Raw genomic sequence first — 66,981 nt, forward strand, 5'->3', positions numbered from 1 at the left:
GGGGAGGTGAGACGGTGGGGGAGAGGTGAGGCGGGGGGAGGTGAGGCAGGGGGAGGTGAGGGGGGCACGAGGCCACCTTGCTCTCCAGTTTTTCCTCCACAAGATGAGGAGCAAGAGCCGTGCACCCCAACCTCTGAGTCCACAAACTGCACCCCACCCACCTGGTCACCTGCTGTCAGCACCGCAAATGAGAGACCCCCACCCAGGAAGTTCCTGTGCGCGTGCCCGTCACTACAAAGGAAGCCCGTGGACGGCTCTTGAGGACAGTGGGACCCCGCACGTCCCCTCCGTCGCTCCCCGTCCCTGGAGCCTGGCCCTGCCCCCCAGCAGCAGCGGGACCAGGAACGCGACGCAGGAACGTGTTCCGTGCTGAATCCCCTCTGTTGCCCTCATCCCCAAGCCCCGTCTGCGAATAGCAGCCCCCGGAGTATTGTTGGGGTCCTCAAATCCCCCTCGGTCTCCGTGGTTTGCTAGAAAGACTCAGAGCACTCGGAAATGCTGAGATACTGGGGTTTACGACGGCAGCAGGATACGGGCCGTAACCAGCAAAGCCTCGAGGGGCGAGCCCAGGACAGACGGCGCACAAGCTTCCAAGGGCCCGTTCCGGGGAGCTGTGCGGACGGCCCTGAATTCTCACAGCAGGGACGCGTGGCCACACACGTGGAGCACTGCCAGCCGGGGAAGCTCACCCAGAGCCTTGGGTCCAGGGATTTTGTGCGTGGCCGACCTCAATTCTCAGGCTTCAGCCCCTCTGCAGGTCAAACCGAGGCAGTGGGCCCCGCGGCCCCCGTGAATCACGTTGCCCGCCTGGCAGCTGTCAGGGCCCAGAGCCCTGGATAAACAGAGACGCTCTTGTCGGGCAGGACATCACAGGGGCTTAGAGGTGACCCCTGGGAATGGTTAAGGACCGCGCGTGTCTCTTAACGCTTCCCCGCACGCTGCTCCAAGCCCAGTCCCTGCTGGTCACGCCGGGAGGCCCTGGCAGGCAGATTCCTTCTGCGCACCTCTGAATCCAGCCGCCCGGACAAGACCCCGTGCCTGGATCTCGCCGGATGTAACCGTCTGTGGACGTGAGTCAACGACTGCACTGCTAACCTGAGGGAATCTCACCAGATCCCTTCCTCCAGTTGGAAGAGAAGCCCTTCCCCGCCAAGGTCGCCACATCCGAGTCCACAGGCCCCATTTTTAGGGCCTTGAAGAGCAGTAGCACAAGGAGCAAAAAGGGAATCGGCTTCATAACTCTTGTAATTTCTTCAGTATTTATAACAGATCAGTTACAGATTTTTATAATAAATATAAGGGCGGCATAATGAATCTGTGAAGCTGTGGCCATAAAACCCACCGCCCTCCAGGGCGGAGTTTGCCGGTTTGAGTGGTAGAGTGGATTTGGAGTCCTCAGAAATTCCTCACTCTTAGGAGTTTGCAGATCTTTTTTCCTTTTTTCAGTTCTAGAAAAAAAGTGGCAGCCTGATTTCCCTGTACTTGTTTTTCACCACAGCACATGGTTTCCTTTCCAATATTAAGTTATTTCACAGCCCACCTTGGGGGGGAGCACCCACCCACCCTCAGGGGACCCTCTGGCCAGGAGTGAGTGAGCCCTGTGGCCAGAGAGGGAGGGAGGGGTGTGGAGGTTTGCAGGGCTGAGGGAGCCTACCAGTGAGGCAAGGGCGCCCTCTCTCTTCCCTGCAGGGAGACAGCAGCCAGAGCTTCTGGGAGGCCGCGGCAGTGGGGAGGGGGCAGGAGGGGGGGGGGTAGACCGCGATGCCCACCTGACACCCCCTCGCCCCCCTAGCAGGCAGCAGCGGGCAGTGGGGGACACCTGTCGGCGGACACAGCCCACCCAGGAACCCGATACAGCCGAAACAAAGCGTCGGCCGTTACGTGGCTCCCTCCTGGCTTCAGCTTTCCCTCGTCCAGGGCAGACGGCGGCAGGCACGCTATCGGAACACCGAACTCCACCCTCCGGTCACAGCTAAAAGGAGGACTTGGTATTTTAAAAATCCTGGTTCAGGGGCCCCTGAGTGGCTCGGTCGGTTGGGCGTCCGACTTCGGCTCAGGTCACGATCTCAGGGTCTGTGAGTTCGAGCCCCTTGTGCTGACAGCTCGGAGCCTGGAGCCTGCTTCGGATTCTGGGTCTCCCTCTCTCTCTGCCCCTCCCCTGCTCAGGCTCTATCTGTCTCTCTCAAAAATAAACATTAAAATAAATTAGAATAAAAATTCTGGTTCATATCTGGATTCCAATTTTCCATAAAAGAAAAAAAAAAAAGCACCTTGAGTCCTCAATCTAGTTGCTGCTGCTTTTGGTAACGCGAAAAAATTTTTCACTCACTAAAGCTTTGCTGTCTGTCTGTTCCAGACTTTCTTTGGTATGTAATAACGGAAGCAAGGGAAGCGTGACCACGTCCCCATAATAGTTTTCAATTAGCAATAATCGCGCCTCGGATAAACCCCATTGGCTACGATACTGCCACTGCGCAAAGCTACGTCCCCATAATAAACCAGTGAGCATCTCAGGCAATTTCTGGGTGGCGCCTTCTGGGAGCAACATGCTCGCACGTGCGCGTACAACCCCCCCCCCCCGCCTCCAGAAGGCTCGTGATCTATTAGGAAGATGAAATTGAAAAGGAAATGCCACTTTCTTGCCATGATATAGCAGATGTCAAAAAGGAAGAGAAGATCAACTGGCCAGTGATGATTCCAGGACTGAACACCAGAAGAGACAAAAACAATCCTTCTGGACCCCTTCAGGTGGTTCTGGGGGGAGAAGGGACCCACGTGACGTGGGCGAAGGGGCCCGTCCCAGAAAGGGTGGACAGAGATCATGGAGGACGAGGTGGCCCCCGAGGACAGCCGACGTTCGCTCGGCGCTCCAAGAGACATGGGACACACAGGTGGAGACCGAGGGTGTCAGGGCCTCCCAAACTCAGGCAGGACCCCCTTCCCGGCACCAGACCTATCCCGGGGGTCTTCTGAAACTTTGCAACGAGCTGAAAATCCAGGACACGAAGAGCGAGGGAGGCCTGCCCCGAACACCCCAACTGCTTTGATCTGTACTCCAGACAGAGTTCAGCACCATTCATTATACCTTGATCTCTGTGGACCCCGCCCATCTGAGTTTCTCAAAAAGCGGCACATGGGGTGCTTAACCTCTCTGTGCGACGGTTTGTTCCTCTGGAGGTGGGAAGGACCCCTGCGCCCTGGCGGCGGTGGTGGTGACGGCGTGCCAGGCCCTGAAGTCATTAGCTCACGTCCATGAATGGTCCAGGCCCAGTGCCCCAGCCACGCCAACCCACCAAGTGCTCACGACATCAGCCTCCTCTCAGCGTCAGGCCCACCTGCGTGGCCTTGGCCGGAGGCCCCGGTGTCCCACACCTGCGTGTACCGGGAGAAGGGCCGAGGGAGGGGAGGAGGCGCCAGGGACAGAGGAAGACGGCAGAAGCTGCCAGAAGCCGGGCGAGTCAAGATGGAGCTACAACTACCGGCTGGGTTTGGAGCGTGCTTTTCCAGAGCCCGCCTTGGCGAGGACCCGCACGGTAAGCGTAAACGCTGACCGCGAAGGCCAAGGCCGACGGCAAACCTCCACATTTCACGAGCCAGGAGGCTTTAGCCTCACCATCGAAACACATCAAGCCGGGCGGCTCTCATCACTGGCTGCTGTGTGATGAGAATTTCCACCGTCCGGGCCAGCTGTCCGCAGGGAGCCACGGATCAGGCCACAGTCTGGAAGCTCACAGGACTCAATGATGGAAGTGGAGGTTTTTCTGCCCAAACCGGGCAGCGGCTCTAAGCTCACCGGAGGACCAGAAGGGTGGCCGCGCTGCTTGTGAAGAGCCCCCCATCCCCCCGGCCGCCACAGTCAGGATGTGCCATCACTTCGGTCCCACCTCAGGTCTGCCTTGTGGCCCCGAGACCCCGCTCCCAGGGCCGGGCTTCAGTGTCCTCACCTGGGGCAGAGCTGCCCCGGCTGGGCTCCAGAGCCCTTCCGTCTTCACAACCCTCTCGCGATTCCCCTGGAGCCGAGCACACACCTGCTGAGTAGGCTTGCATTTGGCCACAGCCGTCCGCACCCATCACCGTGGAGACACTCGGGACTTTGGGAGATTCAGGCAGGAAGAACTGAAATCTGAGAGCCACCCGCTTCTTACCAAAACTTTAAAGGACCCACAAGAGAACCTTCGTGTGACCTGTAACACTTGTCAGTGCCTCAAATATCCGGGTTCAGAGGTCACGGACAGAGCGCAGCATGTGCAAGAACCCAAGTTGTGTTTATTGATCTTGCCCGCAGTTCACTCCAGGGCCTCGTAAGCCGTGGGCTGGCCCTTGCCCGGGACCCACTGAAGCCGGGAGACTAAAGGTGCGTGGAACCGCCAGCTTTGTCCATGGTGCCTCGTGACAAATGACTTCTGAACTGCCCCACCCCCACGGAGCTGTGGAAGCACAGCGAGGAAACCGAGTTTCAAGCCATTCTTGACAAGAATTAGCCCCAACTGTGGGGTGTTTGGGCTGCTGTGTGTTTCATCCTTTCTCGGGCAGCCTCCTCTGGTCATGTAAGTTACCCCACGACGGGCCAGGACTCTGCCACTTAGCAAATACCGACAGCACACCCTTCTCCTCTCCCTCTCCGAGGGCAACCGTGCACACGTGGGCTGGTCTGCCTGCATCACAGAGGTCCCACCTCCCGCGCTGCACACGGAACGCCAGGAACCTGGGAGAGAGACAGCGAGGACACGAGGCCCCAAGCAACTCCAAGAGGCGGTCACGGAGCAGTGGCCACAAGGGAGCTAATTTGGAATCGTGGGATGTCCCGCGGACGGAGTCACTGTCGTGACCTGCAGGTGACCGACCTGAAGCCGTCACAGGACAGTGGGTGCAGGTATCCCCAACTGGGGTGGGTGGGGGTGCTCACGTTTCAGGTAACTGCAGTCTCCCCATCCCCCTCCCCGAGGCCCCGGGGCTCACAGGCGTGACCTACCAACTGAGCGGGCTTCTCTCGGAGGCCGGGGGCTCCCGCAGATCGCGCCGTTCAGAGAACCGTGGGCAGAAACCCACAGGGGGTGCCTGGCCACTGCCCTCCCACCCTGCCCAGTCCATCAGGTGGCCTTGCCGGTCCCATCCCACCTGACCGTAGCTGCCCTTGGCCACCCCTGCTCACCCGGGCCACCTCAACGTCCTCCTCCTGCCCGCTCTCCGATGAGCGGCCACAGTGACTTAGAAGTCCTCCCACTTCCCGTCCATCCCGGCTCACCTCCCTCTAGCCTCCGCTTCTGCACCTGCTCCCGGCCACCGGCCTCTTACGGTGCCACCAACGCGCCAGCTCCTTAACCCTAACCCTAACCCAGCTCAAGCCCTCTCCTGGTCGGTCCTATTCGCAGACACACCTGTCACTCTGCCTCCAGCCACAACAGTGACATCTAGCTCATCAGTTGCTTTCTGGGGGTTTCTGCAGCCTTGCTGGAACTCAGGTGCACCTGCTTGGAGCACCCTCGAAGCCTCTGTGGAAGGGAGGAGCGGATGAGTGAGGGTTGTACCAGGCTGTGGCTGAGGATTCTGGCACGCGCACTCCACGCAGGGGGGCGGTGGGGGGGGGGGGGCTGCAGCTGACACTCACTGCTCTGTAACAATTTTTAGATACTTCCTTGTAAGTTCTAAATGTGTCACATTTTAAGTTACATTCTGTTTGGCTGTTTCAAACGTGTTATTTCTGAGTGATATAATTTGACCTACGAGAGACGGAGACGGACGCGTTTCACTGGAAAGTCTTACCAGTACGCAGTGGTATCACACATCCCCTTGTCAGAAACGGCACGTAAATAGCGTCGTTTGAGTGGCGTTCCTGAACCCGCCGGGCTGGCGTGGAATACGAGCGCAGACTGCCTTTCGGCCCCATTTCTTCTGCGCACAGCCTGGCACGTCAGCTGGATTCCGATTTCCTGAACCAGTGATAAAATAATTTTCGCTGCTCTATTTAGAAACTTCAGGGATACGAACTTAGAGAAGCTCCCCCTCCTCTTGAAAGGAAAGCAAACGTTCAAACACAGACACCACCTGGTTTCCAAAGTTTATTAAAAATCAAAGAATAGAAAAACTTTACATAAAAATATGTCAATTTTAGCTTCCACATTGTTGTCCACACACAAAAAAAATCGAAACATGATATCGTTTTATTCAACCTGTAGCGCGTGACCACAGTGGTAGCCAGGCCAATTCATTCGGTTCACCATGACGGGGACGGGGTGTGGCGCCTGTGTCTACGAATCGAGCTTTAAAATGCACACCCCCGGGGCCCTCGCCCCGAGGTGGCTCCTTGATGTAGGGTTACAGTCAATATTGCTAATGTGCGGAGATTAGTACAGGCCTACGTATCAGTTTTTATAAATATTTCTTTATCAATAGATTCACAATTTAAATATCTTTAAATATTTTTGATAACTTTCGATCAACAAGAACTGCAGACATGTGCTACTCTGTTCTGGAACGCCGCCCCCCCCTCCCCACCACCCCGACAGCCCACAGCCCCAGCTCTCGACGGCGCTGTGAGCCAGTCCTGGGTCCGAGGCCGGCCGCAACAATGCGGAGCCGCCCTCCCTGGGGCCCCACCACCAGGCCGCACTCCAGAGCGCCCACTCGGCACATCGATCAGGTGTCATGGCAGTAAGTCTCGCGACTCGACGTTCTCCACTAGTGGACTTCAAAGACCAGCCTACCTGTAGTGTTCAGCAGGGCCGGAACCCCCATTTTAGAACTGGGGGCTCAGACGGCCTCTGAGATGCAGCCAACAACACCCAGGACAACTGTGGTGCTCCGAAAACTCAGGGTTAGGCAGGATGGACATATTCTTGTTGAGAACAAGGCCAAGGACAGTGGCCGCCGCGGCAGACTGCGCCCGCGTACTACGCCTGTAGGCTTCTCCAGTCGGGCGCCAGCCGCCCCCGGCCCCACCCCTGGGCTGTGCTCTCCTGCGATACGTTAAAAATACTCCCCACGGTGCACTGAGCAGCTGAAGGACTCCTCATAGGTTTGCTCTTAACAGAACGAAGGCATACTGCTATACAGATTCCTCAACGGAATCAACATAATTCCTTTCTCCACATTCCTAAAACTGGGTACCATTGTCCGTACTGATATTCACCAGACCCATCCTTACAGGCCACGTTACTAAAACTGACGGAAGCATCTCAAAGTTCACATTTGTTTTTTTTAGGATTTTATAATGTGACAACCCTTTCTCCCCTTGGAAAGTTCTGGCACTTTAAATGCTGGATTTGTTGTCTACTTTAAAAGAACCAAAAACCAAAACGTTAAGCTCTGCGGTCAGAGCGAGACAACAGACGGGCCGGAGGGCAGGGCCGGCGGGCAGCTGGTCAGAGGGCTTGGGGGCCGAGCCGCTTCCGAGAACCGCCGGGGCCACTCGGCTCCCCCGCCGGGCGCTGAGAGGCCTCGCCCGCGTCTGACCAAAAGGAAAACACGAAAACAAACCCCGAGCCCCTCACTCGCGGTGTTGGTAACGGTGCTCATCAGACAACCAGCCGACACGATGAACCCAACTTAGAAAATGCGACTCGGGAAAGGACCTAAGCTTGTTTAAAAAAAACCTCCTCCCTTAAATATAACTTATGTGAAAATATGAATTAAATAAAAATATCTGAGTTATTGCACAAATCATAACTTTTCAGTATTTACATAGAAAAACAGTTCTGACACGGGACACGAAGCGTGAGGGCAGTGAGACGATGGCGGCCTCCCCGCCCCGCCCGCCGAGGAGGACACGAGACCGGGGTCGGCCTCTGTGGCTCCGACAGACGCGCCACGAGGGAGCCAGACCCGCTGCCGAGGAGCGCCGAGGCCGACGTCGTGTCCTGCAGGCCCCGTCCAGGCCCGCCCAGGCGCCGAGGGAGACGCCCGGGAAGGCGGAGGACAGCGTCCGCGCCGAGTAAGGCTTCACAGACGAGCACAGGGAGCTGTTCTTGAAGATGGACGCGACCACCACACGAGGAACATGCAGAGTGAGCGGCGGCGGGCGCCCCGAGGGGCCCGGCCCGCGTGCTGGATGCTGGTCTCAGTTCCCGGCCGGGCGCAAGGCCGCCCGGCGTGAGTCTGCGGAGAGCGGGGGCCAGGAGGCGCCGTCGGGGCCATTATCTGCTCAGACTGACAGGCAGGCTGTCCCTCGTGTGTGTGTGTTTTTTCCTCCTCCAGCCGGTGCGGTTGTACTGGTGGTGGCCCCGGTTGCCCACGGGGGGCCGCACGCCTCCACTGCCCACGGAGCCGTACGTGCCGCCCTGGCCGTGGCTGTGCGAGCCCTTCATGGACAGTTTCATGCCACTGTGCTGCTGGAGAGACAGAGGGGACAGCAGGGTCACAGGCCGCCCCGGAGCCACCGGGCGCCACGGCCACGGGAGGACCCCCACCCGGCTGCCGCGGAGCGTCCCCCAAGCCACGTCGTCCTCCCCCTCCCCCCCCCCCCCGCCCCCAGCTGGAGACCCGGCCCGGCCCATGCACGGGGACGGTGCACACAGGCTGCCCGTGGTGGCCACGCAGCAGTCTGGTCCCCGCTGCACGCACAGTGTCCCCGTGACACTAAATGTGGAGGAGCTGAGAGAAAGTCGCCTCTTCCAGGTCACGTCGGCCACTGCATGTGAGGCGGGAAGTCCCACGCCCACTCGGCGACCCACCCGGGTCAAACCATACACGTTCCCGCCCAAAGATGTTAGTACCACACTTCCAACTGGTCCTATGTGTCCACAGAACTAAGGGGCCCCTCGGTTTTTTTCCTCCGCTTTGGCTCTGAAATTCTGGAACACGTGCACGAGCTCTGTGCCCAGGAGGCTGGGGGCTCGAGCCCCCGGGGGTGTGACGCTGGACACGCCGTGGCCGGCGCTTGGCGCTCCTACGCCCGAAACCCCACGCAAAGCAGAGCGGAGGAAACATGCCCGCGGTCAGGAGTGTCGCAGCAAACAAGCAGCAGGGGGTGGGAAGCAAAGCCAAGCAAAGCAAAGGCTCACGAAGGTGCCTCCCTTCTCGAAGTCGTCCCTTCACCCTGTTTCTAGCAGGGCAGCGTGATGCCCGTGGGGTGCCGTGAACACCCCTCGTGACAGGATGGGTAAATCCAGGAAGGAATGTCTATTACTCGGCCCCAAATAGAAAAACCAGTCAGGACTTAATGACCTAGCTCCAAAGAGCCAGACCTTAAGCATCAAAAATTCACTGGCAAAACACGATCAGATAAGCATCAGAGAAACTGACTGGAGTCATCGAGGGGAGTGTCCCCGTATCCTCAGAGACAGGGGACATTCGCCTGGGGACACTGCACCCTCATTCCCACGGGCAGACGCCCGCTCTCGGAAACACTCCGGCGCTTTGAGAGCATACGAAGTTGATGATGACCTGTTTTCCCATCACCCAAGTTTCTCACGTGCAGCATCTGGAGAAGCCACAGGGGAACGGACATGAGCATTCGCAGGGACCCCGGCGAAACCAGGTCAGATGCGGGCCCTCTCAGCGCACCCCGGCCCCTCTCCACCCCAGGGCGCACACACAAAGAAGGGGGGTGAGATCACACGGCCACACCTTGCACTGGGCCACGCCAGCATTTGTTCTGGATTGTACCACTGGCTTCTTGAAATCCAAAGCATTTGGCATATAATTAACAAATGAACATGAAAACAAAATATTCCCCACTTTCAACCTTCTTTCCAACTTCAGTTTTATGCTAACAGGTTCAATCAAAGAATTATGGGAGATGCTTAAAACTATATTACACCTGAAAATATCTTAATACTTTTCTTTCATTACAAACAAAAGCAAACATGCATTTTGTTATGGATTATCAGAAAACAATTCCACCTTAAAGAACGTCTCTGTGGGGCAGTTAAACATCCAACTTGAGCGCAGGTCATGATCTGGCGGTTCACGAGTTCAAGCCCCAACGTTGGACTCTGTGCTGACAGCTCAGAGCCTGGAGCCTGCCTCAAATTCTGTCTCCCTCTCTCTCTGCCCCTCCCCCCCACTCGTTCTCCCTCTGTCTCTCAAAATAATCGAACTTAAAAGAATCATAAGAGTAAATAAACAGTAAAGAGCATCTCTGTGGAGCCCTGTCTCGGGCGGAGACAGCATGGAGCCCCGGCCTGTCACAGACCCGCGTGGGTGGGCACCACCAGCAAGGGGGGCGGCCTACCTTGTGATACAGGTGAGGACTCGAGAGCGGGTTGGGAGATGCGGACGGAATGGCCGGGGAAGACATGTGGTGAACGGCTTTCAACGCTGGAGCTCCTTCGACGCCAACCTGTCTGCAAGCGACAGGGGCCACCCCGAGGGTCGGTGGAGGTATCGTGAACCTGGTCTAGGAACAGAAGGAGCAGAGACATCAGCGAGGCAGCAGGCCGACAGAGGTCACGGTCCCAGTTGTCATGCTGAGCCCGAGAAGGGAGGGCGCTAATTTGGAACAGTGCCTGGCAAACAGGTTCACGAACGTTGTTTGTGTTTTCCTATCACCTGACAAGACTTTGTTTTGCCGCAAGAATACTTCACATTCTGAAACAGCATTTGCAGTGTGAAGTCTGCCCGGGAGGCCAAGTCATAAAAGCTTTTGCTCTTCCTGGAAGACCAAACACCAATGTAACAAACGAGTCATCGGAGTGACAACCACCCCTCGCATCTCTGGAAAGAGCTGAAGCACAGTCCCCGCCCCAACACAGGCTCAGAGGCCGCGGGCTGGCCTGTGGAGGGGTGCTGGGGAAGGCTGGCCCCTCCCTGTCCTCTCCGGCCCCTGGACTGCTTCTGTCTCTGCACAGGGTGCCCCTGGGAACTCTCTCAGACCGTTGAGAAAGGCACTGCCCACATCTTAGGTTCCTCCATGTGCCCCACAGGCCCTTGGGGACCGCAGCCCCCACCCTGACAGCGCCTGGAACAGGTTGCTGGGACAGGTGCTGGGGTGTCCCAGATGGCACTCCGAGGCTGTGACACCTGCAGCCGCAGGGCGGCAAGGGCACCGGACACAGGCAGCGGCCCTTCCTTACGCTCTACCAAATGAAGCTCCCCACCGGGGCCTGCAGCGCACACGGGCCCTCTCTCTTGTCAGTGGGCGCTCTGCCCTGCCCAGGAGCTGGCGTCACCGGGAAGAGCCCAGTGGGTCTGACAGACTCATGCCCCAGCTCCACGTGCCCATTTCGTCTCGAGCGGGGGACGCCTCCATGGAGACCGCACGCACAAGATATTGCAGACAGGAGCGGTTTACTCAGTTACTCTGCTAGAAGTAATGTCTGAAGTTCAGAAAGAAAACGAAGTGGGCCTCAAGCCGTGGCTTCAAATCTGAACGACCGCAGCTTTAGGCTCACTCACTGTCAGCACGAGTGACAGAGCAGACCACGGCACCAGCACCCGGCCTTCGACCTATCCCCCAAACATTCCTGCACTTCCTGCCAGAATCACACGGTCGGCATTGGCTGGACCACCACGCAGCGGCCGCACTGGCCTTTGGGGGACCGGGGGCCTCAGGCAAGGTCAGACCTGATGACTGATCCAGGAAGACCGTGGCCACTACCACCCCCAGAGTTCGTGGCAGGATATATTTTGTTTTTAATTTTTTTTAAGTTTATTTATCGAGAGAGAGAGTACGAACAGGGGAGGGCCAGGGAGAGGGAGGGAGGGAGAATCCCAAGCAGGCTCCACGGGGACAGTGTGGAGGCCGACGTGGGGCTCCAACTCACGAACCGTGAGATCACGACCCGAGCCGCAATCACAAGTCGGACGTTGAACCGACTGAGCCCCCCAGGCGCCCCCAGAATCCACGTTCATAGCACAGGAAGCCGCCTCAGCATGGGCCCTCCCGCCTGCCACCGTCGCCACCCCGTGTCGCGGCACGCTGCCCTCGGCCTGCGGTCTGGGGCGCGTCCTGTGAGGACACCCTCCCGGGGCAAAGCTCCAAGCCACAGAGAAATGAGCCCGTACGTTTGCGCCCACGTCCCTCTACGCTCACCTCATAACCCGCACTGTAGAGATGACCTTTCTTGAAAGGCAAATCCACGTGTTGGGTTTCTCCACACACGCACTCAATTGTGTGTAATTGGGAAGAGCCACCAGATTTAGTGTTTTTTGAGATTACCTTTCAGACATCTAGTTTTGTCTAAATTAAAAAACAACAACAACAGGAAACATATTCTAACAGGAAAAGCCCTATAAATACTGCCTAATGAGTGACATGAGAGAGTCGAAGTTTTTGGAGACCGGGAGAGGACGCCGAGACCACGCTCCTCCCTGCCCAGGGGCAGCGCCAGACCCGCCAACGACAACAGTCGCACGCGGGGCTCAGAGGCGTCTTGAGACAGACGGTCGGCCCGCTCCCCGTCAAGAGCCCTGTCAGGGTGGGAGGCCAGCTGTCCCCCCAGTGCACGCCTGCCCAGAGTGGGCCTCGGGGACGCGCTCTCCCGCAGAACGACCCAAGTCACAGCCCACCAATCCGCGAAAGACGAGGGTTTCCTGCGAGGCAGAAACGTGCCTGCCGCAGACTTCAGGAGTCGTTTATGCCTCAACAGCATCGGCCGGTCTCAGGGCCCGCCCCCAGGACGGGCGCCGGCCGGCCACGTACCTGAGTGTTAGTTGTCACGACCAGCGTCCTGGAGGTGGCGGGCTGGGCTTTGCCGCTCGTCATCGGCAAGGCGGTGGGCAGGCTGGCCAGCAGGGGGGTGGGCGCCTGCAGGCTGAACTGGTAGACACTGGGCGTCACGCAGGGCGGCGTGTCGGAATCCTGTAAGCAGGAACAACGGCGGGGAGCTGAAGACGGGCGCGCCCACGCGAAGGTCGGGAGCCCACGTGCCCACTGGCCCCCCGCCACAGGAGCCCGAGGCTGCCCAACGGGGCCGCCAGTCGTCTCCGGACGGAACGGCATTCGAGCCGCACAGGAGACCCCTCGCGTCAACGTTTCGTCTCCAGACGGCCTTTAAAAAGCCACTCGAGGGCGTCCGCCCTAGCGACGTGTGGACAGCACGCTGGCTCCTGGGGCCCGCGGAGACCGGGGTCCCCGACTGTCGGCAGAGGCCCGTGGCAGAGCGGGGACCCGTCGGTGCGGTCTTGGGGTGCCCCCCACCCACACACGCACGGAGGGGAGAGGACCCCCGGGCTGCTAGAGTTCAAAGGCCAGCCAGAGACGTCTCCCGGCCGGCGCACTCACAATGTCGCTTCCCGACAGCGAGGACACGGAGGAGGTGGAGGAGCCGGACGAGAGCAGCTGGGGGCTGGGCAGAGACAGGGTCAGGCGCTGGCTGTAGGCGGACTCCGGGTCCCGGCGCTGCGGCTGGTCCCCGTCACACGCGCTGATTCGCTCCTTTATCTTAATTCTGTCGTCTGCGGGGGAGACAGGCCTGAGTGACCTCACTGAGAGGACGGGGGGGGGGGGGGGGGGGGGCGGGGGGGGCGGGGGGGGGCCACAGGTGCCACTGGGGCCCGGACCTGGTGCAAACGAGACCGACCAATTCAATTCCTAATTTTATTCAATTTTCTTAGTTTTTAAAGCTGTGTGTTTCAGCACTGGGACACCTTCAACTGTGCTTAGAACAAGGTGGCTATGGGAACAGTTTCTGGCTGTAAACCTTACGAAATCTGAACACACAGCCCATGTCTGAGGAGCGTGCGGTGTGCACGCGGGGTCTCACGGGCCGAGCAGTAAAATCTCTCAAAAATGTTTTATACACGTCGCGTGTTGAACAGAAGTTGAATAAAATACGTGAAAATGAGTTTCACCTGTTTCTTTTCACATTTTTAATGCAGTTACTAGAAGAGACGCTACAAGTCCACGTGTGGCACACGTCGTATGTCCAGGGGCCTAAATCTCATGGCTGCAAACTCTTACATTACAGAAGACGAGGCACTTTCTTAGTCTGACAGTTACCACGGAGGGACTGAGAGGCACTGCCACACGAGGTGCCAAAGTGCGCAAGTGACAGACGCCGAGCAGGGAAGTCTCACCAGGCTCGGGCGCGGGGGGAGCCTTCCCGCCCCACTTCTCCTTGATCCACCTCCGGTAGTCGATCACCTCCTGAGTGACCTTGATGATTCTTCCCAGAGTGCTGTAGGAGGACACGGCAGGGGGTGGTCAGCGGAGGGCGGCAGCTACTATGAGCCCACAAGCCCTTCCGACCGGCTATTCTCTATTTTTAACAACGTATCCCTTTGCTAAGTGAAAGATAGTAGGAAGAAAGCTAAAATAAGTTTACAAAGTATATATGAATTCTGATGCTTGAGCCCAGATGTGCTTTGAGATCATAGCATAGAAATGGTGGGCTCGCTTATACAGACGTCCCGGGGCCTACAGCTACCTACAAAAGACGGTTTCCAGGAGGTGTCTAAGCAGGGGAGTGCCCCCCCGCCCCGCCCAGCACTCACGAAGGTCGGACATGGCGTTATCCCCTGCGGAGGCAGCCAGGGCCGAGACTCCCAGCACCCAGCACCGGGCCGAAAGCCCTGCCGGAGAGCACCGTGCGCGGAATAATGAGGCTCGAAACCCTCGACAAGCCGATCACCGGTAGTGCCGGGCCTCAAACTCCCCGTCCGGCACAGTTTCCACGAGCACTGGCCACCACCTCATTGTTCTTCCTTCCCACCGCCCCCTCACTCCGTCCGCCCCCCCCCAGCCATGCCGCAGGCACGTCTCACAACCCGTAAGAGTCCTCTGAAATGGAGACTCAAGAACGAGCACGCACAGGGAGGAGGGCTGGGGCCTGTGCGCCCAGAGGCCCAGACGCACTCACTCAGAACTCAGTATGTGCATTTTGAAGACAGCCTCAAGGGAATGCATCACGTTCCCAAGTTTTAAAAAGCCAGAAATCACTTCCCCAAAATCAAACGCCCTGAAGAAACCGCCAAGTCCCCAAACAAGAAAGTTTCGGTGCCGAGCCACCCTGAACTCCCGCCCGGCCTTCCTCATCAGCGTCTTCCTGGGCTACACGGCGGGGGCACATCTGCCAGTAACTTCACGGAAGCAATGACAGAGGCAGGCGGGGCAGGCGGGGCCGGCTCCGCAGAGGCCAAGGTGTGTGGCCGCCACACCGCAGGGGCCGCGAGCCCAGGACAGCGACAGGGGACTTGCGTTACCTTTCCGAGTCTCTGTTTGGATAGGACCTCGCGAGGGGCGACACGGCATGACTGAGAACAATGTAGGCATAGTCAAACACCTGCTTCACCTGCATGGCCCCATAGGAACTGCGGCCCACATCATTTCCTGAAAGAGAGAGGCAGCTGTCAAACCCTGCCCAACATCCGGCCCTTGATCCAGATGTTTCCCGTCTTCTCCCGTGAGTCACTCTGCAGCGGGCCCTCCCCACTTCCGGACGCACCAGGAAGGCCGAGCCAGGCGCCTGCCAACACGCTGCCCGTCACTGGCGCCATCTCCTGACGTTCGCGGGCTACGATCCGGGTCTACCTCTGTGCGATGTCATTCAGAGACAGAGTGACAGTCCGTGAAAAAGTCAGGCAGCTCCCCAGGTGGCAAAGACACCAGAGAGTCAAGGCAGCGACTGTGACCGACCACGGTGGTGCTGGCCAGGCGTGCACGAGGCGGGCGGCTGGCCCGAGACACAGCAATCCCGTTAGCACTGCCGGGACCCGCGGGGAAGCCCGCCCTTCGGGGCGGAAGGCCGCAGGCCCAGACTCTCCCACGGTGAGGACCAGCCGGGCGCGGGGCGCATGGAGCCAACAGGGAAGTCACCAAGTGAGCCACAGTCGAGGAACTTTTGTCACAGGACAGTTTTGAATTTTAATCAGCATCCTTCACAATCCAAGCAAGCAGGGCTTTTTTAGGAGACATTCTAAGTATTGGGATTTTTCCTTTTCCAGATTTGGTAATACAATCCAGTGATAACGTGGGCTTTCCTCTTTTAAGTACATTTAAGCAGATAGTGAAGACACTGGAAATACCTCCAACTTAACTGATCAGACACAGACAGACGTGAAATGTGTTCCTACACTGCTGGGGAATCACTACAGAAAAAGCACGGCCTTAAGTCACGTCATTTATGAACGACAGAACAGTCAGCGCATTTCCTTTCAAGAGGCTGTTAAGTAAATTCCACACTCCAGCAGCCCCGAAACAAAACAAAAAAACTGTTACACTTGAGGACACTAAAAAATATACAGTAACTGGACAAGAAACGCCAAACACAGATGTGAGAGACAAGCTGGGGAGAAATAAAGGACAGCGTGATGACAAGGAAAGCTTCCCTAACACTCGCGCAGGATCTCCCAGAACCACTCAGGGTGAAGGGCAGTGTCCCTGGAGCTGACATCCCGCCCCCCCCCTTCTCTGTCACCTGTGCGTCACTGATTTTATCACCAACAGTAAGAACAGTGTCTCACCTAATAGACGCTCAATAAACATTTGTGGAATCGATAGATAAAAATTGGGTCAACCTCACTAAACCACGAAAGAAATCTAAATTCGGAGCACGTGGGTGGCTCAGTCGGGTGGGTGTCCGATTTCGGCTCAGGTCACGATCTCACGGTTCATGAGTCTGAGCCCCGCGTCACGCTCTGTGTTGACGGCTCGGAGCCTGGAGCCTGCTTCGGATTCTGTGTCTCCTTCTCTCTCTGCCCCTCCCCAACTTGTGCTCTATGTCTCTCAAAAAATAAATAAATGTAAAAAAAAAAAAAAAAAAAAAAGAAATCTAAACTCAATGAAAATTTATACTACGTGGTTCTGTTAGACCAGCAAAGATTAAGAAGACTGTCCCTACACTAACGGGGACATGAGCGCCATCAAATCCGCTCGTGGGAATAAAAGTGGAGAAAGAGGAGGCCGCCTCAGGACCGTCTGCGCGGCAATCCTTGTAGGAGAACACGCCTACGCACAGAGGAAAGGGGCCTGGGATGCGCTGTTAACTAGAACGACGAGTTGTAAAGCTGTGTGCATCATGGGGGCCACTTAATTAGTAAGATTACAATAATAAATGTTAATATCCGTGTAGGAAAAACCTGGAGAGATAACACGCCGAAACGGAAGGGGATTGTGGCACACTTTCATTTTCTGTGTGACCTGCTTCTCAGAAGTGAATGGTCTACGATGGATATGTGGATATGTTATACTTTACTAATCAGAAAAAATACACTTTTCTTAATTTTCACTTTCTACATTTTTCTGGTTAATCAAGGAATGGAAACAAAACTCCGACGTTGTAAGAACTAGAAGCATTAAACGAAAGAGTTCTGAAGGTATCCCGCTTAACTGTTAGCACAGTAGGAACCCGCCTGGAACCCAGTGCACTGCCCTTGGCTGCAGGGACTGTAGACACGCCCCCTCCCGGCCCTGCCCCGCCCCGGCCACGGCCACGGCGTGCACTGGAGATACCAGCTAACTCGGAGCAAGGTGCCCTTACCTGGCAGCAGAGGGTCCTCAATGCACAGCATCGATGGTCTGTACCCACTGGTCATGGCTTTCATGATCTCTTCTTTGGCGATATAGGCACCTCCTTCTTTTATTCTAATACCAGTTTTCAAGTAATTAAAATTTCTTCCGTAGAGTTCAAAAAATTCTACAAGAAGCATTCCAAGGTTTTCATCAGCTCTCCGGGCATCAATTCTTGGATGCAACTGTAAAAGCAATATATCCACAATTTGGATTCAAGTCACTTTCTAAATAGACGGCATGAAATCAGGAGACCTACAGGTCTCTCCAAGGCAATGCCCTCTGGGGCACCTGCTCTCACCAGTTCTGTGAGGACGCTCCGAGCAGCAGAGGGGAGGCCCTAACCGAGCCTGGAGAGCCTTCGTCAACAGAGAGAGTTCAGAAGAAATAAAACCTTCTCATCTCTGTTTTTTTATTACAGTTTAATTCTCCGAAATTCGTGACCCACAGAGCATCTTCCTACTAACGCAGACATGTGATTAGCCACAGATTAGCAAATACCGATAAATACGCAGACTGTCTTCTCCACAACGTAGAGTCCTCTGGCCGGTGAATGCAACGTTACAGACTCCATCCAACCTTAATTCCGTTATTCCAAAATACAACCCATAGGGGGCAGTATCAGACCAGAGAGTGTCACAGCGTGACATGCAACCAGAATGTGAGATTAATTTTAACTGTGTACAGGTGATTAGTACTGTGTCATAACATTTACACCAAATTCACATCCCTGCTCGTCACACGGATTAGTGCCAGCCTCAGTTTGGTGCCCCATTTTCTGTAAGCGGGTGACGGACTTATTCTGAACCTAGGACGCAGCCTCTCGATACCCTCCTGGTTTAAGAGGCTCGGGAGGCAGGCCTGCGCTGCCCACAGTGACAGCCACAAGCCACGTGTGGCCATTCATAGTTAAACTAATTAAAACAGATTAACTGAAAACTCCGTCGGCCTTGCTGGCCAGGCTGCGAGGGCTCAGCGGGCACGTGTGCTCATGGCGCCACCACGGGACACGTGGGGCGCCACCGCGGGACACGTGGGGCGTCACGCCGGCCGGGGCAGGCCTGGAGAACGACGGCCACGTCCGGGTGAAAGCCACAGTTCCTGAAAACTCACACAGGCCCCTGAGGAGAGACAGCTCCTGGCACCGACAGGTGTTTCCGGGGCTCACAAGAACGGAGGGTGTGCACGTGCCAACGGCACAAGGGCAGCATTCGTGCTTCTCTTCCTTCCTGCTTGCCCTCAGTCAAAACCAAGTACCTGAGCGCCACCCAGTGCAAGGTTGGGGCTCTCACCTCGGTGGGCCGCGAAATGGGCTCAGACGCTGCTAGGGGCCCAGGCTCGCGGCACGATGCACCGGGCAGCAGGGGGCACGAGGCCAGTGGCAATCCCACGCACACCGCGTGTGGCCTTCTGCGGGGTCACAGGACTGCGCCCGGGACCCCGTGGGGAATGTGCCAGGAGGCACCGAGCTCAGTGCCCGGCACCATAAAAACAGGCAGTGGCCATGACGACAGGCGACTGAAATAGCTCCAATCAGGAAAACGGGAGGGAATCAGAACAGTAGGTTGTACTTAGTTCAAAATAATGGGAAGAACGGGTCCAAGGGCAGCATCACGGAGGCCAAAGTGGAGGCAAAGCGCTGGGAGCAAACTGTAAGAAAACAGGTGTGGAATCCCAGTCTCGCTCTTCTTAACGCATCTCCGGCAGAGACGTGCCCCGGAGTCAGAGGAGTCAGACTAATGAAAGGCGGTGTGACCATGCCTTGAGCCAGCAGTATGAACAATAAGGAGAAAAAGGGGCCAAACCTTGGATATAAAATCCCAAGCACGATCACAAGTACAAAAATCAACAGTAAACACGGAGGAGTAGCCCGGCACAGCTAAAATACACACGCAAGGTTTGTGTGACGAACAGAGAATCCTTCAAGAAAATGTAAACGGGGTCATCAAGGTTTCCATTCACCTAGAAACTGTCTTACATGGTAACAAGTGTAAGCACAGTTTATCAACGTCCCAGCATTGAACACGGGGAGGTTTTCTACTGACAGGCTGCTCCACGGTCCTCAACAAAACAAGGGCAAGGTAAAATTCAAGACCAAGTATTTGTGTCTTGTCAATCTGAGAGAAAAGACTCTCTCTTCAGCAACTTTTTCAATTGTATATGGTACCCAATCTTTTTCTGCGACAAATTTTTAATAAGCCACAGTTAGTAACCAAGAAAACCAGCTTTTTACGGTCTATCGAGGCACGAGAGCATCCACATGTACGGAGCGCTCCAGTTCAGACTGGTGCACGCCTGACTGCTCTGACCAGACAAGCCCGCCCTCCCTGTAGCAGCTCAATCAATTAAAAAAATAACCTATAAAGGAGAGAAATGAAAGAAGCATTCATCAAAATAATTTTGTCTTGACAATCAGAGGTTCATTTCTCCTGGACGGGAACATAGGAGTAAAGGGCAGCAAGGACCGTGGGAGCATGTGGAGCAGGGACTCTGGAACATCACGGAAGCATCTACTCCTACAAAGTCTCAGTGTCAAGGTCTCTAGGGAGAACACACACACACTCACCTGTAGAAAGCTAATGGCCATTAAAATTAGGCTGTATGAGCTAATTCCACCTGTAAAAACTTCATTCAGGTCCCTCTGCAGGAGGAACTGTTTCAATACTAAAATCAAGTAAGGCAGCAATGAATATTTCTGTAAATTCCAAAAAAAAAAAAGAGGGAGAGAGAGAGAAAATATTGGTTAGTTAATATACCTTTAAAGATTTCACATAGCCAATTTCACATAGTAGGAAGAAAAGCTTAATCCTCTTGCCACTTGGAAGGCTCTGGGCCCGTCATCCTCAAACTTTAGGGGCCTGAGAATTCATTATGTGAGGGGCTTATTAAGACATGCCCCACCCCCCACCAGGAGCCACATCCCGGGTTATGGTTCTGCAGGGATGAGGTAGGGACACTTGCATGAACAATCCCCAAAGAGGAGGTCAGGGAACAATGAGTGTATTCCTTCAAATGATTTCCCATGGCCCGGCTTGCCCTGTGACAGGTGCAGGGTGGGGGGCGAGGAGGCGGAGAGGAGGGATGTGGCAGTGAGCCAGGAAGAACCCGGAAACAACACCCGAGGCACCCAGAGAGGACCAAGTGGGGTGTGTGTGTGCAGCTCATGAGTCGGGAGGACAGGAGCAGAGGGCCACGGAGAGCAGGGTGAAGGGAACAAGGAAATGCAGAGGCTGGAGAAGCAGGGGGGTGGGGGGTGAGGGGTGGGGGGGTGGGGAGACAGTGTGGAAGCTGCTGTTGTTTTTCACGTTCTGCTGTGGCAGAGGAAAGGGAACAACTGAAGGACCAGGGTCCCTGGGCCTGCAGGAAGAGGCAGCGTCCAGACGGTGACACTGGGGTTGCCTCTGTGAGGGGCTTCGCCTCTTTCCCTGTAACAGGAGGGAAAGACCGCCTGTCGCACTGGACCCCCCCACACCTGTTGGGCTCAGTGAACAAGTCGGCTACCCCGCCCTCAGGCACCGAGACAATCCAAAGTAAGCAAACTATGTCAGGACGTCTTCCACTTCCGGTAAACTACCCTCGCAAATCAGGCACACTGAGCTCCAGGGACAGTCAGTTTGTAATAATGAGAAAGAACATCTTAACCAAGCTCTCTAAAATAACACTCTACTTCCTGGTCAGCGTGGAAAGTGAAAACTTACAAAAGAGCTACACAATTTCAAAGCATCTCTAGAAATAATATCGGAGATAAGTAATTCAACTGTATTGCCTTTATCATGAAGACTATCACAGAGTTTAAAGTGAGATGCTGACGTAACAAGGCCCGTTTTTACAGCGCTAACGCGGACGACAGCACCTTCATGTAATTCTTGATGAGCTCCGCTGCCCGGACCCCAGTCTCCATGTTAAAGCTGATGTCGACTTTAACTTCAGTCTCCTGGTCTGTGAGCTTTATTATCGGTACCTGCAGAGATTGAATTTTAAAAAAACAACTAGGTTCTACTGGCCAACATTCACCACAGTCTGATATCAAAATGTTTCCGAACTTGTACAGAGGGGTTTTCTTTTCTAACTCACAAAAGAGCTGAGAGATCACGAGTCCCAGGCTTTAAAGAAGAAAAGAGATTTTGCAGGGTGAACCTCGACCTCATGGGTCCCTGGAGCCCCAGACCCTCCTCCAAACCCCCCGACAACAGCCGGTGCTCACCTCTGCCCGGCCCTCTTGGCCGGACTCAGCATCAGTCATGGCCACTACCTGCGGGAAGGCTTGGGCTCCACAAGCAGAAGCTGGCTAAGTTCTTGTCCCGCCCCCGGGGGCACCTGGTGATGGGGCGACACTCCAGGTCCCCAAATTATGTTTGCGAGAATTTTTGCAAACGCTCAAAGGAACTCCAAAGCCAGCTTTTAAATTATGTTTCGTGCTGATGTTTCTCCAAACAATCCTACTTTGGGTTTTCACTAAGACAATTTCACTAAAAAACAAAACCAAAGCAAAACAAAAAAGCAAAACAAACAAAACACAAAAAACCACTTTCCTGAAAACCCAGAGTTAAGAAGCTAGACTGGAAAGGTTCTCATCATAAAGACGTGCAAGGTGCTCAAAACCTGCCTCGTGAGGGCTGCCCAAGCAGCCATACTGACCACACCCCTCCCCACCCCACCCCACCCCCCACAGAAAATGAATTGTGTACTTCCAAAACAAAAGGCAGACTGGAAGCAACGAAAAAGCACTTTCCCTCACCAAAACGACTGGTCTAATTAAAGGTCTGGATACAGGGTGCGCACCTCTTCTGGGCCCTGAAACGCACCTGGCAGGAAACTGCCAAGGCCACACAGGGATGTGACAGGGATGGGCCAGCGGGTGGTGACTGTGACTCCTGGAGACCAGCAAGACCAGCAAGCATGGGCAGCTACAGCGAGTGTGGTCCAAGAGGGCAGAAAACCAAAATGCTTTCCCAAAGAACTTCCCAGACGGTGTTTCAGAAGGAGCCCACGTGTCCACAGCACAGTCAATTCCTCATGAACAATCCCTGCTCTCCATCACCGCTGGGCACGGCACCTCCTTGTCTACACTCACGGGACGCTTTCCCAAAACCCCTCCCGGTGCTCGTCTGGCTTACACACACACACACACACACACACACACACCCACCCACCCACACACACACACACACCCTCCTACACACTCACAGATTCTAGAGATTAGCGACAATACCACAATACTTATTTCTCGGTCGCTCAGTACAGACAAGCTTCCTTCTTAAACACCGCTCTCAGGCTGGCCTCCGGAGCCCGGGACGAGAAGCAGGTGAGGCCACCAGCAGAAAAGGCGGCCCGGCATCAGCTCATGCTTAGAGAACTGAGCAGTGCCAGACCCGTGTGGCTTGGTTCCCCTGAAGTCTACACCGGGCCCCTGGCAGTGGAGGGAGAGGTGTGCACAGCAGCTCCTGTGACACCGACTGGACCGTCTGTCCGCCCCGTGCTCCGAGCCAAGGGCAAGCAGGGCCTTCTTCCGCTCCTCTGCATCTAACCCGGACACTGGTCAGAGACCACCGCCATCTCGTTCCCGTCAAGGACAAACGGCAGAGCCCCAGAGGGCAGGGCGGGGGGGCTCGGAGAGGCACCACGCCAGGGGCCAGTGAGAGTCGAGGGCCCGAGCAGTGTGTGCCCCAGACTTGGACTTGGGTAAACCTAGATGAGTGCACGTCAGAGCACCCGCATCTTGCAACTTGTCCCCGAGATAAAAGGTCTCCACAGGTACGTGTCTGAACGATGAAAGGAAGGGGCAGGTTCTTGCTTAACTAGAAGCCGGCAAACGGTCGTTGTCTTCTGTGTAACAAACGCCGTGTTTTAATCACTGGGCTACGGGAGCGAGACTGGGCAGCACAGGAACGCGTCGGTTCCTCACGCATCCGGATGGAGGCTGGCCCTGGCCCAAGCATGCACTTCAGCGCCAAGTACCGTGTGATGCTCTCACAACGTGCCACGAGATACGTGCTCGGCTGGTAGTCCTAACTACTCGAACACGGCTACATTTACACCGGAAGTAGAGAACTCTTCAGAACCCTACGCGGTGACGCCCGTAAACAGCGTGAGCTCAGACGCAGGAGAGTCACCGCAGCTGGCAGGTGTGCGAAAGCGCCAACCGGGGCTGAGGGGCCCGAGCCGCCCGCACTTACCGTCGCTTTGTCAAGGACTTTGATGGAGCACGGCTCGGCCACGTTGTGCTTCCGCAGGGCCTGCTCCAACAGCTGCAGAGGAGGGCGCTCCCATTTTCCAAAGACCACTAAGTCGATGTCGCTGGACAGAAGAACACGTGACCGTGAGCCACCCGCTCACTCACTGTGCAGTAACACGCGCACGTGGGGCACACGCTCACAACTCCTTCGAGGGGCACACCCACCCCCACTGAGCACATCCCTCTGAGGGAGAGAAAACGCGGTGTGCAGCTGCTGGTAACGTGTGGGCGGAGAGCCGAGAGGCGGGAAGAACCTCCCAGCATCCTCAGGTAAGTAAGGAGGTTGAAACGCTCCTCGGAGGTTTCCTGGCCCTCCGTCTACACTGTTGTCTACACTGCACCACTCTGGCTGACCTGTGGCTCCTGGGTACCCGGGATCTGTTCCGTTCCCTCCGGGCCCTGCCACGGCTATCCCCAAATCCTGGGATTACAGCCCTGTTTAGTCTCCAAGTGTTAACAGTGGGTTCGGAGAAAATAAGCTGTTAACGAAACACCGCACATAAAACTGATCTGGGTATCAAGATAGTTCTTGACGAGGAAATACTGAAGCATAACTTTAGGAGGCTACCTCATTGGCTGCTTTTCAATTAAATACAAATACAAAATACTGCTTGAATAGAATTCTGCTGGAATCTTCATTGGAACATCAGATCAGTTTTCAAAAACACACCCAAACTTTCAGAGTTTTCTCTACCGCGTTTCTTCCCATGGCCCTCCCGCTCATCTTTACGTTCCTAACGGCCAGCATTTCTGCGACACCCCAAATCAAGCGCAAGAGGGGAAATGCAATCAGTTATTATAACACTAGATTAAACGTTATTTCCTGCCCTGTTCCCTCTGTGCTGCCGTCTCTTCCTTTAGCTTACGTTTCCAGCCTGGGATCTGAATATGAGGAGCCTGCGTTTAGCCCTGACCGCACACTCAGATGTCGCCCGCCCCAGCTGAGTGGCCGTCGGGCCGGCCTGTGCAGGGGGCAGCCTGGTACTCACCTCGTGGGAAGATAGAGGCCTGTACTAAAGCTGCCGAATATCTGTACCTGAAAGAAAAGAGTGGTCGTCTTACAGCACAGGCCGGTGCGAGTAGGCAGCCCTCCACCCCCCCCCACACCCCCCTGCAGAAGAATTTTTTAAAACTCAAAATTGAGAGATGAAACAATTACTGGCCTTTCCCACAAGTGCTCAGAGCAGAGGACTTTTCGGAGCTGCTTTCAAACCCTCCAACCCCAGGGCGCAGAGGTTGAAAGACAATCGTGTGGGAGGTCATCTTCCAAGAGGAAGGGAACGCAGTGGCCGCCCATGCCCACGGGGACCCCCCCCCACCCCGCTGCGCCCTCCACCAGCCCGGCCATCAGGAGGGGGGCCCACATCAGGATGGGTGCCGTGGGCACAGGACGCTTGCGGAGTGAGGGCAAGGGGTCGGATTTCGGAGTCCGGAAGGTGCAAGGCGGGGGCCTGGGAACGTGCATTTCTAACAAACTCCTGGGTGATGCCTGCTGCCCCCCCAGGGCCGCCCCTGGGGAAGCACGGCCCCGGGCAAGGAGAGCCCAGGCCCCGGCCTGACACAGAAGCACAGTGAACAGGGCACCCACATCAGCTGCTGGCCAGAGGTCCTTAACCACCGTTTCGATCCGTTTCACCACCTCCCGTCTCATGGCTGCTTCTTCAGGACAAGGGGACATGAAGTTATAAAAGTCAATTATTTCCTCATGAAGTCTGGTGGATAAAAGAGAAAACACACGCGTTATTGCTCTGAAAGTCAACCACGTCCACTCTGCTGTTCGATCAACAGGACTCTGGAATAGCCATTGGGCCCAGAGCACCCCAGCTCTTCTCCCCTCGGCAAGCACAGGACGGAATGAACACGCCGTGGGCGACGGCGGCCCGGCACGCCTGGCCACCACGGGCGGACTCGGGGAAGTCTGCCAGGACACAGAGGCTTCCTCTTGGCCCTGCAGGACCCTCCAGAACAATCCCCGCGGGGACCACGTTCAGAAGCTGAGGGAAGCCCGTCCACAGAGCGCAGAGCGGGGCCGGCCTGGCATCCAGGCCTCCGATCCCACCGCACCCCGGGGACGAGAGCCCCCTCGCCCTTGCCACCACACTTGGGGGTACGCCCCCCAAAGGCGCCAGCCGACCAGGAGGCCCACAAGCAGACGCGGGTGCGGTGCCAGTGCGAGGCCCTCTCTCCCTAACAGAGATCTCCTTAAGTAGCGGCCGGAAAAGCCCATCCCGTGGCAGGCCCCGGCTCATGGAGCTCGGTTTCAGGGCCAAGGATCTACACGGAAGCCTCCTTCTGCAGGAGGGAGATACGGTCATCCTCACTCACTTTCAGGGATTAAATTATGGGGCAGGTGATCTAATCCTGGGAAGCAAAACAAATCCAATTCACCTACTTCCTCTCTAAGTCTGATCAGTGAACAAAGAAATGACAAAATAGAACCTGCTCGATAACAACATAACGTTAGCGCGACAGCCAGCGGAACAGTCCGCGTGACAGACGGCGACACTTCTCAACAGGACCTGTTAGTGTCAAGTGACAAAGGCAAGGGGCATCACATCCCCTCACGAGTCACATCGGCCCTCCACTCCCTCGCCTGGAGCTCTGCCCCGGCACCCCCGAAATCCCTGTGCAGCGACCGTTCCTAACACTCAGCAGCCGGCTGACAGGCTCCTGGAGGCCGCTGAAAGCTCGCTGGGGGCTCTAGCTGGCAGTCGGCGATCCCCCACACCTCTGCCCTGGGTACGTCCGCACTGGATGTAGGCCAGTTAGATTCAGGCCACCAGTGGAGCTTAAAATCAGGTCTATCTTGTTCAGCTTCGTAGGAAATCAAAAAAAGAAAATCCCACCCAAGCACGCTGCTGCCTGAGCCAGCACAAGAGCACATGGGCTCCAGGGCCTCTCAGGACCCCTCTGATGACAGAGGTATGAAATTTGGAGGCAAAATTATAAAGACACAGATCTAGAGAAGTTAAACAGCTGACCGACCCAAGTCGCAGAAGGGGAATACCCAAGCCAGCATCTGGAATTCTATCCACATCCCACACGCCTAACCCATGAAAACATCTGGCAAACGGGGCGTGCCACTTTCCCAAAACGTCACTGCAGGCCGGCACCTGCAGGGTAGAAGGTACCAGGACCGTCAACTTCCTTCTAAGCCGCGTGCAACTCAAGTGACAACCTAAGACTTTCAGCCCCCGACGTCCCAGGCCTCTGCCCTCATCACCCTCAAGGCTCCAGAAAAGGAAGGAGCAGGAGGGACCCCTGTCATCTGCACAGACACCACCAGTGAGCGTCACACCGTGTCCTTTTATCGCAGGTCCGCTGACCGGCTGGAGACAGAAGACGGGGCTGCCTGGCGTCTCCCCTCCCACCCCCGCCCACATTTCAGGAGAGACGAACAACGAGGTGGAGGCAGGCCCACGTTCCCAGAGCTCGAAGTGGTGCCAAGTGCAACACGAGGCCTCCCGGTTTCAGGGTCGCGTTCCGCAGAGAAGAGAAGATGCGCTGACAACGCACCGACCTGAAATGCGGCTTTCGTCGGGCCTAACCGGTAACAGCTGTGACAGAGACCAGACAGCAAGAGGACTCCGGCTTTGCCTTCTGGGAATAAGAAGGGCACTCCCGGCGCACGCAGGGACTGGATGAGAAGCCCCCGCTGGCCCCTTCTGCAGGCGAGCGGGGTCGGCGAGCCACAGTGCGACTCCTGCAGCTGCGGGGACCACGGCGCTCTGGGCTGCGATGGCACCGTGGGCCAGACAGACAGGAAGCTCTAGCCATCACCACAAGTGGGCAGACCCCAAGAGCCCCCTCGGCTGCTTGCTCTTACTCAGCAGGGTCCTTGCGGAGCCCTCCCTCAGCTGAGGAGGCACCCAGGACTGGGCGAGGAGGGTGGGGGAATTGAGCAGGGAGGGGACGACCGCCCAACCCCAACCCGAAAAGGACTGTGCCATCAGAGCAATTCAACAGACACCACAGGACAGGGGCGCCTGGGTGGCTCAGTCGGTTAAGCGACCGACTTCGGCTCAGGTGGTGATCTCACGGTTTATGAGATGGAGCCCCGAGTCGGGCTCTGTGCTGACAGCTCGGAGCCCGCTCAGATCCTCTCTCCCTCATTCCCTCCGCCCCTCCCCCACTCTTTCTCAAAAATAAACATGAAAAGAAAAGAACAAAAAACACAAGACAAGGGGGGCAGCACGCCTCTGCCCTCCCACCCACCCCCCCCCCCGCCTTCACTGCCCCCGGCGTCCTTCCCGCAGCGTGGCGAGGGCCTCCCCGCTCACTGCCTGGCCTCCGGCGCCCGAACAGTGCTGGTTCCTGGGGAGCATCTGACTGGAGTGTGTGGGATGAATCAAAGCAAGCTCTGATTAAATGAATGCTTTGCTTAGGACCTTGTCATTTAACATCTACATTCCCCATGAAATACACCCAAACTTAACATTCCAAACAGGGCTAAATACAAGTTTGAATTATTTTATTCACGCCTAACATTACGTGTAGTTTTCATCACTTTAAGAAACTGCATCTTATGTTGTCGACAATACACTTTCACAATGAAGTGTTATCAGCCACAGGCCCAACTGCAGGCATCAGACACCCCACAGGTCAATTTATTAGTCTGTTACTCCCGACCCTGAATCCACCGGCACACTCAATTCTCCAAAGTGGTTCAGAGTTTCGTCCGTCATCATTTCTGTCCACGTGATCATTTCCACACAGCAACAAAAGCGAGGAGGCTCACTCTTCTCACACATCAAAACCTCAAAGGCATTGCACATCTGACAAGACATCTACATAAAACCACACTGAAGTCTCCGTATCTACGATTAGTCATGATCTCTTAGGGCTCAATGTCAGCCACCAGCATTCGGTCTCCAAATCTTCCATGGAAATTTCTGTGCTGTGACCATCATAGAAAAATCTCCTCTATAACAGATCACAGAGGGGGCATCTCAAAACCACCAGGACACTACGATTATTTAATGAGATTTCCTGGCAAGGTTTCTTAAGGGAAGAGAGGCCCACGTGATCGATTGCGAGAAAGGCCCCAGGTATGGAACAAGGAGGGCAGGTGAATGCAGTGGGCCAACCCCATGATCTAGACTGGACCACCAACACTCCATTACTTCTGTTCTCTGTAGCCAAACTGAATCCTGAACAGGAGCCTAAAAACAACGGTGTAAGAGTCCCACCTTGTTCGACACTTGAGAATGTAATACAGAGGCAGAGTGGAACTTTTTAAGTGAAAAAAGCCAAACATGAGAAGGAAAAACCCACAAGGAACCATCAGCAGCTTGGACTTGAAGACGGCCTTTCTACGCTCTCATACAAAACGACAACAATCACAACACAGAGACTGAAGAACTTCTCTCCAAAAACATGCTGACAGTAAACAAATTAAAAAGCGACTGGCAACTGCACATGGCAGAAATAGGACGAATCCGACTCTGCAGAAAGACCAGGCCCTGGCATACTCTGGGGTAAGCTGACAATTTATCAAAAGGCTGAGCCCAGTCACTCCACTTCCGGAAACCTGTGCTGAGACCCTGAACCACCCCCAGAATCTGCAGGGCCTGCTCAGTGCAGGACTGGGGCCATCAGGTCTGGGCCATCGGACCTGGTCCCACAGGAGACGCTGTCCACTCATTAAGAACACGGAAGACGTGAGTGCCCCAGTGAGGAAGATCCCACGACAGCCTGCTGGTACAAAGACTGATAACAGACCCGGCCCCGCTTGCGTCTGAGTGCCCGGCCCCTCCCTGTGTGCAGCACTAAGCACAGGACAAGGTCTAAAAGGCCACCTGCTGACGCTCACAGCGTTTCCCACCCAAGAGACTCAGATGGACTGGCCTGAGAACAGTCCACTTTCGAATCTCGAGACTTCTATGCAGATTGGGTTTTTTTTTTTTTTTCAAGAACGTGCTCATCATACAAATTAAAAAATGAACACAAAAGAGTCAACTGCATTTTAGACGACCAGAGTGTGATTTTTAAGTTCTCTCTGCCTTGTGCATTTTCTAACGATGAATATAGATGCCCTGAAAAAAAAAAAGAGGGTATCGAGTCAGGCCTCCCATCTGCCCCACACGAGGCAGTGGACTCCGGGAGAGGTCTCCCAGAGCAGACCGGCGAGGGGCGCGCAGGTACCAAGGCCGCCTCCGGGAAAGGAGGGGTACCTGCTCCCCACACGGTTGGCCGTGGGGATGGCACGTGCTGTGCGAGGGCCACTGAGCACCCGGGACGTAGTGCTGCACGTGCACAACCGCGGACCCGGGGCTCTAATCTGCCTGAAAGTAAATCTAAACAGCCACACGCGAACTAGCGGGCCTCTCGCGCGGCCCTGGCGGCCGCTTCCTGACTCCCCCCAGGACAGGCTAAATGAGACACGGGGCAGGCAGGGGCAGCCCCACCTAGGGCACACTTGTCGAGCTTTCCCAGAACTGCACGCACGGGCTCTGTCTCATCCCCCAGATCCTCCCTCTTCTCGCCCTTGGAGGACCTGGCAGCCCCCGAAAGCAGAAGTGACCCCCCCACCCAAGGATCGGTCTCGCTGGTGGGGCTCCACCAGGCGCACACAACCCTCCAACCAGAGCCCAAGTGGACAAAAACGCACTGTGGTAAATAATGCTGCAAAAGAACACAGGGAGGCACAGGTCTTTTCACAGCACCGTCTTCGTTTCCTTTGGGCAAATACCCGGCAGAGGGATTGCTGGATCAGAGGGTAGTTCTGTACGCATTTAAGGAGCCCCCACGCTGCTCTCCACAGCAGCTGCACCAACTGACGTTCCCACCGACGGTGCACAGGGTTCCATTCCCTTCTCGTTCACGCCAACACCGGTTATTTCTTGTGCTTTTGGTACCAGCCATTCTGACACGTGGTATCTCATCATGGTTTTGATTTGCATCTGGGCATCTCTTCGCGTGTCTGTTGGCCGTCTGTACAGACAACACGTGGAGGCAGCTCAAGTGTCCTCTGACAGACCAATGGACAAACATGTGGCGGACCTACACAACGGAATATTACTCGGCCACAGAAAAGAGCGACATCTTGCCATCTGTGACCACAGGATGGACCTGAAGGGCATGTTATGTGAAGTGAGTCAGATAAAGACAAACAGCATATGATTTCACTTATATGTAGAATCTAAAAAATAAAACAAGCAAGCAAACAGAAAAAACAGGAGTGGACTCATAAACACACAGAACAAACCGGTGGTTGCCAGAAGGGAGGGGGGTGCGGGGATGGGCAGATAAGTGAAAAGGATGAAAAGAGGAAGACTTCCAATTATAAAATTGGTCTCGGAGATGAATGAACAGTGCACCACAGGGACCAGAGTCAACGGTACCGTAATAACTGCACGGTGACAGATGGTGGCCACATCTGAGTAATGTAGGGAACTGGTGAATCAATGTTGTGCACCTGAAACTAACACTGCATACCCACTCTTCCTCAATTAAAAACAAACAAGACAAGGCAACTTCTAACAGGTCTTGGGACTCTCTTTTCCAAACTTTCTCCAAAACAGATGTTCTTAAATCTCAGGGCTAAAAGTGGGTAAGAGAGAGTCATGTCTGTCAAAACTAAACATTACAGTTCTTGATAGAATTTAGACACATACTTACTGTTACATTTACAAAACTGTGGTTTAACAGCTTAACAAGATGTTAGTAACAATGGTGCCTGATTACGGCATTTTCCAAAGACGCTGATCTAATTACAGAACTGGGCAGACTATTCTTCCAGTCTCACTGGAAGGCACTCTTTTCCCCCAACGTTCTAACATGCCTGGAACTGGGATGCAGTTTTCAATCAATGCCCGGGCATCAGATCAATTTTAAAATTAAACACTTTTCTTCCTTCATGGTACATTTCACAATGGTGCATCTTTTTCGGGTCAGCTGATCTCTCCAGGAAGTTGTCTATATGAAGTTTATATTTCTGACCCACGAAAACAACTTCAAATGGATCAGGGTTTTGCATACAATGGCACCAGGACCCAAAGAAATGCGGGAACTAGAAGCTGACCACAAGGCGTCCAGTCCCGGGGAGGCAACAAGAGTAACAGCAAGGACCCCGGGAACGTGACGCCTTCCCCGCCACACTCTCCAGCCTCAGAGCCGTGAGCAAACCCTGGAGCCTCTGAGCTGCGCAAACTTCCTACTAAGCAGAGAAGCCAGGTGTACGTGCTGCTGGGGGCCGTGACACTGCTCTTCTGACTGCTCAGTGGTGGCGTCGCAGCCTCATCGGAAGCGGATCACCAATTTGGGCAGGCGCGGTGGGAAAGGAGGCCGCGAGCAGCGTGTGCGTCTCTGGGCAGTGGAACGCAGGTGCTCCAGCAAGGCGCCCGGCCCATTCGGGTCGGGTGCGCTCTGAGATCCCATGTGGAAGATCTCACCTTTGCACGTGGCACTCGCTGCAGCGAGCCCTGAACGATGCACTTTCTGGTATTTTAAGAAAGACGGGAATGGTGAGAGCAGAGTTTTCAGTAAATTTCAGTTTTAATCATGAAAGTACTCGACTTCTGAAGCACCATTTCCCAGCGTACTCTTAAACTAAGGATCCGAAAATACAGTTCTTTCAAAAACAAGACACTTCTCATCCACAGTTTGCTCTCTTCCAAGAGTCCAACCCCATTCAAAAGGTAATGACTGCTCAATTTCTAGTCGGTTTTGCAAATTCTGCTTTTAGTACCAAATATGAAGATCAGTAATGTTTCAGTATCTATCTTAGCACCTGGTGTATGGTTGCTGTAAATATCTATGAAACCCAACTCCGTGAGCTACTTGGAGGGTGAAATGTACTATTTGGTTAGCAAACCCAACCATCTGATTTAGCAGCTCCTGGGGCTACTGATGAACACAGACGACCACTGCGGGAGGACGTCTGATTTTAGAAGCTGAGCTGGCAGGCTTACACGGTTCCCAACTTCGTCTAATCTGCATCGAAGCCAGCGAGGAGGGCTGGCTGGTTCCAAAGGTGCTGCAGGGTGAGCACCCCCCTCCCCCCCAGGGGGGGGACTTGGTGCCCAGCCCCAGGCAGAGCCAGCTCTTACCCCCCTCCCAGCCCCGGCACCCTCTGCCAAGTGACCCAAAGGTGGCTTCTCTGTACCCACCACGCAGGACAGGTAGGGGTGCTGCTGCAGGTAATGGACACAAAGACACAGGGGCCAGAAGCGAAGATGATCAAACGTATTGCAAGCAAGACACACGGGAAGAAAAGTGGCAAAGGAAACGTGCTGAACAGGTAACGATGCTGGCCCGGGAGGCGGGAAGCACAGGTGGGTTTGCCTGTCCCCCTAGATTTCAAATCCCGCGGTTTCTTCCAAGGAAAGCGATGGCCAGAGGTGAGGTTTTGGTCACCATCTCCTTAAGGGAAAAGGGATGTCAACGAACGCGCACAGGGCCTCGGACGCAGCCCCGATTTAAGCACCTGCCTCTCTAAATACAAGCTGTGCTCCACAGGGCCACCAGGGTGGATGTTCCTGGCTCACTGAAGTCTCAAACCCTAAACACTGGTCCTCAGACCCCTCCCTGGTCCCCATGGTCCCTGTCAGTCCTGTTAGCCACGCGTTCCAGTATACCTTCACCATATGCCCCATGAACCTGGTCAATTCCAAATGCTGGGGGAGAAGCATGCTTTCCATTACAAAGGAAAATGCAATAGAAAACACCAGAAATTGCGTTCGACTGTTAACTTATTCCCTCCTCTCCCCCACTTCCTCCAACTCTTCTTAAAACCTGAGTGGCTCCATCGGTTAAGCGTCTGAATCTTGATTTTGGCTCAGATCATGATCTCACAGCTCCTGGGCTCAAGTCCTGCATCAGGCTCTGCGCTGAGCGCGGAGCCCGCGTGGGACTCTCTGCCCCCCCTCCCCCACTGCGCAGCAGCAAATGCTCTCTCAAAATAAATACATAAACTTAAACTGTAGCAAAACAAAAAACCTTCCAAAGGCCTTAAAAAGCCAGTGGTTTCTCATAAACTGGAGCTCCTTCCCTTGACTCCACATGTTCACTGTCGACATTTTTGCCAAAACCACTGCCTTGATGAAACTATCAGGAGTTAACCACTGGAGTCTGTCCATTTTGAAGCACGCGCCGATGAACCTGCAGGGGGACGAAGGACTCAGACTCCACCCCACTGCACAGACGGCAGAGAGGGAGGTGCTGACTCAGATCCGAACCAAAAAGAATGGGCTGCTAAGCCAACGGCAAGTGCAGACTTCCACGAGGGAAAGGCTGAATCATTTCTATTTTCGGGGGTGAACGATCCTCTTTAAATTACCCATTTACGGATACGGTTAATGAACTAATTACGAATCATTTTTATTTATTTTTAATTATATTACAAGGCAATTAACATCTGCACCAAGTATTTAGAAAACCTTGAAGAAGGCTTTCAAAAATTTATTTGTTTTTTAAAATACAAGCTCACTGGGGTGCCCGGGTGGCTCAGTCGGTTGAGTGACTGACTTTGGCTCAGGTCATGATCTCACGGTCTGTGCGTTTGAGCCCCGCGTTGGGCTGTATGCTGACAGCTCAGAGCCTGGAGCCTGCTTCGGATTCTGGGTCTCCCTCTCTCTCTCTGCGCCTCCCCCACCATGCTCTGTTGCTGTCTCAGAAATAAACATTAAAAAATTTTTAAAAATAAAATAAAATAAGATAAAATAAGATAAAATAAAAATAAAATAAAATAAAATAAAATAAAAATAAAATAAAAATAAAATAAAAATAAAATAAAAATAAAATAAAAATAAAATAAAATAAAAATACAAGCTCAGAAGTGGAAGGAAAACCTCCGGAACTGCAGATCAGAACCCAGTGCTTCCAGGGCGTTCCTCTACTTCTGCTGTTGACGTGGCAGCTCCACGCCAGGCTCCCGTCAGCCTGCGTGATGGGCCTGCACCCCAGCACTCCCGCTCCAGAGACCCACCTGTGTCCCCGTCTCTCCGCAGAAGGGCTTTGAACAAAGCTGACCTGCACGTGGTGTATAACATGTGAGTGGAAGAGCGAGGCCCTTGGGAAGCTGCTCCAAAGGGAGGGGGTTGAGAGCAGCAGAGAGGAAGAGGAGGTACCTCCCTGGGGGAGGGCAGGCAGGATGGGCTGGGAGGGCACAGCTGCCGTGGGGCAGGCCACGGCCAACCCAGGTTGAAGAGGCTAAACCCAGCTAGCATTCACAAAACAGCCAGGTCAGAAGGGCGCTGCAGCCTTGGAATCATCAATGCTGTAACTCTGGTCCCATGCACATTCAGCTCCCAATAAAAGTGCGCTTTCTATCCCCTTCCGTCCAAGACCCCTCCTGGGATTGTTTGGCCGACAGTGAGTCCTGGTGCAGGCAGATGTCTGAGGGCCTTTCAGAACCTAAGCTGAAGGCCAGCAAAGGAAATGACACTCTTCTACCTTAGCAAAGCAAACCCAAGCGCACTGCACACGCCAAGCAAAGGCCCTGGGGCCACTCAGACACCACAGATCCACAGCAGTCTTCTCTTCCCCTCACAACAGAAAGCAAGAACTCAGATACCAGAAGCTTATAATTAATCCATGACAAAAGTACTTAATTTAACGCATTTCTCCTGAACTCACTGCTAGAGAAGAAAGGATATTCTGACATGGCTTCTAGAAAGAGAACTCTAGTGAGGCACCCGGGAGCTTCCTACAGACCAGAGTGAATCTAACCCAGCATTTCACAAGCTGAGTCAATAGAAAGTCCAGTGGTGGGGTCAGTGCTACTCAGAACCATTTTGTATTATTACCCCCGAGAACCTATCCCATGCCACGGGTACCAGCTAGAGAAAACCCATTTGCTTATTAGCACGTCCACAATCCATCAGGGGCAAAAATGCCCAAAGGGCTCAGTCTCCTGACACTGGTGCCCTACAGAGCCCACAGTGCAATCCACGACCTACAAGTCTAAGGACTAGCTCACAGCCAGGAGAGCTGCTGGGGGGGCAAGGAGAGGCCAAGAAGGCAATCTGCTGAGCCACATATGCTGGCTTTCTCCTGCGCTGGCTCAGGCCATTGCCACCAAGACTTGCACAGCAGCCACGGCACAATCAGGAAGCACCGTGGCCACCTGTAGGGTGCTCAGGGGGAACCATATGGCTGCGTCTAAAAGCCCAGATCCCGAGCCCTGTTTGCCAGCTCGAGTGGCTGCACCACCTTTGAAATGAACACAGCTACACGTTCTGTCCTCTTTCCAGAGATCCCGACCCTCCATGAAGACTATCATCGTTTGAGGAAGATTAGTAAGAGTCTGAAAACGTTAATATTCCGGAATGCTACACAGTATCGTCTACGTTACCAGCATTTTCATGAGCCTCCCAGTCCTGAAAGCAAATACTGTCTTCTCTCTACAAATGAGAAAACTATTCGTTAGGCAGGTGGTAACCAGCCCAGGATCATGCAACCGAGACTCAGACCCAGAGCTGTGTAGTTTGAACTTCAGCATTTAGCCACAAAGCTGGGAAGCCACACTCAGGAGGTGGCCCGACATACAGAAACCTGTGCAGAAACTTCTGCAACATGGGTCCCTTTATAAAGAATGCAAAGTCATGACTATAACTCTACTCGGGGAGTAACGTACATCCACATAACGTTTTTAAATTGTTTAAAAGAGCTTTCTTTCCAATGACCGAGGAAGCACTGATCGCGAATTAGATTTGAACAAATACAAAATGACACCTGTGCAGTGTATTCAAAGTAGCACTAAAAACAGCAGAGAAACACACTAGAGTGCCAGCAGGAAAATCACGGGTGACTCCTCTTCCCTACTGCCCAGGTCTCTTCAACAAGTACATTACTGCTCTCATGACCATAACCCACCAAAAAACCATCCCATCAGCTCCGTGAACTGACGCCTCTCTACCTCCGAAGGTTCCAGGGCAGACATCCCTGTACCTGTGGTAAGTCTTCTCTAAGACCCTGGTCTCCTGCCCCTACGTCTCGGGCACACCGGCAAGGGCGCGTCCTCCGGCCCTGTCAGCCCACGAGAGAGCCGTGCCCGGCGCCGCGACTCTCGAGGAGACCCCGCGCCCGCTCGGCTCCGAGGCCCCCTCGTCGCTAACGTTCTGGTTCTGGAGCCAGCCAAGCCACTGGTTCAGGAAGCTACCGCAGACGGCACCGTTCACGCCCCGCCCCCGCAGTGCCCACCCAAGGACGGGGCTCCCGGAAACACTACCCTCACGTTCCCAGAAAATCCTCCGCAGGTGCCAAAGGATGAACCCAGAGGAGACGTGTGCGAGGCTCTCTGGCCACCCCGCGCCGGGCACGGCTGACGGGCCCGCTCTGCCGGGCCAGCTCATCAAAGGCACTGCTGCCCAAGGGCCGCGTGCGGAGGGAGGTCCGAAGGCTACACGTGGACTCGCGAGAAAAACCCCACAACTCCCTGGCCACACGCGTATCACCAGCTGACATGTACCACTGGCTCGCTCTGTGCAGGCACCGCGGGACACGTTTCCTGAGCGCGACCCGGGTAACCACCAGCATCGCCCCGTCCGACGGGGGGCTCGGCAGTTCAACACCGCACCGGGGCTGCGCTCCTGCACAAAGAGCTGAGGCCGGTCAGCGGCCCGGCGGCCTCTGCTCCCGCTGCGCAAAGTGCTCCCTGGAGCCTCCCACTCAGCCGCCCTCCCGTGGGCTTCCTGCAGGATCTGGGACTCCCACCCCCCACCTCCACCCCCACCCGCTGCTTGCCTGGCCTCGACCACTCAGCAGGACCAGAGGCACGCACGGTCTCACTGCCGGTGCTGTTCTAAGGAGACAAGTCGTCCCGACGCCCCTGACGGAGGACGTGAGGTCACCTTCCCTGTCACCAAGACCGTAAAGGCACTGGGTAAGGCCTACATCCGGTTCCAAGTGGCCCCCCCAGACAGGCACACGGCAGGCGCTCATCACCTGCCCGGCGCCAGGGCCGCGAGCCCCCATCCACCCCACACGCTGGCGCGTTCGCCTCCCCGGGACCTGCCCACGTCCGCTCCCCAAAGGAGAAAAGCTCCCGGGACTTTCACTTACCGTATGCATACTCTTCAGCCAGCCACGACTGGTCCCGTCCAGTTTACAGGACCGACTGTCAGGGGCCCACGCGGGACACCACAGCCTCTTTAAGGCTCGGGAGAGGGTTCAGCACTCAGCAACCTCCCAAGGTCCCTCCAAGAGGACTGAAAACGTTTTTAAGAAAAAGCACAACAAGGGGCGGCTGGGTGGCTCCATCGGTTAAGCGTCCGACTCCGGCTCGGGTCATGATCTGACGGGTCCGTGAGTTCGAGCCCCGCGTCGGGCTCTGGGCTGACGGCTCAGAGCCTGGAGCCTGCTTCGGATTCTGTGTCTCCCTCTCTCTCTGACCCTCCCCCGCTCATGCTCTGTCTCTCTCTGTCTCAAAAATAAACATTAAAAAAAATTAAAAAAAAAAAAAAAGAAAGAAAAAGCACAACAGGACTGGAAAATTGCTGGGGAGGGGAGAGGAGGAGGGGGAGGGCTTAACGGATCCAAAGGTTTAAGGCAACACGAAGTGCAGAAAGCAGACGCAAGTCCTCTCTCTCCAGTTTCCTCCCGCAGACCTACGAGACAGCAGGCACTACCCTGCTGCTGGCTCTGAGTAGGGAGCACGACGAAGTAAGTAAGGCCCTTGCTCAAAGTCTGGGAGAGCAGAGAGGGCAGCGCGGAGAGGGGAGGCAACAACCACACGCACAGCCCGGCCGTGCCCGTGCTGCCGGAGGCTGGGTGCCGAGGGGCCGGGGCTGGTGCTGGGCTCGCAGGGCCAGCAGCAGCCAGACCCCACAGCTCAGGGGGCAGCGTTCCGGGAGAAGGACGTGCGGCAGGGTCCCCGCGGCAAGGGTGAGCTCGGGAGGCCTGGGGAAGCGGAGGAAGCCCAAGCCCGGACACAGGGGCAGCTCCCCTGGGCTGACTCCCGAGCAAACAAGACTGTGGGCATGTGAAGACACCCCATGGCCAGAAGGAAGAGGGCCCAAGAGGCCTGCAGAAGCCGGAGTCATTCAGGAAGACTCCAGCCCCCACAAAGGTGCCCGCCGAGTCCCCCAAGCCTCTCCTCTAGACCCGCAGGGCTGCTAGGTCCCGGAGAGGCCGGCCTCGGACACGGCCTTTCAAGCCTGAGCTGAAGCTTCTCAGTGAGGTGGGAAGGGTACAGCAGGAACACACTTGTGCCACGTGGGCACAAAGGTGGCCTGGGGGGGGGGGGGGGGGAGGAAGAGAAAAGAGAAAAGAAACAGAACACAGCGAAAAGAAAAGCTAAAAGAAACGAAATGAAACACAACACAAAGAAAAGAGAGGAACCCAGTACGCAACGGAAGCAAGGAAGTCAGTCGGGAGGCAGGCACAAGCGGAGATCAGGACAAGTGTGCTCTGGAGCCTTGTTCTACAGAGAAGAAACCTCGGTAAGAACGTGCCCAGGAAGTCGGGTTTACCGGACTTCTGCTGACAAACAGCAGAGTGAGGGGCGGGAGTGGTCAGTGCTAAGCACACAGACTGGGAGCCGAAGCAACGGGAGCCTCGTTCCACAAAACGAGCGCAGGGCAGAAGGAAATGACTGCAGCCATCCGAGGGGAAAAGGTTCCGGAGGGAAAAGACACCCCATTAACAGGAGGACGAGGCGTTCGCGGCACAGCCGGTCTCCCTAAAGTGAGGGCAGAGCCCGCTGTGCGGGTGCGACCGACGCTGGGACAGCCGCGGCACAGAGAACCGTGCCTAGGCGAGGGGAAGGCTTGGGACAGGCGACTGACAAACTGACCAATGCGAACCACCCTCACCCACGGGGGAGTCCGACCTGCCTCCGATCTCGAACAGCATCCACAGCCAGACACACGGCCAGGTTGAGGCAGGGAGACTGGCACCGGGGCCCGCAGCGGGCCTCCAGGAACGTGGCCCCAGTTAGCTCCCCTTTAGAGACCTGAGTGCAGGCACATACCAGAGAGACACCAGAGGCTTCTGCATGCAGAGCTGCTGAGTACGCACAAGGGCTGCCGGGGGCCCCCGGTGCTCAGCGGAGCTCGGTGCGAGGACCAGGGGCGCCCCGGCCAGAGCAGAGCAAGGCCAGGGTCACGGCCAGAGGAGCAGGATCTGCTCCTGCGACGCCGACGACAGCACCTGAAGGCAAGAAGGCACGGCTCCTGAGAGCTCTGCCAGCAAAGCCGCACCCTCGGTGAGGCCCACTGGAAACAGCGACCCCGCCGAGAACTCGGAAATCTTCACGAACCCCGTAAGAGTCCTGGTGGTGAGCACCGAGTTGACATAAACACAAAACCAAGACTAATCGATTGTAAACTGTGGTTTCCGGTGTCCAGGCAGCACTGCAGAGTCACCAGGCATCCAGAAGGCCTGGGGTCAGAGGCCCTGCTGCTTTCCAGCTGGGAGACCTCGCGGGGCCCTGCGCTGTTCCACGTGAGACACGAGGATGCGCACGGTGCCCACCCCTTCCCCCCCCCCCACGTCACTGTCATGAAGATTTAATGAATCCAGACGAAGTACTTAGAATAGGATCTGCACTCAGTAAAGGCTCAGTAAATGGTAGCGATTCTAATTACAGAACAAAATACAAACGCTTAACTCATGATGACAAATAATGTAACGCAAATCAGGAGGTAAAGATGTATAAAAGGGCTCTTTTAGTCTGCTCAGGCTGCCGTAACAGGACACCACAGACCAGGCAATTTCAACAAGAGAAATGTATTTCTCACAGTTCTGGAGGCTGCAAGTCCAAGATCAGGGCGCCGGCGTGGGCAGGTTCCGGCGAGAGCCCTTTTCCCGGGGTGCACACGGCTGCCTTCTCACGGACAGGGCCTCGGAGCTCTCTGGCCTCTTGTCTCACAGGCACTAATCCCAGGGTGAGACCCCCACCCTCATGACCTCATCTAAACCTAATCACCCCCTCAAGGGCCCCTTCCCCAAATACCACCACACTGGGGTCTGGAGCTTCGACAATGTAGGAATTCAAGGGGGACGTGATTCAGTCCACAGCAGGGGCTTAACATCTCTATGTTAAGCAGGAAGCAAACTGCTATGATTTCATTAAAAGTTTTACTCTGATCTTTTTGCACTTAGCCACTTAAGGTTTCCATCTTTTTTTTATGTTCTTGGTCTTCACAACACCTCTCAGAAGCTAGTATTTCTATCTGATGCTCAACATTACTTTCACTTTCAGGCAAAATTAATAATGTAGTGAGTGTATTTAAAGAGACGTGAGTAGTAATGCAACTATTTCTGTTGGTCAATCCACATGTCCGCCCGTGCGTGGGCTTAGAGAGAGAGGTCCCCAATGGCAGTCACCTAATTGCACTTTGCTTTTCTCCAGGTGGTGAAAGTAATGATTTTTAAGCTTTCTTTTTTTTAAGAAAACACAAACACACACAAATCCATTTAATAAAATAATACACTTATTTAAAAATCAGCAGAAAGCACTCTTGGAAACGCTCTCTAAAGCAATTAGGGCACAGGGGCACCTGGGTGGCTCAGTCGGTTGGGCATCCAACTTCCGCTCAGCTCATGATCTCATGGTCCCTGAGTTCAAGCCCTGTGCCGGGCTCTGTGCTGACAGCTCAGAGCCTGGAGCCTGCTTCGGATTCTGTGTGTGTGTGTCTCTCTCTCTCTCTGCCCCTACCCAACTCGTGCTCTGTCTCTCTCAAAAATACACGTTAAAAAAATATCAAAAAGGAAAAAAAGCAATCAGCACACAGAACTGTAAGAGGCACAGCATCACATGTGGCAATGGCATCACTGGCCGCTTACAGGAGTCACTTCGAAATGCCGGGTGACGGCACCAGGACCTCACACTTGGGTTTGTCCGAAACTACTTCGGGCTCCTTCTGGGGAGATCAAGGCACAGAAGCCCACCTTCGGGGTCCCTGCCTCGTTCGGAGCCTGGGCAGAACTTCAGGCTGCCACCTGCAAGCCGAGAGACCGGAATTCAACGTAATCATTTTCTTCCTATTGTTGTACCTCTTCGAACAATTCCCTCTTTGCTCTGCACGTCTCGCGGTTGACACGACGCACTGTGGACTCAGACTGCCTGGGACCCAAAACCAGCATGGCACCTGCCAGCTGTGTGAGCCAGGGGCCGCCCTGCCCGGAGCCATACCCTCCTCCTCTCCCGGCCGAGGGCCACAGGAGCCGCTACACAAAGGGGTGAGAGTCAACAGGGCCAGTGATGATCATTACGGTGACGGGTGCTGTAGGCCACTGGCTAGACGGGAGCAAAGGGAAGACTGGAGTGCTCGCCTGTGAAGGAAGACTGGAGAACGGTGAGCCATCTTCCCCAACCACAAGCTTCTCACTTCTGCCCGTCTTTACCCAAACACAATCCTAAAAGGCCATTTTCACTCTTACCAATTTTGCAAGCTTCAGTTCATTCCAAACTTTAACCTGTGACAAATTCTCACCTGGAATTGGTCTCCATTCCATGCTCGTTTACGTTGTGCTTGTATGCAGACCTGCATCTCTTGTGAGTCGGTCTCTGATAGAGCCACAAACTCTCTAGACAGACTCATCGTCAGCTTTTTCCCAGGAGCTCACTTACAGCAAGACCTCGGGATGTCTGCATTTCACAAACCATGTAAGGTATCCTCTTCTGTATTTTGGATCACTCAGAGTTGTCCTTCAAGTTTTAGAAATCTCTGCTTAAACTTAGAGACGATGTCTATAACCAAGATACTCCACTGCGCTGCCCTATGGCTCCCTTCTCTGCCAACTCACCGAGTCCTCACATCTTGCTCCTAACCCGAGCACACCAGTTCCGCTCCCGGAGGGGCAGTGGCGAGGCCCGGGGGCTCTGTGGTCAAGCGGGCCCGCCATGGGGCTGCAGCTCTTCTGGTTTTGTAGGTGCACCCTGGACAAGGTGCCTCATCTACTAAAGCTTATTCTCTCTTTAAAACGAGCTCTTGTCAAGAAGAACCGGGAGGAGGCAGTCCAAAAACGCTCACGGGTCCTGCTCTTGGCCTTCAGTTGTGTTCAGCTAAAACAGCAACTCATCACGGGCTTCACTTTTCCTAGATGGCAGCTTGTAAGGAAGCTCCAGGTGGGAGGAGCCCTGCTCCCTCCAGGTCGGTTCTGGAATGTCTGCAGAAGGCAGGAACCGCAGCTCCCAGGGCTGCAGGACTGGCTCCCTGTCCCCGGGCCTCCCCCACAGCATCTTTGTCATCATCTGCCGTGTCTCACAGCCCCCACAGGAGGACCTCGCCCTCCCTCTCCCCCGTGCCATCTCGCTCTTCAGGAAAGCAAACACATTGGAGCCAGATCTGCAGGGTGAGCTGCGAACCGTCGCCCGCGAAGACGAAGACGTCTCCGTCATTCAGCATTGCTTGGAGCTCCTGACGTTGACACTGGAACGATCGTGTTCGCCTGCCTAGGCGTTAGTTACTTTTCTGTCTGCAAGACAGGGGTGGTATTTCCCACTTCCCGGGCCTGCTCTCAGAACACAGGGAGGAGGCTCGCGCAGAGAGCCGAGCCCCACGGAGCCTCCGTGGCCGCTGCGTGACAGGGAAGACGGGACCGTCCAGGTTCCGGCACGCGCCCGGCAGAGGGGGTTTGACACCACCGCCCACGGGCCAGACTGGACGCTCTGAGCCACACGCAGTCGTTCCGTCTGGTACCCCGCCACGGACGGAGCCCAGGCTTCGCGTGCCACCGAAACAGCAGCCCTTTGAAGAGGATATACGCTAGGGATTCCGAAACGCAATTTCTAGAGCTTTCCCAGTGGGGACCGGCCGAGCACCACAGCTTTTGCTGTTGTTCAGGTTTGCGCTCGTTTAGGCAGCAGCTACTGAATCAAACTTTGTGTTTCGAATAAAGAATCTAAAGTTACCCTAGTTCGGTGCCGTCCAAACACACGGCTATCTAAGTTTTCATTAAAATTAAATGCAACTAAAACTCAGTCCCACAGTTGCATCAGCCACATTGCAAGCGCTCGAGGGTCACGCGTGGCTGGTGGCTACCGTACTGGACCACACAGACACAGAACTCCTCCATCTTCCCAGAACATTCCGCCGGACAGTCTGCTCTACGTCGCAAGTTCCCTGCCCCTTCCTGCTGTGTGCACCACCATACCAGAACGGAAGTTAGAAGCTACAAGGAGCTCAGAGAAATAACACGACAGCCACTCCTGCCGTGCACACAGGACAAAAAACCCTCAAGGACTTCAAACAGGTGACATGCGGAGACAGACCTAAGAGATCAGGAGTGCCCTTCAAGCTCTGGAAAGACGCTTGTTTAAAAACTGCAGAATGCATTACTTAGGCACAGTTTAAATTTTTAAACTCGGAGAAGAATTCCTTCAAAGGGAGAAGCGTCTTCACAGCATGGCAGGGGCCCCAGAGGACTTGGAACTTCAGGCTTTAGCCATTTCTCCAAGAAAAGCTTTGGCCGGAGGGGGAAACTTGTATTTTCAAACCCGGACCAGTTGGCCACAAGCACCGCCTGATTTTTGGTTTCCACTTCCTCAGAGAGAAGAAAAGGGGAGGGACGGAGCGGCCGTCCCCGTCCTCCACATGACAGCTCACACGGCTCTCGCAAGTCCCCTTTATTCGGTCCGTCCTGCGAGGGCGATGTGGCAGACTGCACTTCAGAGATGGGGAAACTGAGGCTCAGAGGTCAAAACCCAACCTGGGAACGAGGCCCTGGGGTGCGGGACGCAGGCTAACCGAGCTCCAGGCCACAGGCCTGCCTCAGCGGTGGGAGACAGACTTCCGCCGAAGGGTTCAAAGCAAGAAGGAATCGATGTGTTTCCGCATTTCCCTTGGACTCCTGCGTCCCAGCCACTCCTTCGGATCCACGGGATCGCAGAAACAGGAGGATCACACACGGAAAGATAACAACTACCTACATCCACATGTGATCACTTAGGAAATGAACTCCAGTCTTAAACCACAGGGGAGCCTAAACGGTTCCACGCAGCGGCTGGTTTAGGAATTAAAAACGAGCACAGACCCACCATAAAAAGGCATGTCGCTGACAGTGAAAGACATTCCTTGCCAACGGGAACCTGGGCACCTCCAAGACACTGCCATCGAGGCTTCCCTGTCAGTGGCTAACCTGTGCAGAGGCCTGCTGAGCCTGGAGACCCAGCCCCGCCTCGCCACTGGCCACCGACACACGGGAAGCAGGCCTCGGGAGCTCAGGACCCCCTACGTTGATCACCGGGCACGCACCAGGTGGCCGAAGGATGGGCAAGCTGTCTTTATACTCTTAGTGTTTCCTAACTTTTCAGGGTTAGGTATTAATTTTACAATAACAAAGAGAAACTGGCTAAATCTAAATGGATGCCTTTCAAATACAGGATTTTTTTTTTTTAAAGCTTTCTGCTTTGTGTTGCAAGGTATTAAACTGGTTTAACCACGCTCTTTGGGATGATGAGCAGATAAACTGCAATCAATTTTATTTTAATGTTCTGCATTAATATAACTTCAGGTTGGCCATCAAATCTTCAGAAGTTCTAAGACAAACCATACGAGTTACCTTCAGCATTTGACTTCAACTATACAGCCCTGCCCCTCCTCATCCGTTCACCTAAGCGGGCAGATCCTGCCATTCATTCCCTCCCTCGGTCACCAGGCGCTCACTGGGAGGTGGCCGCCAGCGGGTACTGGCACTGGGAAGGCAGGCTGAGACCCGGGGCTGCAGGAGGACAGAGGTCAGCAGTGTCAGAGCAGAGGGAATCGCAGGAAGGGACCAGGGAAGCACCGTGTGGGGTTTTCATACTCCGCCTGGAGGCGGCACAGGGCTCTGAAACCAGGGTCACCCCCACGAAGTTGGGCCGCCGTCTAAGTGGTGTGGCGTCTTCTCAAAGCAAAGACGGACTGCTATGTATTTGGAAGTTCCAGAGACAGCTTGATGGATGACCTAGCACTCCTGACCTCCCCCCCCCCCCGACCCCACCACAGGAAGGACAGCTTTCCTAAGCGGGCCCATGCAGGATGCCTCCTGAATGGTCCGTCAGTCACTACAGCTCTCGCGCGTTCAGTCACACGGCTTCCACGTACACTTTTCTCTGATGACAGATTTTAAGAGAAGTTCACGTGAGAGAGGCACAGAAAGGCACTCAGAGCTAGTCACTCTGGTTGTCCGAGTTCAGTTGTGACAGCCAAGCCCGAGGACAGGGACCAGAAATCTACCAGAGTCATCATGATGGGCTGGAGTCCAGTCAAGGGAGAGAAGAGCTGGCAAAGAAAACCACAACCTCCTTGTCACCTAAGGCAGGGAAGTCTACCTACAGGAGCACGCCTCCACACATGGCAGTCGGCCTCCAGAAGATTCCGGGCCCCAACCCCCAGAACCTGTGGCTAAGACGACATCACCATCACTCCCGTGGTCCCACTGTATTAGTACATGCCCTGAAAAGAGAAAATCGCCTAGGTGGGCCTGATCTGAGCACGCGAGCCCTTGAAGCACAGGGCTTCCTCCGGCGGGCAGAGACCTGGCCAGAGAGATTCAAGGCACTGTTGCCAGTTGGAAGACGGAGGGACCTCGAGTCAAGGAAGGCAGATGGCTTCAAGGAGCTGAGATAGGTCCCCAGCTGGCAGCTAGTAAGGAATCGGGGACCTCAGTCCTACAACAGCAAGGAACTGAATTCTGCCCGTATCAGGAATAAGTCTGCAAGAGGTCCCTGTGCTCCAGCTGAGAATACAGCAGTCCGCCTTCAGCCTGGGGAGAGCCTGAGCAAGAACCCAGCCCAGCCATCCCAACCTCTGACACGCAGAGTCTGAGGCACAGCAAACGAGTACTGGTGTAAGCCGCTAAGTCTGTGGTCATTTGTTACACAGGAAAAAAAACAACACTGCGCACAGGATTCTTAAAATAAGACACTTACTTTGCAGGGCAAATCCCACACCGTAGGGACGATGCGCCCCTGACCACCCCGCTTGAGACGTATACCTGCACAGGGGGGCAACTGTCCCCGTTACCAAGATCACCTGTCTGCCTTTATTCGGCCGCCCCGCTCCCTCAGCAGCCTTAGGAAAAGAGAACCCCCTGACGGGCTGCCCAGAGCCTTCTGGAGGGGCCCCTCCAGAGCCACAGCCAGCAGCAACTTCCAGGTGGCACTGTGGCTACACAATGTCCTATGGACGTAGTTAGCACGAGGCAGTTACCCCTCACCTGTTAGCCTGTGTTGTGGCGGCAGCGTCGAAATCCGGTTTCCCAACCTCTGCATCACAGGGTGTTTCGGTTTGTTGTATTTTTCACAACCCGCTTTTATTGCATAACTCAAAACCTAGATCCTAAACAATACCAGAGTATACCAAGGTATAGAAAATGCTCATTTCCCAAGGATAACGATCATCCCTCCTTCCATCGGATGTATGGGACTCTCTTTAAAACAGGAACCCAAATTTCCTATCAAATAGCAACCCAAAGGAGGTTTGAGGCCTAACCTTGAAGTACAAATCTTAAAATTATGAGAACCCGATACTTTAAAACACTGACTTACAAACCATCATCGAAGGCATTCGGTCCAGGCCGCATTATTTCTAAGGCACGAACGGCACTGTGTCATTGCTTTCTGGTCACAAGCTCACAGCAGCAACACGGGGTCCCCGTTTCCCCACTCAGACGTCCTCAGCAGGAGCGTTACCAAGGCCAGTTTTTGCAGAAGCATTTGTGGGCTCGATCTTCCCACAGGACTGCCCCATCCTTCTCTGGGGCGCCCGTCCTGCCCTCCACCTCCTCCTGGGTGCCCCTCTCCCGTGTCCGCAGTCCTCACCCTGCCCATGGGCATTTATCAGGGAGCAGGTGGAAGCGTGTCCAACCTCACCAGAGGGGCAACCTGCACGAGCTTCCCGACATCACTGTGCAGTGACAGCCGCCAGCAGGATGGGCTGGACCAGGCGATGCTATTAGCAAGCGGGGAGGAATCCCGGGGTGGGGGCTCATCCCATGTGGCCGGTGCAGCAGGAACGTGTGCACCATGTGGTCGCTCCTATTTCCATCTATGGCCCTACACTCTCGGGGTCACAGGGGACAAGCATGAGGAAGGGAGGCCCATGTGCACCCCCATCACCTTCTAAAAATTTTTGTTAATTTATTTATGGGGGGGCGGGGCAGAGGGCGCGAGAGAGAATCCCAAGCAGGCTCCACGCTGTCAGCGCACAGCCTGACATGGGGCTTGAACCCAGGAACCCTGAGATCATGACCTGAGCCAAAATCAAGAAAATCAAATCAAAATCAAATGCTTAACCAACTGAGCCACTGAGGCCCCCCACGCACCCATCACCTTCTGAGGAAGGTCTCGCACTAAGCTCTGCCATGCATCGCTCGGGGTGTGTGGGCAAGGCACACTGGGGTCTGCGGCGGCCCCGCGAGTCTCACCTGTGCCCTCCCACTGGGTCCCCGCAGGGCCATGCTGCGGGAGGGAGTGCCGGGCACTACGTCCGGCATGCCAAGTCAGGCTGCAAGCACAGAGGGGGACGAGGGATGCCGGGCGCGCCTCCAGGCTGGCTCTCAGAACAGAGCAAAGAGAGCACATGTGGAGTAACAAGGCCAGCGTGGCTGACCACGTCCTCTGAGCGACATGTGTCCGTCTCTCACCAACTTCAGATAGAGAGCTGTCTTTCTCTGAGTGAACAGATGTCAAAAAATTAAACACTGCCGAGTACCCCGCAGAGAGGATGTGGCCCGAGCGAGGCACGCCAGAGAAGACCTGCCGAGGGCCAAAAACCTTGGGAAGCCTGGGTGGGGCGCAGGCCTGCAGGTGCCTGCCAGGAGCTGGAGGCTTTGCCTCGTTCCCCTGCGCTCTTCCCGGGACTTCCCAGGGCACCTGTCAGGACATGGCCAAGTTCCGCGGTCCACGCTCCCACCCTCTCACCCGGGCCTTCTCTTTGCCTTCAAGGAGGTTTCTGAAGGATTCAGGACCAAGCCGGGCAAAGTAACAACGCACTGCTGGGACGGGGGTGAGGCGGGGAGGGCATGGGGAAAGGGAAGAGGCAGGGGCAGAGGCTGGGATGCGCAGGGCCCGTGAGCCTGTCCACACCCACCTGCATCTCCGAGTCAGAAGCGTGGGTAGAGGGCACAACTCACACCGCTCCCAAAACAAAAAGCTGGACGGTTCAACCAAAACGCAGAACACGAACTAGAGCGATCCGGAGCTCTCCGGAACCAGCGTTTTGCCTTCCCCGCTTCGGAAGTTCCTGTACTGATCCCCGTGCCCTCCTCCACTCTCTTTCTTCACCTCACTCCAGGAGGAAAGCAGACCGGCAACCCCCCCAGGGCTGGGCCACCAGGTCAGGTTCCTAAGGGCAGAGCCCCCTCCCCAGAAAGGAACGAGCAGTGCAGGCTGCCTGCCACACGGGCTACCACGCAAAGGCCCGAATGGCCTTGGCTGATGCTACTCTGGCTCCCGCAGCACCGGGCTCCTGCTCACCCGTTCTCGGGGCCGCAGACACGATCTTTCCAGCAATGCCTGTCCTGGGAACTCACAGGAAGCCTGAGCAGCTCCTCATCACCAAGGCTCCTTGCTACTGACCGGGCCGAGGGCTCTCTTTCTAAGCTACAGAAGAACCACGTCGTGGTGACCTTCCTCGTCGCTTGGAGGAAGCCGGCGCCCGGAGCCAAGTTCTCGACCAGCGCTACTTCTCGATGCCAAAAAGTTCCGTCGCGTAGGCCCAGCGGGCCTCGGCGGAAACCTCACTGCAGGCACAGCTCAAGTGCTCCCGAGGTTTCCCATTCCTCTCCTCTGTCCCTCCTGAAACGGGGTCTGCTGGAAGCGTGCAGAGTAGCAGAGCAAGCAGGGGCACCGGCCCTTCCAGGCGCCTGGCAGGCAATCCCACAGGGTCCTCCTCCAGGCACAGATGGCAGGAAGTGGGGAGACCCAGAGTGGGGCACGCGAGCCACAGAGGCAGGCAAGGAAGGGGGGCCAGCAAAACAGAAAACGGGAGCGTGACCCCACACGTTGCTGCAGTGGCTCCCGTTTAAGTAAGTTAGAATGCAGAGTTCCCGGGGGCCCCGGGGCCTACTCTTCAACCCTACACGTGGCCTCTGCACAGGTCCAACAGGGCCAGCAGGGGTGAAGGGGCAGGACCGTCAGCAGGCCCCCAGACAGGGCACCGAGCAGCAGGGCCCGGGAGGCATGCTGAGGGCTCAGGCTGAGGATGCGGGAGGTGCCATCACCCGGTTCTACGCGGATGGGAGCTGACCAAAGCTGCTGACAGAGGCCATTATCCCACTGGCAGTTCTGGGAGAGGCCCAGAGGCCAGCAAGTGCGTGTCAGATGACCACGGGCCGCTGGAGCAATCTCGAGGAGAGGGGACCGCTCTGCAAAGGGTACAGAGAAGAAGGCACAGAGGATCTACTGAAAGACAGCACTGGGGACACAGACGAGAAGGAGGACCCGCACGCCTGGACAGCCCGTACTGCTGTGTGCTGGCCAGCGGCACTCACGGAGGGCCTGGTTTCAGAGTCAGGATCTAGAGACGGGGGTCTCCCAGGCCGAGCCTGCCCCCAGATCCTGGCAAAGAACCCGGTACACAGTGGGCTCGTTTGTAAAGAAAAGCAACACCAACGTACGTACTGCAGCTCACTGGAAACCGAGGGGTGAGGAAAGGGGTTCTGGGGCCTGAGAAATTTGCAGAAGGGCCTGGCGCCACCAGCACTAGAAGCTCACGGAAGGAAGACGCGGGACTTGGGACTGTCTGGGCCCCCAAATGCTCTCCCAGTGAAAAGCACGTGTCTTCCTACTTTCCTGGGGCTAAGACACGGAGTCGGAGTCGGTTCCAGCGACAGGACAGGCTGGAAACCTGTGGCTCCTGTCCCCAACCCCACCCCAACAACTCAGGTCAAAGGCCAACATCAAGAACCCACTGCGCGACACCTCTTCTTGGACAGCTCCACAACGGCTCCTACTCGGGGCTGAGGCGCATGCTCCGGCTTCGGCCAATTTACGAAAGTAACACTTCTAACCCCAACCAGGTGAAACAGGCTGCTGGGCATGGAGCTTTTACCGTGGGCACCTCACAGACTTTAAAGGAGCACCAGCTTAAGTGTTTTCCAACTTGAATGAACAGATATGTTAAAAAAGAAGCAAGAAAAAAGAATTTCTTAAGAAGCAGCCTCAGTACCTAGCCATCGCAAGATTTATAGAACTCTAATATCTGTGAATACCCTAACGGCCCAGAAGATCCTTGACTGAGCGCCTTTTTAAATCAGGATGCGATGTGCAAGGAAAGTTGATGAGTTAAGTCTTGAAATACTGACATAAAACCTGGGTACAAATACTTCATTTCTAGGTGCTCAGAAGAGCACAGAAAGGCAAAGGAGCAGGGTAAGTGGTGTTTCCACCTGAGCAGCCTCACCTGGGACTGCTTCAACCCACACTCCCACCCCCGCCCACGCTGTTTTTTGTTTTTTGCTTGTTTGTTTGTTTTTAACCAGACCTTGCCATCTGTAATTGCACTAAACTTAGAACTTCTCCTTCTCTCCAGGCTGAGAAGAAAATATTTCAAGAAAAGATGGCATCTTCCAAAGAATATGTGCTACAAATGGTTTTATTCCCCTCAAATGCTATTAACTGGCTTTTAAAAACTACAGAAGAACTTTTATGTTATTTTCTGCATAAAATTAAATCACAACAGGCAAGTCCTTATCCAAAAAAGTCACTTGTAAACTCACTGTTGGTTAAATTGTATCACTACCAAAGAAACCAATCATCCCTCAAAAGGATTTTCTCAGGAAAAAAAGTTAGTATTTAACCAGTATTTGCCTTCAACTTGATTCAAGTTCCTGGCAATGCTGACACCGTCTGCAACTGACGTAAAACTCCACAGCTATCTATCTGCATGCACCCCGCTTTGACCAAGGGTACCTAACATGCGTTGGGGAGAGGACAAAAGAAGTATCCGTACCCCCTTCCAGGGGCACTCAAGAGGCTGAAAAGGAAAACCTCTGCACAAGTCGGGTTCGGGGGCCCCTTCCTCGCGCTTGTCAGTTTTAGGGCCCGAGCAGAGCCCTCGTTTACAAGAGGAATTTAATTGTTAATAGAACTAAACACCTCGGGGGCACAGAGTGGAACCCGGGCCTCCCGCAGCCACCCTCCGGACAAAGCGGGCCCCCCTCCCCTCCTCTCCCCTCCCCCCCCCAGCCCCGGTCCCCGCCGGCTCCGCACTCACCCCTGGATGCCCGGGCTGTACGCGCGGCTCTTCCACGGCGTGCCGGGCCGCGGCGCCTGGGGCCCGGGGCCGCCCCCTCCGCTCAGCGCGGCCGCGCGGCTGCCCGACAGCAGGTAGTTGAGGCCGTAGGTGCTGGCCTTGTTCTCGCGTTTCCGGCGGCCCGGGTGGAACTGGTGCTGCGGCGGGGAGCCGGCGGGCGCGGGACCGCGCGGCCCCGGGTGCCCGTTGGCCGCGCCCGGGGCGCTCGGCGGGCCGTCGGCGAAGTGGAAGAAGGCGCCGCCGCCGCCGCCGCGGCCGCCGCCCGCCCGGCCGAGCGAGGCGCTGCTCGAGGACGACGACGAGCAGCCGGGGCTCTCGGTGCCCGACTCGGCGTTGGACGAGGACGACGACGACGACGACAGCGACGGCGACTTGTGCAGGCGCCGGGCGCCCTCGGCCGCGGGCCCCAGCGCCGTCAGCAACGCGGGGGGCAGTGCGGTGGGGCCGGGCACGGGCGACGGAGGCGACGCGGCGGGCAGCGCGGGCCCGGCCAGGCCGCCGCCGCCGCCCAGCCCCGCCGCCCCCGCCGCGGCCGCCGTGTCCAGCGCGGGCGAGTTGAGGCAGAAGTAGGACGCGAAGCCCGAGCCGCCGCGGCCCACGCCCTGCGAGGTCTCCCAGATCTGCATCCACAGGGCATTGGCCGGCCCCTTCTGCTCGGGCTGGATCCAGGCCACGCGCGGATCCATCCACGCGCCGCCCCGCGGGCCCGCGCGCCCGCCCGCCCCGCCGCGGCCCCGCCCCCGCCGCGCCCCGAGCCCCGGCCGCGCCGCGCACGGACGGACGGACGGGCCGCGGGCGGACGGGAAGACGGGCGCGCGGGCCTGTGCCCCGGTTCCGGCCGGCTCGCGGCGGCGGCGGCGGCGTCTCCCGTCGGGGTCCCGGCGCGGCGCGGGGCGGGCCCGGGCAGGCCGCGGCGGGCGGCTCGGGCCTGTCGGGCTCCCTTCACGCGGCGCGGGGCGGGCGCGGGGGCCGCGGCGGCGGCGGCGTTCCACTCGGGCCGGGGGGAGAGGCCATCGGAGAGGGGCGGGCGGCCGGGCCGAGGGGGCGGGCCCAGGCGCCGCGCGGCCCGGGACCCGCGGGAGGGCCGCCGCCGTGCGCCGGGCCCTCGGTCACGCTCGCGCCGCTCGCTCCGTGCTCCTGCAGCGGTGGCGGCGGCGGCGAAAAGACACTCTCGGCGGCGACAGGGCGCGGGGGAAGGAGGGGGCGCCGCCGCCTCCGCTCCAATGAGGGGCGGGGAGGGAGCGGGGCGGGGAGGAAGCGCGGCCTCCCTCGTCGGGGCCGAGACGTCAGTGCGCACGCGCGGCTGATTTCAAATCCTCACTAGACACCGCCGCCTTGGTTACCGCGCCTGCGCACGAGGGCGCTCCTCCGTGAGGGTGGGGAGAGCAACGCGTCGGAAGGAGACGCGACTGGGAGGGGCTAAACGGGCGGTGGCGGCGGTGGCGTGGGTCTCCCTAGACTAGACTTGGCTGCGGTGAGCGAGGGAGAAACGAGGAGGTCGCTGCGTCGCCTTTGGCCGGGCTACGTCTGCCGGCCCCACCTCCCGCCGCCGCGAGAAGGCCGAGGCGTGGAGACATGCGCGCTGTGGCCGGGGTCCCCGGCAGCCGCCCGGTCACGTTGCGCGTGCGCAAGGACGAGACGCCGCCGGCGGCGCCGCCGCCGCCTCCGCCGCCGCGGCTGGGTGGAAGTTTCCGCGCCGCCGGGCGGGGTCGGGGATCCCGCCCGGTGCCATGCCCTGGGGCTGCCCGCTGGCCGTGCGTGTGGGCCAGGCCAGCAAGGACCGCGGATAGGCCGCTCTTTTAGAGAAAGGACAAAAATGCCCCGAGTCCCGTCCCGTGCATCCTCAGGCGCCCGTGTGCAGCCGGTCACGCTGCGGTCACTCGTGCCCGCCCACGTGTTCGCCGGCGGCCTGGGCAGCATTGCCTGCTAAGTCGCGGCCCCGGAGCAGGACTCTCCTTGGCGGGGTTTTTTTTTTTTTAAGCCTTTTTTGTTTCCTTTTAAAAATGATTTTCTATGAAGAAAATGAAGTTAAAACTTCCAAGCTAGCTCGCTGGTGCGATTCCCCGAGGCCGACTTGGCAGTGCTGCCTGCGTGCTTGGGTGTCTGGCCTCTAGGCCGGCACTGGGTTGGCAGGATTCCGTAGAGGTCCTGTACGCAGTGCGAGTCCCGGGTGCCCGAGGATGCTCTAAGCCCGGTGTGACAATGGTATTGTTTGGAATGTGACGCTAACCACAGGTTTTGTGAAGTCCAAGGCAAACGCCAGAGTGTCATTATGTAAGTCTGCTGGAGCCCGGCCAGCGCGGACACCATGGCCCTTCCAGAGCCCCCACATCCCCTCCGCCAGAGATCTGGTCCCCGCCCAGCGGATGCAAGCCCTGGCCGGGCAACTTCGAGGAAGCGCAGCGCTTGGGCTGCATTCCTTTGAAACATATTGAAACAAGGCCTTTTCAACATGCTCTCCCGCCTGGCCTCTGCCGTAGGTGAGTACACATTACTAAGCGCTGACACTTCAAACATCCTAACACAGCGAAAAATCCGTGGATTGCCTACGGAGGCGTTTTGGCAAACGGTATAAATAATAAAAATGACTATTTTGGTTCAGACATTTTTCAGCCAGTGTATATTGTACACGTGGAAATCACGACCAAGGATTAGAACGTGTGCGTTAAACAAACTGGAGAAACAAATCGTTATTCTGGAACCCCTTGCTTCCAGGGCCTAGGGCCAAAATTCTTGGAGTCATCCCAGCTTCCTCTCTCCATAACCAACAAATTTTCCTGGGTTTACCTGCAAGAAACATCCAAATCCAACAGCTACCCCTTCCTCCCTCCCTGCTCTCACCTATAGCCCCTTCAAGCCACTGCTATTTCTAGCATATTTTAAGCCAGTGCCTCCTTGCTAGTTTTCCACATTCCATTCTTGCCCTCTTTGGCATTTTTCTCCACAGAGCAGCTTGTGAGTGATCGTTTAAAAAGAAAAAAAAAAGAAAGAAGGTTATGATGCTCTCTTGCTCAAAACCCTCCAGTGGCTTTCTTTCTCAAACTGAGGCTTACTGTGACCTATAAGTCCCTACCTTGTCTTGTTCTCATCCCTTTATCTCTCATTTAGTCTTTCAGCTCTTCCCCTAACCCACCCTGCTCCAAGCCACGAGCATTAGCAGACAGACTTGAGCCTCAGGACTTTTGCACTTGCTGCATCCACCTGGATTCTCCTCCCCCACGTCCGCACCTGGCTCTCTCCTTCCCCACTCTCGCAAACCTGATCCTCAGCACTCGCCCCGTCCATTCCGTTTTATTTTTCTCTTAGCATGCATCTCCATTGGTTTCCTAGGGCCACGAACATGACAAAATACCACAAACTGGGTGACCTATAACAACAAATTTATTCTCCTACGGTTCTGGAGGCTAAATGCCCGCAATGTAGGCAGCAAGGCCAGGCTGCCTCTGAGGTCTCTAGGGGAGGACCTGCTCCATGGCTTTCTCTTAGCTTCTGCTCTTTTCTTTGGCATTCTCTGGCTTATAGGTGCCCCACTCCGGGCTCTGCCTCCGTCATTGCGTGGCGTTTTCCCTGTGTCTATGTCTCCTCTTGTTAGAACGATGCCGTTCATACTGGATTAGGGCTCACCCTAATGACCTCGTGTTACCTTGATTACACCTGCAGAGACCTTATTTCAAATAAGGCTAACATTCTACTGGAGGGTTAGGACTTGAAGTTCATCTTGGCGGGGTGAGGGGCACAGTTCAACCCGCTATGCCATCGCGTGAATTTTATTTACCTTGTTTATTATCTATGTCCCCTCCCCCCATTAGAATCTCAGGCTCCACAAGAAGAGGGCTGTTTACCTGTGTTTTTCCCTGCTGTGTGCAAGCTTGAGGACTGTGATTGGCACATTGTAGGTCCCGGATGAACGCTGGTGAAATGGCCAACGGTCGGTTGACCAACTCAACAGGAATGAAAGCCTTTCCTGGCTTCCAGGATCTCTTCCACAGATTGTTGTTTACTCCTTTTCAACGTTCTTAGTTTGTTTTCCCTGTGGCTGTCTGCTCTATGCTTGTATTTTGTCTCCAGCTGCTCCCTCTAACTTTGGTTCATCAGCCATAGTTAACTTCCTATCATTAAATCCAGGGTTTCATAATTTATGTATCTGATCATGAGTTTTTATATAAATGAGAAGCAATATATTTCTTTCTGTAAAACAAGAAATGATACTAAGTCAGCTGCATCCCCTGTGACTCTGGGTAGGGGAGGTCTTGGTCATTGCTTATCAGTTTTCACAGATAAGCATGCTTTTTTTTCTGTGGCCAAAATCAACTCTTCTCGGTCTCTCTCCTGATGTTAAAGGACAGGTAATGTTAGAGATTATACTGTGGTTTAGTGATTCATTCTCATGAACAAATGGTTTCCGAAGCTGACACTACCATGGGCTTCCTGTGCCAGAATCAGATATGCTGGTTAAAATGCAGATATCTGGAGCTCACCCAATCTATGGAAAGTTCCTAAGAGTGAAGTCCAGGAATCTGGATAAGTAAATTCCCTGGCCAATTCCCAAGCACAGTGAAGTTGGAAAAACTCTGCCTAATTCAGGGTCCCCGAGCCCAATTGCTCACAGGAACTGAATAGGTTATAAAAACAGCTGAAAAAAAATCTGGGTGTGCGTGTATTAGTCAGCTACTGCTGGGAGATAGACCACTCCCAAACACAGTGGCCTAAAATTAAGGTGTAGTGTGGCTCAGAAGTCTGCACATCACCTGTGTGGTTCTACTGATCTGCTTCAGACACGGCTCATCTTGGCTAACGGATCGCTTCCAGGCTGCAGTCCGCGGCCAGGTGAGCCGAAGCCGGCTGGTCTAGAGCGGCCACACTCACACGGCCGGCCGTTGGCTGTCTGGCTGTCTGGCGGGCAGCTGGGACACCAGGGTCAACTGGTGCATGTATCTCTCATTATCCAGCAGGCTAGCCCCAGCTTGTTCTCAGGGTGGCTGAACAGGGTTTCAGGAAGGCAAGCAGACATGCACGAATTACGAACTGGCATGCCTTCGCTTCCTTCCTCACCATTCTGTGAGCTCGAGCAAGTGACGAGGCCTTGACAAGATTCAAGGGGGGGGGGGGGGTGTAGCCTCCACCTCTCGATGGAAGAAGCTGCAGAAGCTGCAGTCACATTGTGAGGGGCATGGGACGCTGGGAGCTGGGAGGGGAATAATCAGGGCCCCAGTATGACTTGAGCCAGGAGCAGTAGGGACGGTAGGGTCCTAGAGAGCACCTGCCTGGTGTAAAGGGGTGTAAAGCCACTCCTCTGCAGCTGGCGGGAATGCGGGAGCCACCCAAGGTGCGAGACGGCCATTCTCCTGAGAAACCAGCTGTGGCACTGTGAGCCTGAATTCTCCTGTCTTGAAATGTCAACCTCTAGGTGGATGCTGCTGGTTGCCCACACAAGTCCCTTGTCCCCACTGCCCCTTTCTGCTGTAGCCGGCAGAGCCCTGATTCTGCTCAGGTATTTTCTTTTTTTTTTTTTTTAATTTTTTTTTTCAACGTTTATTTATTTTTGGGACAGAGAGAGACAGAGCATGAACGGGGGAGGGGCAGAGAGAGAGGGAGACACAGAATCAGAAACAGGCTCCAGGCTCCGAGCTGTCAGCACAGAGCCCGACGCGGGGCTCGAACTCGCGGACTGCAAGATCGTGACCTGGCTGAAGTCGGACGCTTAACCGACTGCGCCACCCAGGCGCCCCTGCTCAGGTATTTTCATGGCCAGGCATGGGGGAGGGGTCCCTGTCACTGCTGGTGGTCTCATCCTCTCTGCCAGCACTAATGTAAGCACAATACCCGCCTCCGTTCTAGAGGAAAAGGCTGCCAGGACACTACACTCGTGGGAAAGCCTTCTGGATGAATAAAAAGAGACACGGCAGGGGGACACTCCCTGCTTCACCCCTGGACAGGGTTGCATCCGCAGAGGACGCCTGGGACAGCTGCAGCCACCTTGAGGCCAGAGGAGTGATGTGACCACCACCCCAGGAACCAGGCCGAATGAGGGAAAGACAGCCTGGACCGTGCCACCAAGCAGCAGAACGAGCTCCACCATGGGCCCCCTGCAGATCCCTGGCATCGGAAGCGCTAGGCTCTCTGGTGACTTGTACCATTTTCTGGACACATCTCACTGCCACTTGCTACGGACAGCACCTTAAAGCAGCAGCCAGTTCAGAAAGTGCCAACGCAGCATGGAAAGCGGACAGTAGGAGGCGAGTTGTGTCTGGCTGGTGAATAATCTCCGATCCCCAGAAAGCACGTGATACGATGGGGTGGCCGGGCGATGCCGTGCGCATTCACGGAGGCAGGCCTCCTTCGGAGAGCGGCGTTCCTGCCCAGGTGGCTGCTAAGATTTTTGAGTTTCAAGCACCAGTGTCGCTCGTGAAAGGAAATCTTGGGGATGAATTTTTTGGCAAAATGATCATCCTTTTATCCTTAATTAAGGAAAGTTGCAAACTTCGACAACAAGTGGAGAGACCATACGTATTGAACTCCCGTGTGCTCCTTACCCAGCTTCAGTAACTCCAAGTCAAGGTCACACTTGTTCACCAGTGTCCTCACCTTCTTTCTCCTTCTCCAATTATTTTGAAGCCAATCCCAGATAAAATTTCATCTCACCCATAAATGATTCAGTATGCAGGGGGGGGGGGTGCCTCTGTGGCTCAGTCGGTTGAGCGTCCAGCTTCGACTCGGGTCATGTTCCCGTGGCTTGTGAGTTCGAGCCCCACATCAGGCTCACTGCTGTCAGCACACAGCCCACCTTGGATCCTGTCTCCCTCTCTCTCTGCCCCTCCCCCATGCTTGCTCTCGTTCTCTCGCTCTCGGAAATAAAAACATTAAAAAATAATAATTCAGTATGCATCACTAAGTTATAGTCATACACGTTTTGAAACATAAGTACAATATTATATCAAAGCATGAATGATGTTTTACTTAATATCACCAAACATCTGATCTATAATAAATATTTTTGATTATCATAAAACGTGTTATTGATATCTCAAAAAAGAGGTCTATAAATTGCAATTCATTGATTTGTGTCTTCTAATGCTTTTAATCTATGGTTTCTCCTATCTTTTGTGGGGGCGGGGGGGGCAATCTGTTGTTGAAGAACAAATGGTTCGTTTGTTCCCACAGTCTGGATTTTGCCAATTATATCTCCCTGTGGTATCATTTAACACATTTCCTGTCATCTGTATTTTTTGTAAACTGGCCGTCGAATCTAAGGTCTTGATCGAATTCGGGTTCTGTCTTTTATCGGCAAGACAACTGCAGAAGTGATGCTGTGTCTCACCTGGAGGCCTACGGCATCTGGTGCTGTCTTTGGTGATGTGAGCATGAGCCCCTTTGCTGAGCACTGCCCCAAGCCCTGCTCCTCTGTCTCTGCAGTAGGAACCATCCCCTTTAAACAGCATGGGATCCCAGGACTGCCACTCTCCCAGGATTTGAGAAACCGATGCCTTGCAGATGGTCAGGTCAGTCTCCTGTCTTCCAGATGAGGAGTCTGAGGCTTGCCCGCAAAAAAGGCCCAATAGGGACGATTAGAGTTGGGGGCTCAGCAGAGCAAGTTGTACTAATTAGACCCCATAAAAATTAACTTTGTTATGTCACGTGGAGTATGACATAATCGAATGTGCAAGGATTGGGGAAATAGTCTGTTAGGGAATCTAGAAACGGGGAGTCCCAAATTATGCCTTGACTCTCTTGGACCAAGAAGGCACTCCCTGACCATGGTGGGCACAACAGAAGGTGGGCTCTGTAGGAGGGGGAAGATGTCAAAGGGCCCCACCTAAAGAAAAGTGGGGGTAACTATGTGAGAAGGTGGATATATTAATTACCTTCACTTAGTAATCGTGTTACTGTGTGTATCAGATCACCATGTTGTATACCTTAAATACATACAATCATTATTAAGCTAATATAAAGGGGATTGAATATTTTTTAATTCTCATAAATTAAAGCATATTTTTAAAAGATTGGTTTGAGAAAGCAGAAAATGCATATTTCAAAATGCTTCAGGATTAATATTAAGTAGGTATAGAGTAGAGAATATTAGAAGTTTGTCAACACAGAAAGTTCTCTGTAGTATCAGTTGGTGTGGAAAGTCCTGTTCCCTCAGAGTGTAAGATAAATGATGTATTATGTATGGTGTCTATTTTAAACATCTCAATGATAAAAAATAAAGACTAAATTAGTGGTGAATACTTGGAGCCCATTTTTTTAAGTTTATTTATTTTGAGAGAGAGAGAGAGAGAGAGAGAGAGAGAGAGAGAGAGAGAAAGCACGAGTGGGGGAAGGACAGAGAGAGAGAGAGAGAGAGAGAGAGAGAGAGAGAGAATCCCAAGCAGGCTCTGCACTATCAGCACAGAGCCCGACATGGGGCTTGAACTCACAAACCATGAGATCATGACCTGAGCAGAAGCTGGATGCTTGGGGCACCTGGGTGGCTCAGTGGGGTTGGGTGTCCTACTTCAGCTCAGGTCATGATCTCACAGTCTGTGAGTTCAAGCCCTACTTCAGGCTCTGTGCTGACAGCTCGGAGCCTGGAGCCTGCTTCTGATTCTCTGTCTCCCTCTCTCCCTGCCCTTCCCCCACTCACACCCTGTCTTTCTCTTTCTCAAAAATAAACAGAAAAAAAAATTTTTTTTAATTTAGATGCTTAACCAACTGAGCACCACCCAGATGCCCCAACAGGAGACATTTTTCGTTGTCACGACTGAGAAGTAGCTGTTGAGGCCCTTCTGTGTGTCAGGCACACAGACAACCAAAGCAGAGTTTCTGTCCTAAGTGTTCTTGGTGCAGAAGACACGGTGACGTGCACAGTGTGCAGGTTCTTGGCCAGGGCGGGGTGGGGGGGTGGGGAACCACACGGTGGACGTTGCCAGACTGATCCTACAAGATGCGGAGGGGTTAAGCTGGCCGAGGGAAGTAGAAGGCAGAGAGACGGAAGGATGTTCCAGGATGAGGCTGGTGAGAGAAACAGCCCCGAGGGCAGAAATGCCCAGCGGTCCCACGGCCGGGCCCCCGTGGGCGGTGCTGTAGACCCGACAGTCACAGGAAGTCCATTCGCCACGTCAGAGCGCCTGGAAGGCTGTGTCTGGAGGCGCCATTGAAAGATTGACACTGAGGAGCCGATGGACTGACTTGTGGCCTGAGAGGCTGAGTCTGCCTTAGCGGCTGGCATTGTGAGGCAGAGGTTGGAGGTGGAGGAGAGGTGTCTCCTCGACTTGGAGAGAAGCAGAGAGGCACTGACGGGCACAGCATTAACTTCGGAGGGATTTCCGAGGACAAGAGATTGGTCAAGCAGCCGCGGTTGGCAGAGGAAACAAGCTCACATCTCAGGGCCCGCCCGAGGCCGAGTTCCTTCTCACTCGCACGCCAGCCCAGTGTCAGTCTGCGACGGGGCCCGGCTGTGGCAGGGGGGGCCCACGCCACGCAGTCACTCGGGGACCCAGCCTCCTCCATCCAGAAGTTCTGCCATTCCCAGGCCCTTGCGGTCCTCGGCAGAGTGCCAGCAGGAGAGGGACCAGATAGCACGAGAGAGCCTGCGGGAGGCTGAGGGCCCAGGCCTGGGGAGCCCACGCGTAATTCCTGCCCGCATCCCGGCTGCCAGAACCGGGGCCGTGGCCCCATATCCCGTGAGGGAGTCTCGAAGATGGAGTGGAGCGGGGAGCCCAGAGCAGAAAGGAAGCGGGTCTGGCCAGCAGACAGCCCTGACTGCCACAGAATGCTTCAGGGGTAAAATCATCATCGGCCGCGTAATTGATTCCACATGGCGGAGCGGAGAGCCTCCAGGTTCCCACCAAGGGGCTTGGGGTGGATGCCTTGGGGGTGCGCACAGGAGCCCCTGCCTTAGCAGGTGACGCAATGGGTCCATTCTAAAAGCACCACAGGACACTTGACATGTGGCACGTGTTTCACTGTGTGGCCTGTGTTCCACTTACACCGGTGTCTCCTAGTGTGCTCCTTGCTCCCTGCCTTTACTCTTTCCAAGAAGCACTTACTGGTTTACGTACGTGGAGCGTGTGATGCTCCAGATCCCCTGCCCTCCTCCATCCCGACACCTGCAGCTGAGTCGCCCCCAGGCTGCCATGTCCCTCTCGCACTGAGCTCATCAGCAGCCTTGTCCAAACCTTGTCTTCATAACCCAAAGCGCCGTGAGCTGTGACTCTGTACGGGGACGCCGTTGTGGGTAAATGAACCCGATGGTCCAGCTTAGGGAGTTTGCTGAAATTCCTCTGTTTTTGGACTTGGGTCAGGGCGTACAGCCCATTGCCAAACTCAGATCTGTCTCTCTGGTTAGGAGCAGGGACTGTGGAGCGAGTTTTCTTTGCAATGGCTGTACCGTTTCCTGACTGCGAGGTCTCGGGCGAGCTCATGAACCTCGGTGGCCTCAGTTTCCTCATCTGCAGAATGGGACAATAGTTGTAAGCGAAGCTTTGGATTGTGTGAAGGTTAAAAGGATCAGTGCACCTCAGGTGCTTGCCAGGGTGACCCATACACGGCACCTGCCAGACCTGTGCTCAGGATGTTATGCCTCCGAGATTCTTAGAGAAGCTGGAATTTCCCTTGCAATGTTGTCTCCTGCCGGTCTGTCCTCTAATGAGGGGGAGACGGGGCCGAGGGCACACGGCTCTTGGGCAGGCCCCAACTGCCCGTTGATGGAAGGGAACAGCTCACTGCTCCCCACCCTAATGAACTCATTAATTTTTCTATTTCTCTAACTGTTCTCCGTTCTCAGCCAAACCCTTGGGGTGAGTGTTTTGTTCTGTTGCGCAAACTGGGACTTGGGGGTGAGGAGGGGGGTAGGCTGAAGGCACCTCTCGTTGCTAAACCACCGTTTGACTCGGGAGCTTCTGTAGCTGACATGTGACAACCAGAGATAAGAGGGGCCTCAAAACCCACAGATACGCCACCCCTCCGTCACAGGCCAGGACAAGAGGTGGGAACCACCTGGGTGTCTGTGCCAAGCAGTCGAAATGGGGTTTACGTTCTCTAACAGATCAGATCAATCTGTGTGTCTGTGGAAAGGTGCCTGGGCTGAGGGGGGGGGGCGCCAGGCTCGAGGCAGGGAACGAGTTCCTCGGGAAAAGGCAAGGGCACTGGTTGGAGGAGCAGACTCGGCGGAGAGTCTGAGGGGAGAGTCATCAGGCTCAACTGGGGAGTGAGGCAGAGGGAAGAGCAAAGCATCGGACCCCTTTTGGTGGCCTGAGCAGTTGAGGAAGTCGTCTTCTCCCCAGGTGCAGCGCCGTGCCGTGCGGGGAGCAGGAGGCGTTCCCTTTTGGAAAGGTCAGGTTTGAGGACAGGTCCCGGAGGCAGCGGGGCACACAAGTGCCGCATTTAGAAGAGAAGCTGGTCTGCAGAGGCTGCCTGGGCACGAACCGGGCACTGCTGGCCTGTGAGGGGGGGGTGGGTGTGGCGTGAACCCAGGAGCGGGGTGCGGCCGGCCCCAGAGCGCAGGGCCAAGGTGCCTGCCGTTTGTCTTTGTGAGTTAGCTGCATGGCATTTTAAACCTGTTTAAATTTCCGAGCAGATTCAAGATGTGTGTTGTTATTTTTCAAGGCCCTATTCAATAAAATATTTGGATAATTACTACACTCGGGAAACTGGCTCACGTCCACCAAGACCTAAAAATAGCGAGTTTGCGGACCTGTGGATTCTTTTCTCATGACAGCGAGGCCTCCGGGGCCCAGCCAGGAAGTGGGGGGGGGGGCGCAGGGCCCCCTTAGAGGCACAGTCGGAGGCTGGACACGGAGACGTGCTGGCAGAGAGCTTTCCAGTGAATTCCGTGCCACCAGAAAAACAGATGGAGGCTATGACTGGGCTGTCTCCAGCCCACCAATCGGCTGTTGGTTGAGAAAAAGTGCTCATCTTAACGTCTCCTTCCTTCTGAATGTGAGGCACAGCAGGACGTTGGCCAGATCCCCGCCCCGGCAAAGGGGGGCCACGTGGCAGGTGGGAGAAGCAGAAGATGGACCCCGTCTGTGAGAAACACAGGGCAACACCCCAGAAAACGCATGTGCGATCGGGGGAATGCATTTCCGAGGCTGTGAGTCAGTCGGGGATGCTACAGTGCTTCCTTAACAGATCGGTAGTTGTGAAAAAGGCAGGAGTTTCCCCACCAGCAGAGAAAGGGCACATACCAACGTTTAAGAAAACGATAGAGGCCAGGACGCCATTCTCTGCCGTTGTCCATTCAACTACATCCTTGAATCGGAGGAGTGTTCAGTTTCAGCCCGACCTCCTTGGGAATCGGACGGAGCCCTTCAGCCCCAGCCCCACACCTGCCGGCGGGAGGCGCTCGGTACGCATGGGCGACTTAGAGCCTCTGGCACCCTCCCCTGTGATTCACGGAGGGACAGGGGTGTCCTGAGACCCCTGCATCGCACAGGCAAGCGGCGATTGGGTGTAGGTCTTTTGGAAGCACTTGAGAAGCAAACGTATGAAGGGGGAGGAGGAAGAAGAGAGAGGGAAACAAACTACAAGAGACTCTTAGTGGCGGAGAACAAACTGAGGGTTGATGGAGGGAGGTGGGCTAGATGGGGGGTGAGCACTGAGGAGGGCACTTGCTGGCATGAGTACTGGGTGTTGTCTGTAAGTGATGAATCACTGAGTTCTATTCCTGAAACCAATACTGCACTGTATGTTAACTAACTAAAATTAAAAAAAAAAACTTAAAAAAATCCCAAACTAGCAGGTGATGGATACTGTTCACCTCCAAACGCTCCGGACCGAAGACAGAACAAAGGAGTCTGAGGACAAAAATGTATCTGAATCTGTGAACATTTCAGGAGTATCCCCTCCAGGCCCAGGGTGCCTGTCGGCCTCTGAACCAGCCACCGTCTACAAGTCCTTGATAAGAGAGAGGTTTTCACATTGGTTTGGAAAAAGAAGTACTTATTAAGTAAAAACTAAACGACTGGAGTGGGTTGCTTAATTAGTCAAGTAATATTTATGAACTCAACAGAATCGCTAATCCGTTGGATTATCTGGGTGCTAAAACTTTCAGAGAAAATGTCAGTTACAGTAAAGGGAAACATTCAATTTATTTAGTCTTCACCTTTGGCTCAAGCAATATTTCTAAAATTCACTTCCGTTCCTTTTGTGATGGAATTCGTGCTTTCTCATTGGAACACTACATTTTATCATACAGTTTGAGTTGGCTAAGTTTTTTTTTTTTCTCCTCCAAAGAAGCTGGCTCTTTTTAGGACAATGCTCTCAGCCTATTTTAGAGACACAGAACATAGTACATGCTTTCCACAGGGCACACAGCTGCTGGAGGGAGATGGGGGAGCCTTGCCCTTGTTCTTTACCACTGATTTCTAAGAACAAGTCAGTGAAACTTGAAGTGTCTTAGGAAATATACGCATAAATGCTGTAATTATGTTAGTAGTTAATAAAGGCTTGATTGGTGATGGACAGATGAATCCACCTCGTGTCCAAACAATGAAATGACAAACCATGGGAGTGTTTTTCAAATTATCTTGGGGGAAGACAGAAAGTACTGTTCCAAAAGCATCTTATTTGCAGAATGCCCAAAGCAAACAAAACATGCCAGCCAGGCAAAGGCATTTCCAGAATTCGAGATTCGAAAATAGCTGTGAACAATTATTGCCAACACAGGCACATTCTCTACGGTTGGTTTTTAAAAGGTAGAAAAGTTGAAATTCAACCTGGGACAGCTGAGGACCCAGTCTCCTGATGTTTAAAATGTGATGCCTAATTTCATGGGGAGAAAAAAAATATTTATAGTAAATGTAAGCCCAGCACTGGAAAATACGTTCTACATTTGTGAGGTGTTTTTTTTTTCCTTGTATGATTGAATAATTTGAGAGAAAAGCCTGTCCACTGTTTTCAACTAGTAGGTCATGAAACATAAAACAACAGTTTGATGGGTTAGCATAATATTTTAAGAATGGTGGTCCAGGGTGCCTCCCTGGCTTAGTTGGTAGAACATACCGCTCTCGATATCAGGGTCATCGGGTTTGAGCCCCACGTTGGGTGTAGAGATTCCGTTAAAAAAAAATTTAAAGAATAAAAAAAAATAAAACAAAGCCCAAACTTGAAGGCTAATGATCAACCAAAGCAAAGAGAAGAGCTATTTATGGGATACTTTTTCTGTGAGTCATGCTTAGCATTTCCTCCCCCAGTCAAATACATATATTTCCACCATCTGCCTTTGTATTTTACATTTAAATCTTCAGTGCATTTTGAATTGATTTTCCTATATGATGTGAGATGGGAAATCTAATTTACTTCTTTCAAATAATTAGTCATTCCATCCAATATACTATTTCTATGATTATTGAGATAATGACATACTAAATTCTTACAAACACTTGAGCGTGTTTCTGAAGTTTCTCTCTGCTCTGATCATTATTAGTTTGTCTGTTCCTTGACCAGAAAAATACCATTTTAATTATTAGATTGTAAATTGAGATGTTTAATGTCTGGTAAGGAAGGGGGAGCTCCCGTCCTCCAAAATTGAATGTTATTTTATAAGAAACAAATTATCATGTTAATTTCAGTAAATGTATTATTGTTCTAGGTAAATCTTGGAATAATTTTTCAAGGTTAAAAAAAACTAATAGAATTCTATAAATGTAAACACATTAACTATTATGTTTTTAGATTCTATAAATTAGTTCTATTAAATCATATTAGGTATATATAAAAATTAATATGTCTTCCAACCCAGAAGAATTTTCTGTGTCTTCCCTTATTCGGGAATTTTGTGTCTCTTAGTAGAATACGATTAGCGACTTCACAGAGACTGTGCATTCTTTTTAAGTTTATTGCTACTATCTTTATTCTTTTTATTAAAAATATATAGATGACTTTATTGTTGCATGTCAGAAGGATATTGATTTCTGTACATTGGATTGCTAACTGGCCCTTCCATTTGAGTTTGTGATTAATTAAAGTAGTTTTAATAGGTTGAATCCGTTGGGCTCTTCAGGTAGACAATCTGTCTGTAAAGACAGACAACACCGTTTACTACTTTGCAGTATATGCGGCTTCATGTTTTTCTCGTCTTATTTCATTATCTAAAACTTCAAATCAATGATGAACCAAACCAGTGATGCAGGCGTTTTCCTTAGTCTTGATTTTAATGGGAGTGCTCATATTTTTTAATTGCTAAATATACTTTGATAGTTTCCTGTAGGTTATTAGATTACTAAGAAAATAGCATTATATTCCTAGTTCTA

General features: G+C 54.5%; 1 protein-coding gene, 1 long non-coding RNA gene and 1 pseudogene across 3 annotated transcripts; 1 reads left to right on the forward strand and 2 right to left on the reverse strand.

The window, feature by feature from the left end:
- Positions 1 to 2,296: 2,296 nt before the first annotated feature.
- On the reverse strand, positions 2,297 to 2,482 carry LOC111556702 (annotated as a pseudogene).
- Positions 2,483 to 6,045: 3,563 nt separating this feature from the next.
- On the reverse strand, positions 6,046 to 52,470 carry TENT4A (terminal nucleotidyltransferase 4A). Of its 2 annotated transcripts, none has more exons than XM_023239676.2 (13): positions 51,710 to 52,470; positions 25,210 to 25,333; positions 24,611 to 24,657; positions 23,563 to 23,683; positions 21,240 to 21,347; positions 19,953 to 20,081; positions 17,358 to 17,571; positions 15,082 to 15,208; positions 13,957 to 14,057; positions 13,163 to 13,335; positions 12,581 to 12,739; positions 10,172 to 10,336; positions 6,046 to 8,324 (listed from the first exon to the last, which is right to left on the reverse strand). In XM_023239676.2, exons 1-13 carry the CDS (start codon positions 52,432 to 52,434, stop codon positions 8,133 to 8,135), a joined length of 2,385 nt encoding a protein of 794 aa, XP_023095444.2. In that variant the 5' UTR covers positions 52,435 to 52,470; the 3' UTR covers positions 6,046 to 8,132. The 2 variants fall into 2 exon arrangements, with proteins under 2 accessions (XP_023095444.2, XP_023095443.2); XM_023239675.2 differs by having other exon boundaries at positions 6,046 to 8,327; positions 51,710 to 52,469.
- Positions 52,471 to 52,677: 207 nt separating this feature from the next.
- On the forward strand, positions 52,678 to 59,982 carry LOC109492300. The gene is made up of 2 exons (XR_002146147.3): positions 52,678 to 54,228; positions 57,587 to 59,982. It is a non-coding gene; the product is annotated as an uncharacterized LOC109492300 (long non-coding RNA).
- Positions 59,983 to 66,981: the final 6,999 nt, after the last annotated feature.

This window comes from Felis catus, chromosome A1, assembly GCF_018350175.1.
Source record: "Felis catus isolate Fca126 chromosome A1, F.catus_Fca126_mat1.0, whole genome shotgun sequence".
Lineage (NCBI taxonomy): Eukaryota > Metazoa > Chordata > Mammalia > Carnivora > Felidae > Felis > Felis catus.

Excerpts from the sequence above, each read along its gene's own strand:
- TENT4A (XM_023239675.2), bottom strand. The coding sequence starts at position 52,434 with ATGGATCCGCGCGTGGCCTGGATCCAGCCCGAGCAGAAGGGGCCGGCC. Across the intron at positions 23,684-24,610 it reads GGCCTCTATCTTCCCACGAG|CGACATCGACTTAGTGGTCT; the intron begins GTGAGTACCAGG and ends TCTTCTGTCCAG. Across the intron at positions 8,328-10,171 it reads GTCCTCACCTGTATCACAAG|CAGCACAGTGGCATGAAACT; the intron begins GTAGGCCGCCCC and ends CTGTCTCTCCAG.